Source organism: Phyllobates terribilis, unplaced genomic scaffold (genome assembly GCF_046119375.1).
Source record: "Phyllobates terribilis strain yellow unplaced genomic scaffold, ASM4611937v1 Scaffold_252__1_contigs__length_2834547, whole genome shotgun sequence".
NCBI classification, from domain to species: Eukaryota; Metazoa; Chordata; class Amphibia; order Anura; family Dendrobatidae; genus Phyllobates; species Phyllobates terribilis.
In genome coordinates, this window is record NW_027363012.1 from 987,385 (window position 1) to 1,059,473 (window position 72,089).

The 72,089-nt window shown below is 48.6% G+C and overlaps 1 long non-coding RNA gene across 1 annotated transcript; it reads right to left on the bottom strand.

Moving 5' to 3' along the window:
• Nucleotides 1-8,683: 8,683 nt before the first annotated feature.
• On the bottom strand, nucleotides 8,684-56,715 carry LOC141218948 (uncharacterized). The gene is made up of 3 exons (XR_012287585.1): nucleotides 56,644-56,715; nucleotides 53,343-53,411; nucleotides 8,684-8,797 (listed from the first exon to the last, which is right to left on the bottom strand). It is a non-coding gene; the product is annotated as an uncharacterized lncRNA (long non-coding RNA).
• Between the last annotated feature and the right edge of the window lie 15,374 nt (nucleotides 56,716-72,089).

The following is a 72,089-nucleotide window of genomic DNA, read 5'->3' on the forward strand; positions in this document are numbered from 1 at the left end:
GAGCACGCCACTCTCCCGTTGGCTTGCCACCGGAGCACGCCACTTTCACGTTGGCTTGCCACCGGAGCACGCCACTTTCACGTTGGCTTGCCACCGGAGCACGCCACTTTCCCGTTGTCTTGCCACCGGAGCACGCCACTTTCCCGTTGGCTTGCCACCGGAGCACGCCACTTTCCCGTTGGCTTGCCACCGGAGCACGCCACAGTCCCGTTGGCTTGCCACCGGAGCACGCCACTTTCCCGTTGGCTTGCCACCGGAGCACGCCACTTTCCCGTTGGCTTGCCACCGGAGCACGCCACTTTCCCGTTGGCTTGCCACCGAAGCACGCCACTTTCCCGTTGGCTTGCCACCGGAGCACGCCACTTTCCCGTTGGCTTGCCACCGGAGCACGCCACTTTCCCGTTGGCTTGCCACCGGAGCACGCCACTCTCCCGTTGGCTTGCCACCGGAGCACGCCACTTTCACGTTGGCTTGCCACCGGAGCACGCCACTTTCACGTTGGCTTGCCACCGGAGCACGCCACTTTCCCGTTGTCTTGCCACCGGAGCACGCCACTTTCCCGTTGGCTTGCCACCGGAGCACGCCACTTTCCCGTTGGCTTGCCACCGGAGCACGCCACAGTCCCGTTGGCTTGCCACCGGAGCACGCCACTTTCCCGTTGGCTTGCCACCGGAGCACGCCACTTTCCCGTTGGCTTGCCACCGAAGCACGCCACTTTCCCGTTGGCTTGCCACCGGAGCACGCCACTTTCCCGTTGGCTTGCCACCGGAGCACGCCACTTTCCCGTTGGCTTGCCAACGGAGCACGCCACTCTCCCGTTGGCTTGCCACCGGAGCACGCCACTCTCCCGTTGGCTTGCCACCGGAGCACGCCACTTTCACGTTGGCTTGCCACCGGAGCACGCCACTTTCACGTTGGCTTACCACCGGAGCACGCCACTTTCCCGTTGGCTTGCCACCGGAGCACGCCACTTTCCCGCTGGCTTGCCACCGGAGCACGCCACTTTCTCGTTGGCTTGCCACCGGAGCACGCCACTTTCCCGTTGGCTTGCCACCGGAGCACGCCACTTTTCCGTTGGCTTGCCACCGGAGCACGCCACTTTCCCGTTGGCTTGCCACCGGAGCACGCCACTTAACCGTTGGCTTCCCACCGGAGCACGCCACTTTCCCGTTGGCTTGCCACCGGAGCACGCCACTTTCCCGTTGGCTTGCCACCGGAGCACGCCACTTTCCCGTTGGCTTGCCACCGGAGCACGCCACTTTCCCGTTGGCTTGCCACCGGAGCACGCCACTGTCCCGTTGGCTTGCCACCGGAGCACGCCACTCTCCCGTTGGCTTGCCACCGGAGCACGCCACTTTCACGTTGGCTTGCCACCGGAGCACGCCACTTTCACGTTGGCTTGCCACCGGAGCACGCCACTTTCCCGTTGTCTTGCCACCGGAGCACGCCACTTTCCCGTTGGCTTGCCACCGGAGCACGCCACTTTCCCGTTGGCTTGCCACCGGAGCACGCCACAGTCCCGTTGGCTTGCCACCGGAGCACGCCACTTTCCCGTTGGCTTGCCACCGGAGCACGCCACTTTCCCGTTGGCTTGCCACCGGAGCACGCCACTTTCCCGTTGGCTTGCCACCGAAGCACGCCACTTTCCCGTTGGCTTGCCACCGGAGCACGCCACTTTCCCGTTGGCTTGCCACCGGAGCACGCCACTTTCCCGTTGGCTTGCCACCGGAGCACGCCACTCTCCCGTTGGCTTGCCACCGGAGCACGCCACTTTCACGTTGGCTTGCCACCGGAGCACGCCACTTTCACGTTGGCTTGCCACCGGAGCACGCCACTTTCCCGTTGTCTTGCCACCGGAGCACGCCACTTTCCCGTTGGCTTGCCACCGGAGCACGCCACTTTCCCGTTGGCTTGCCACCGGAGCACGCCACAGTCCCGTTGGCTTGCCACCGGAGCACGCCACTTTCCCGTTGGCTTGCCACCGGAGCACGCCACTTTCCCGTTGGCTTGCCACCGAAGCACGCCACTTTCCCGTTGGCTTGCCACCGGAGCACGCCACTTTCCCGTTGGCTTGCCACCGGAGCACGCCACTTTCCCGTTGGCTTGCCAACGGAGCACGCCACTCTCCCGTTGGCTTGCCACCGGAGCACGCCACTCTCCCGTTGGCTTGCCACCGGAGCACGCCACTTTCACGTTGGCTTGCCACCGGAGCACGCCACTTTCACGTTGGCTTACCACCGGAGCACGCCACTTTCCCGTTGGCTTGCCACCGGAGCACGCCACTTTCCCGTTGGCTTGCCACCGGAGCACGCCACTTTCTCGTTGGCTTGCCACCGGAGCACGCCACTTTCCCGTTGGCTTGCCACCGGAGCACGCCACTCTCCCGTTGGCTTGCCACCGGAGCACGCCACTTTCCCGTTGGCTTGCCACCGGAGCACGCCATTTTCCCGTTGGCTTGCCACCGAAGCACGCCACTTTACCGTTGGCTTGGCAACGGAGCACGCCACTTTCCCGTTGGCTTGCCACCGGAGCACGCCACTTTCCCGTTGGCTTGCCACCGGAGCACGCCACAGTCCCGTTGGCTTGCCACCGGAGCACGCCACTTTCCCGTTGGCTTGCCACCGGAGCACGCCACTTTCCCGTTGGCTTGCCACAGGAGCACGCCACTTTCCCGTTGGCTTGCCACCGGAGCACGCCACTTTCCCGCTGGCTTGCCACCGGAGCACGCCACTTTCCCGTTGGCTTGCCACCGGAGCACGCCACTTTCCCGTTGGCTTGCCACCGGAGCACGCCACTTTCCCGTTGGCTTGCCACCGGAGCACGCCACTTTCCCGTTGGCTTGCCACCGGAGCACGCCACTTTCCCGTTGGCTTGCCACCGGAGCACGCCACTTTCCCGTTGGCTTGCCACCGGAGCACGCCACTTTCCCGTTGGCTTGCCACCGGAGCACGCCACAGTCCCGTTGGCTTGCCACCGGAGCACGCCACTTTCCCGTTGGCTTGCCACCGGAGCACGCCACTTTCCCGTTGGCTTGCCACCGGAGCACGCCACTTTCCCGTTGGCTTGCCACCGGAGCACGCCACTTTCCCGTTGGCTTGCCACCGGAGCACGCCACTTTCCCGTTGGCTTGCCACCGGAGCACGCCACTTTCTCGTTGGCTTGCCACCGGAGCACGCCACTTTCTCGTTGGCTTGCCACCGGAGCACGCCACTTTTCCGTTGGCTTGCCACCGGAGCACGCCACTTTCCCGTTGGCTTGCCACCGGAGCACGCCACTTTTCCGTTGGCTTGCCACCGGAGCACGCCACTTTCCCGTTGGCTTGCCACCGGAGCACGCCACTTTCCCGCTGGCTTGCCACCGGAGCACGCCACTTTCCCGCTGGCTTGCCACCGGAGCACGCCACTGTCCCGCTGGCTTGCCACCGGAAGCACCCCACTTTCCCGCTGGCTTGCCAAGGGAGCACGCCATCATCCATTTAATAAAATGGGCCACACTTAGCTTTTTCTTTTATATAATGGGTCCATATAGTTTTTCATTGAATATATTGGGCCCTACATAACCTTACATTTAATATATATAATCGTCTTATCATGTCTGTCTGTCCTTCTGTCCAGGAAGTCCTGCGTCGCTGATTGGTCCGACCGTGGTCAATCAGGTACGTGGGATTTCAGAAAAAGATGGCGGCCATTAGCAGCTCATCTACCGCACGGAGGTCAGCGGCGATGTAGCCGGGAGATGACCGGCGCTAGCAGCAGAAGTACCCCGACCAGCGGCGCCGCTGACCTCCATGCGGCTACCGTCGGGAGATCAGCGGTTAGGGCCGCTGATCTTCCGACGGAAAGTGTGAAGGGAGGACCGGGGAGCGGCGCCACCGGTCGGGATACTTCTGCTGCGAGCAGCCGGTCATTTCCCGGCTGCTCGCAGTGGAAGTACCCGCACAGGCAGCGCCGCTCCCCTGTCCTCACTAATACGATTCGGCGGCCACGACCAATCAGCGATATTGGCTCCAAATTTAAACACCGCTCTGCACAGAGGTCAGTGGCGATGCAGCCGGTCATCTCCCGGCTGCTCGCAGCAGAAGTACCCCGACCTGCGGCGCCGCTGACCTTCATGCGGCTACCTTCGCTAGATCAGCGGCTAGGGCCGCTGATCTCCCGACGGCAAGTGTGAAGGGAGGACCGGGGAGCGGCGCCGCTGGTTGGGATACTTCTGCTGCGAGCAGCCGGTCATCTCCCGGCTGCTCACAGTGGAAGTACCCGCTCCCCGGTTCTCACTAATACGATTCGCTGATTGGTCGCGGCCGCCAGCCGTGACCAATCACCGGTTTTGGCGCCAAATTTAAACATGCTCTCCGGTCCTCACTAACACGGGTCGCTGATTGGTCGCGGCCGGCCGCATACATATTCTAGAATACCCGATGAGTTAGAATCGGGCCACCATCTAGTTTAATATAATGGGCCACAAATTGCCTTCTAGTTATTACAAGAGGTCCTGCATAGTCTTCCATTTATTTTAATAGGCACCATATAACCTTTCAGCATCTGAAACAACGGATACTGAAAGCCTGTGCTAGCATTTCTTCTGCGGTGTTGCTATCAGTGTGTCAAGAGTGGGAGAAGAGGGTTGCATTGACAATCCAACACAATGGGCAGCACTTTAAACACATTTTATAAGTGGTCATAAACTTGTAAAAAATTCATGAAAGAATAAAGTTATGTTAAAACCAAGCACACCATTGTATTTTCTTATGAAATTCTCAATGAGTTTGATGTGTCACATCACCCTCTTCCCATTGAAAAAAATAAAGTTAGATCCAAAATGGCCGACTTCAAAATGGCCGCCATAGTCACCACCCATCTGGAAAAGTTTCCCCCTCCCATATACTAATGTGCCATAAACAGGAAGTTGACATCACCAACCATTCAATTTAATTTAGGTGTATCCATATAAATAGCCCACCCTGTATTATTACCATTTTTATTATTGCTGTACATACTGTAGCTTTTCATTTAATTTATTGGGCCCCATATAGGCTTCCATTTAATATAATGGGCCCCACATAGCCTTCCATTTAATTTAATGGGGTCCACATAGCCTTCCATTTAATTTAATGGGGTCCACATAGCCTTCCATTTTATTTAATGGGGCCCACATATGTTTTTATTTAATATAAAGAGCCCCACATAAGCCCCTAATTAATATAATGGGCCCCACCTTGCTTTCCATATAAAATAATGGGTCCCACATAGCCCTCCCTTTTGTTATGATGAGCCTTACATATCACACCATTTCCCGATGGTCTGCCACCGAAGTACACCATTGGCTGCTGGGGTGCCACTGGAACACACTCTTTACAGTTGGGGTGCCAAAAGAGCACACCTTTCACCATTAGCATGCCACCGGAGTACACTTTTTGCCACTGGCATGCCACTGAAGCACACCCTTTACCATTGGAGTACCATCGGGCACACCCTTTACCGTTGGTGTGCCATCGGAGAACTCTATTTCCCGTAGGCCTACCAGAGGGGCCCAATATGTGACCTTTTTTGCTTACCACCGGGGCACCCATCTTGGGCTTTTTAGCTTCCACCGGGGTGCACTCTTTGGCCTTTTAGCTTACCACCGGGGCACCCAACTTGGGCTTTTTAACTGCGACCGGGGTACACTCTGACCATTTTGCTTACCACCGGGGCACTCATTTTAGGCTTTTTTAGCCTGCCACCGGGGTGCACTTTTTGGCCTTATTGCTTACCACTGGGGCGCGCTCTAGGGCTTTTTAGCCTACCACCAGGGTACATTCTTTGGCCTTATTGCTTATCACTGGGGCGCACTCTAGGGCTGCTCAGTCTGCCACCAGAGTCTACTCTTTGGCCTTTTTGCCATTGGTGTGCCACCAGAGCACACCCTATGACGTTGGAGTGCCACCGGAGCACACCCTTTACCTTTGGAGTGCCACCGGAACACACAATTTGCCATTGGCAAAAGTATAATGGACCCCCACATAGAATTCTATAAAGTATAATGGCCCCCACATAGCCCTCTATATAGTATAATGAGCCGCACATTGCCTTCCATGTACTATAATTTAATTTATTGGGCTCCACATAGCTTTTCATTTAATTTATTGAACCCCACATAACCGTCAATTTAATATAATAGGCCGCACTGGACTCCATTTAATATATTGGACCTGACATAGCCTTCCATTTAATAAAATGGGGCCAAAATATCCCTCTATTTAATATAATGGGCACCAAAAAGCCTTCCATGTTTTATATTGGGCACCACATAGCCCTCTATTTAATACAATTGGCCCCACTTAACCTTCCATTTAAAATATTGGGCCCCACATAGCTTTACATTTAATTTACTGGGCTCCATATAGGCTTCCATTTAATATAATGGGCCCCACATAACCCTCCATTTAATATAATGGTCCCCACATTGCCTTCCATTTATTATAATGGAGCCAAGATACATCTCTATTTAATATAATGGACAAAACACAGGCTTCCATTTAATATAATTGGCGCTACATAGCCCTTTATTTGATAAATGCGCCTCACATAGCCCTCCATATAATATTATGGGCCCCGCAACGCTTTCCATTTAATTTAATAGGCCTCACATAGCCCTCAATTTAATACAGAGGGCCCCACAAAACCTTCCAGATAACATAGTGGGCCCCAATATAGCTTTCTTTTTAATGTATTGGTCCCCACATAGTCCTCTATTTAATATAATGGGCCTCACATAGCCTTCCATTAAATATCATGGGCCCCATATAGAATTTATCATATACGTAGATGTCCCTTTAAGATAACGGGCCCCACATAGCTTTCCCTTTAATATAATGGGCCCCACATAGCTTTCCCTTTAATATAATGGGCCCCACATAGCTTTCTCTTTAATATAATGGGCCCCACATAGCTTTCCCTTTAATATAATGTGCACCACATTGATTTTATTATTATATAATGGGCCCCACATAGCTTTCCCTTTAATATAATGGGCCCCACATAGCTTTCTCTTTAATATAATGGGCCCCACATAGCTTTCTCTTTAATAAAATGGGCCCCACATAGCTTTCTCTTTAATATAATGGGCCGCACATAGCTTTCCCTTTAATATAATGGGCCCCACATAGCTTTCCCTTTAATATAATGGGCCCCACATAGCTTTCCCTTTAATATAATGGGTCCCACATAACTTTTTCTTTAATATAATGGGCCCCACATAGCTTTCTCTTTAATATAATGGGCCCCACATAGCTTTCTCTTTAATATAATGGGCCGCACATAGCTTTCTCTTTAATATAATGGGCCCCACATAGCTTTCTCTTTAATATAATGGGCCCCACATAGCTTTCTCTTTAATATAATGGGCCCCACATAGCTTTCTCTTTAATATAATGGGCCCCAAATAGCTTTCTCTTTAATATAATGGGCCCCATATAGCTTTCTCTTTAATATAATGGGCCCCATATAGCTTTCTCTTTAATATAATGGGCCCCACACAGCTTTCTCTTTAATATAATGGGCCCCACATAGCTTTCTCTTTAATATAATGGGCCCCACATAGCTTTCTCTTTAACATAATGGGCCCCACATAGCTTTCCCTTTAATATAATTGGCCCCACATAGCTTTCTCTTTAATATAATGGGCCCCACATAGCTTTCTCTTTAATATAATGGGCCCCACATAGCTTTCTCTTTAATATAATGGGCCCCACATAGCTTTCTCTTTAATATAATGGGCCCCACATAGCTTTCTCTTTAATATAATGGGCCCCACATAGCTTTCTCTTTAATATAATGGGCCCCACATAGCTTTCCCTTTAATATAAAAGGCCCCACATAGCTTTCCCCTTAATATAATGGGCCCCACATAGCTTTCCCTTTAATATAAAAGGCCCCACATAGCTTTCCCCTTAATATAATTGGCCCCACATAGCTTTCCCTTTAATATAATTGGCCCCACATAGCTTTCCCTTTAATATAATGGGCACCACATAGATTTATTATAATATAATGGGCCCCACATATCCGTCCCTTTAATATTATGGACCCCACATAGATTTATTATAATATTATGGACCCCACATAGATTTATTATAATATTATGGACCCCACATAGATTTATTATAATATAATGGGCCCCACATAGATTTATTATAATATAATGGGCCCCACATATCCGTCCCTTTAATATTATGGGCCCCACATAGATTTATTATAATATAATGGGCCCCACATAGATTTATTATAATATTATGGACCCCACATAGATTTATTATAATATAATGGGCCCCACATAGATTTATTATAATATAATGGGCCCCACATAGATTTATTATAATATAATGGGCCCCACATAGATTTATTATTATATAATGGGCCCCACATATCCGTCCCTTTAATATTATGGACCCCACATAGATTTATTATAATATTATGGACCCCACATAGATTTATTATAATATTATGGACCCCACATAGATTTATTATAATATTATGGACCCCACATAGATTTTATTATTATATAATGGGCCCCACATATCCGTCCCTTTAATATTATGGACCCCACATAGATTTATTATAATATGATGGGCCCCACATAGATTTATTATAATATAATGGGCCCCACCTAACCCTCCAGTTTATACACTGCAGTCGCTCTCTTTCTTCTCTTCTTTACCTAGTCCAGTCTTTCGTGACGACTTCCCGCCATGATTCGTCTTTGCAGTTTGCTGTCCAGGTTTCGGCTGCTCCGCACTTTTCAGCAGATCACCGCACTCCTGAAAAACAAAAATGTTACAAATATAAGCGACTTAAATAAATAATGCCGCCCACTGTGCCACCAAATGCAAATATGTGCCACACTGTGCCCATGAGTATATCATTCACCGCAATGAAGTCTGCTCCACTGAGAATATAAATCAGTCACTAGCTTGTGCCCCCGTTATAAATAGTGTTGAGCGAGCACTAAAATGCTCGGGTGCTCGAAGCTCGGCCCAAGCTCGCCGTGATACTCGGGTGCTCGACCTGAGCAACGAGCCCATGTTAGTCTATGGGAGACCCGAGCATTTTTGCGGAGGCACCCCCGGCAGTCTGTAGAAAGCCTAAAAAGTGCCCAAAATGATAGTGACAGTGCTCAGATGACATGGGGACAGCATGGGGATCGCCCCAGGAAGCATTTCTGACCCCCAGGTCACTGTTGTCAACAACGTGGTCAGAGGTATTAAGCCACCTTTACAGGCTCATAAGAAAATGTTCAAAAACGAAAGTGAAACTTTTTTCCTGTGAAATATGTTAAGGAATTTCTTTTCCAGGGTAAAGACTTGTGTATAAGGTAAAATAAATAACCAAAAACAAAAATACTCCTCCACACCTTGGGCTATGTTCACAAGTAGCATTTTTTATGCGTTTTTGCACTTTTGTATTGCTTTCAACTGTGACAAATGCATTCACCGGGAAATGTCATTTTAACATTTTACAACCTTATCTGGCCATGTGCTGTGTGACACATGCATATAGTGCTGAAAAGACATGGGAACAGCATGGGGAAGACCCCTGGAAGGATCTCTGACTCCCAGGTCACTGCCTAAAAGTGTGCCCATCAGAAGTGATCCTTGCCGCATCAGAAGATGCAGACTTGCAACTATCCCCGTGCAAGTCCTTGTCCCAGGGCAGTGTTCAATTATACCTCCCCCATTCCTTGCAATGCAAGCGCAAATATGCAGCCAACCACCCACCCACCCCCAGGCTGCAATACCATACTGCTAGCTTGCACTTGAAATTGGGCCTTTTAGTTTTGAGGAGGCCGAAGCTGGCCACTACCTCATGGCTGCTTCGGCAGCGAGGTATCCATACTCAGTCCCCAGCCGCCCGGCGGCCGGGTGTCCACACCTGGTCCCCAGCCGCCTGGGGGCGGCGGGGTGTCCATAGACAGTCCCCAGCCACCCCGATTTCTCCGCGGAACATCCCGACACACTTTTCTTAGACTGGCCTGCTTTAGGGCAGCATTGGACAAGCCCACTAGAGAAACCGACTCCATCAGGGGAGGTGAGAATGCCAAGGTGAGGAGCATGATGATGACAGAAGTTAGCATTTGCTTTGTTTTGTTGGAATGCAAGCATAAGTGTGCAACCTGCCACCAACCCACCCCGAGGCTGCAATACCATACTGCTAGCATGCGTGCACTTGAAATTGGGCCTTTTAGGCATGTGGAGGCCAGAGCTGGCTACTACCTCATGGGTGCTTCGGCAGCGAGGTATCGATACTCAGTCCCCAGCCGCCCGGCGGCCGGGTGTCCATGCTCGGTCCCCAGCCGCCAGGGGGCGGCCGGGTGTCCACACTCGGTCCCCAGCCGCCCCGCGGCCAGGTGTCCATAAACGGTTCCAAGCCGCCCCGATTTCTCCGCGGAACATCCCCACACACTTTTCTTAGACTGGCCTGCTTTAGGGCAGCATTGGACGAGCCCACCAAAGAACCCGACTTCTCCGGTGGGCCCTGGCTTCTTTATCAGGGGAATTGAGAGTGCCAAGGTGAGGAGCATGATGAGGATGATAGAAGTTAGCATCTGCTTTGTTTTCAAGGAATGCAAGCGCATGTATGTAGTAGCGGCTAGGCCTGAGGTGGTCAGTGTTTTGGCGCATATCCTACCTCCTCCGAGGATTGCTGGATGTTTTCCTGCTACTATCCAAGTTCTATGACTCTCGTTAAAACAAAGCTTCAAGTGATAAATGATGGATGAGGTAGTGGCAAAGGAGAAAGAGCAGGAGGAACAGGGACCATTCACATCAATATCAGGCCAGTCAACCACATATGTCTTGTAGGATATGTTTCTGTAACAAAAGGAGCGGTTTGGCTACACAGTTATAGGGCATACAGTGAGTGCAATGCCTACCAAAACTTTTGAGGCACTCCAATGCCCCTTGGAAATGACATGGAGGTCAGAGGGCCTTAACTAAACCTTTTTTTCCATTTATGGCAACTGGGTCTCCTGTGCACTGTTGGCCTAAGCAGTGAATGGAAGGCTTTCCAAAAATTATAAGGAACTGCAATGCCCCTGGAAACAGATGTGGATTACAGCGTACTAAAAACCTTCTACCCATTAATGGGGAGTGTGTCTCCCTTAGTTTTCACCTTTGCATTGAAAAGCAAAAGCTGACTAAAATTAGGAGGAAATGCAATGCCCGTTGGAAGAGTCATGGAGATTAGAGGTAAGGTAATTAAAAACAACATTTCAATGCCCCTTGGAAGAGCTGTGGAGTTCAGAGTGGCTTAAGAAGACGCTTTTAATGCCCCTTTGAAGAGACGTGGAGGTCACAGTAGCTTAACAAGACGGTTTTAATGCCCCTTACAAGAGCCATACAGTACAGCATCTTAAAAACATTATTCCCATTATTGGGGAGTGGGTCTCCCATAGTATTTGCTTATGCCTTCCAAGCAAAAGCTTCCAAAAATTATGCGGAAATGCAATGCCCGTTCGAAGAGTCGTGGAGGTCCCAGTAGCTTAACAAGACGCTTTTAATGCCCCTCAGAAGAGACGTGGAGGTCAGAGTGGCATAACAAGACGGTTTTAATGCCCCTTACAAGACACGTGGAGGTCAGAGTGGTATAACAAGACGCTTTTAATGCCCCTCAGAAGAGACGTGGAGGTCAGAGTGGTATAACAAGACGGTTTTAATGCCCCTTACAAGAGACGTGGAGGTCAGAGTGGTATAACAAGATGGTTTTAATGCCCCTCAGAAGAGACGTGGAGGTCAGAGTGGTATAACAAGACGGTTTTAATGCCCCTCTGAAGAGACGTGGGGGTCAGAGTGGTATAACAAGACGGTTTTAATGCCCCTTACAAGACACGTGGAGGTCAGAGTGGTATAACAAGACGGTTTTAATGCCCCTTACAAGACACGTGGAGGTCAGAGTGGTATAACAAGACGGTTTTAATGCCCCTTACAAGAGACGCTCATTATTCTGGCATTTGGCAAATATTAAAAATGATGGTAATCCTAATTGACCTAAAATGGGAAAGGTTTATTCTGATTTCATGTCAGATATTGAGAAAAACATGCAGATGTGTCTATTTATACAGTGTATGGAAACTTCTGATTTCAACTCTGTATATATATATATATATATATATATATATATATATATATATATATGTGTATAATATATACACGGCGAAGCTCACACAACACAACACCCACAGCAGAGGAACTGGCTGCACACACACCTGCTCCTGTCAGTGCTGTGAGCGCTCCTCATATCGCTGCTGGCTCCGTTCCTCATATCGCTGCTGGCTCCGCCCCTCACATCGCTGCTGGCTCCGCCCCTCATATCGCTGCTGGCTCCGCCCCTCACATCGCTGCTGGCTCCGCATCTCATATCACTGCTGGCTCCGCCCCTCATGTCGCTGCTGGCTCCGCCCCTCATATCGCTGCTGGCTCTGCCCCTCACATCGCTGCTGGCTCCGCCCATCAGCCGCTCACAGTCCTCAGCAATATGGAGACATCCGCACTGATCAGAATCCTCGGGGGCGTGGCCTGTCACTGTAGTCACACAAGGGTTGTCATGGAGATCTCAAGGGAAGGCAGGTGGGCGGGGCTTAGAGCAGGAAGTAGAAGCCGTGCAGTGTGATTGGCTCCTTACCTTCTGCCAGTAATGGAGCAGATATATGGCTCCTATATAATGGAGGGGGCTCAGGAGGGGTTCCCCACCCTAAAGGTCAGGGGATAAATAATACTGGACATGAGCGAGGGCAGGAGGACATTATTCTATATTGTAAGAAATCTGATTTCTTCTTTCCTCACAGTTTTTCCTATGCAAGGCCACATGTATTGTGCGATAATCTGTGAATATGGGGGGATCTGCTCCTCACATCCACATCAATCCCCCCACGTCTGAGCTCTCCCTTACAGGGGTCTTCTGCTCTGCACATTGATGCCGTATCCATGGAGATGACATCATGGCCGGTACATGCGGATCTCCCCGATGGGACCCTCATGTATCTGGAGGACGAGGCACTGCTGCTCCTCGGGGAGAGGGGGCACAATTCCTGTACACATGATACAGGGGCTTCTGCCATCTCTGGGCTGAGAATAATGCTGGCAGCGCGCAGTCTACATGATGTGAGGATTACAAGTCTGCAGTCACAGAGAGTCACACAGATGACTGCAGCCTTCAGCTTCACACCGGACAATCCCTTTAAATACATGTATATTGGTCTAAAAATACTTTTTACTATTTCTCTTCATGTAACATTTGCTCTGTTCGGCCTTTACCAGCTTTTTGTTTCCCAGCAGCACATTGATGGCTGCAGAATGAGTTAACTTGAGATTCAGTCAGTGAGCTCCTTATGATGTGGAGTTTCCAGCGCTTTTATTTCTGCGATGATTTATGACTGCATCAGAGATCAGCCCAACTTTCATGCTGGTCTGTGAACATAATCAGCACAGAGAAGGTCAGAATGAGCTCACTGATAAATTCTCAGTGAGCTCATTCTGCAACTAGCAATGCAAAGGAAATAAAAAAGCCAAATTGTTTATGAAACGTTATTGAAAAAATATTTGTATGTATATATTTAGCCCAAAATGTCTGAGTGTCCATATCCTTAGTACCAGCACAGCTGAGGATTTGGTATAATTAGGGGCGTACATAGGAATCATGGGGCCCCATAGCAGAAGTTCTAATTGGGCCCCCCCCCCAAAAAAAAATTTAAAAATGTAAATAATTGTCGGAGTCACAGAAGAGCAGATCTCACAACCTTCCAGCCTTTACATAGTAATTTTCCTCCTGCTGAAGTCCTAGATCCCTTTTTCATTGCCCATAAAGTGTGGTGCCAACAAAAGTGCCCCCCAAACACGGTATGATACCCCCATGGTGAATTCCTCCATATGCACAGTATAATGACCCTACTGTACCCCACCTCAACTCCCAGGGTAAAGTATGATGACACCAACACAGTATGATCCCCCAACCGCCCCACACCTCTACATACTCCATAGAGTACAATGCACTCGCCATGGTCCTCCACACAGTATAAGGCACTCGCCATGGTCCTCCGCACAGTATAAGGCACTCGCCATGGTCCTCCACGCAGTATAATACAGTCCCCATGGTCCTCCACGCAGTATAATGCACTCCCTCGTGGTCCTCCACACAGTATAATGCATTCCTTCGTGGTCCTCCACGCAGTATAATGCACTCCCACATGGTCCTCCACACAGTACAATGCACTCCCCCATGGTCCTCCACACAGTACAATGCACTCCCCCATGGTCCTCCACACAGTACAATGCACTCCCCCATGGCCCTCCACACAGTACAATGCACTCCCCCATGGTCCTCCACACAGTACAATGCACTCCCCCATGGTCCTCCACACAGTACAATGCATTCCCCCATGGTCCTCCACACAGTATAAGACTCTTGCCATGGTCCTCCACACAGTATAAGGCACTCGCCATGGTCCTCCACGCAGTATAATACAGTCCCCATGGTCCTCCACGCAGTATAATGCACTCTCTCGTGGTCCTCCACGCTGTATAATGCACTCCCTCGTGGTCCTCCACGCAGTATAATGCACTCCCACGTGGTCCTCCACACAGTACAATGCACTCCCCGTGGTCCTCCACACAGTATAATGCACTCCCCCATGGTCCTCCACACAGTACAATGCACTCCCCCATGGTCCTCCACACAGTACAATGCACTCCCCCATGGTCCTCCACACAGTATAATGCACTCCCCCATGGTCCTCCACACAGTATAAGACACTCGCCATGGTTCTCCACACAGTATAATGCATTCCCCTATGGTCCTGTACGCAGTATAATGCAGCCCCCCATAGGGTAAAATGCAGCCCCCCCCACCCGTAGGGTAAAATGCAGCCCCAGTCCTCCAGTATTATCAGTACACAATGATTTAAAAAATAAATACATACTTACCGCTCCTCGTTCCCCGCTGCTTCAGTCTCTGCAGCTGATCACCTCAGCAGCTGCCAGCTCCACTGTCTGACACAGCGTGGCGCGTCATCATGCCGCTGCGTCAGACGCAGAGGAGGAATGATGGGAGAGGGAGTGTCACATGATGCTTCCTCCTCCAGGTTTTCGTGGGCCCCGGGCGAAAGAGTCTCAGTGGCCCCTTTAACACATCCAACCATTCATGATGCACAGATACAGCAGAGAAATTATAGATATAGATATAGTACAATGCCAAACATTTCACTGACTTCTTACATTTCATGAGTGATATCTACTGTAAATTCTACAATAGCTCAGAAACCGGTGAATCCTCACAGAGCACAGTGCAGACCGGACAGTATAGTCCTCCATACAGTGTAATTGCACCACATAGTCCTCCATACAATATTATGGGTACCACATAGTCCTCCATACAGTATTATGAGCCCCATATAATGCTCCATACAAAATACTGGATCCCATATAATTCACCATAGAGAATACTGCCTGGTCCCCATGTAATGCCATATGCAGACTGGACCCCATACAGAGGCCCCACAAGCCCGCTGCATCCTCCCCGGGGCGCCCACAAGCCGGCTGCATCCCCCAGGGGCCCCCACAAGCCTGCAGCACCCCCCCCCCCAGAGGACCCAGAAGCCTGCAGCATCCCCCCCAGAGCCCCCACAAGCCCGCAGCATCCCCCCGGAGCACCCACAAGCCCGCAGGATCCCCCCCCAGAGCACCCACAAGCCCACAGCATCCCCCCCAGAGCACCCACAAGCCTGCAGCACCCCCCCCCAGAGCACCCACAAGCCCACAGCATCCCTCCCAGGGCCCCACAAGCCCGCAGCATCCCACCCAGGGCACCCACAAGCCCACAGTATCCCCCCAAGGGCCCCCACAAACCCACAGCATCCCCCCCAGGGCCCCAGAAGCCCACAGCATCCCCCCCAGGGCCCCACAAGCCCGCAGAATCCCCCCCAGAGCACCCACAAGCCCACAGCATCCCCTCCAGGGCCCCACAAGCCCGCAGCATCTCCCCCAGGGCCACACAAGCTCGCAGCATCCCCCCCAGAGCCCCCGCAAGACCGCAAAATCCCCCTTAGGGCCCCCACAAGCCCGCAGCATCCCCCCCAGATCCCTCACAAGCCCACAGCATCCCCTTAGGGCCCCCACAAGCACACATTATCCCTGCATTATTCCCCAGAGCCCCTAAGATCTCCACAAGCATTAATTAACCCCACCAGACTGCCCTCCAGCATTAACCCCCCCAAATCCCTCACTCGCAAGTATCAAGCCCCCTCACCCCAAAAACAACAAGAAGAAAAGACATCAGACCTGCAATTAATAGAACAATCTCCTGTTTCTCAGCTTAGGATACTGACCTCCTCCTGCAGCTTCACCGGCAGCTCTGTCTCTGCATGAGACTCTGGCGTCTGGTGCTGAACTAGAACACGCCCCCGGAAATGACATCATACCTGGAAGGATCCCATACATTCTAGCGTCTAGGGCACGGGAAGAGGTAAGTATTGTGCCGGCCGGGGCCCTGAGCAGGAGGGGGGGCCCATGGCGCGCCGGGATGCCCGACGGCGAGTAAGCCCCCCGCCTGCTCAGGGCCCCGCCTCTTGCCTGGGTGCAGGAGGGGGACCCGATGCGGGGGTACACAGTGCAGGCGACTGCTATGGGGCCCCCCCAGCTCACGGGCCCCATAGCAGTCGCGTGGCCTGCCGCCATTGGCGGGACGCCACTGGGTACAATGGTGTCTGGCCTGGACAATCCTCTGTAAGGGAAACCAAGTCCGAACTGATAGATTTTCCCTGCACTGATACATTGTAGCAAACGGTCAGGACAGGAGGGGGATTGTCTACACTGAATACCATTGTAATAAATGCTCCGCTGCTGTCAGGATTAGATTTTTTTCAGGTTCTGGATATTAACAAGAATGATTTTATTCTCAGACAACAAGCAGAGATCTTACAAATGGCAGAAAAGTGGAATAATCCTTCATTGCAGAGAGGAGAACTTTCCTCCTGTATCCGGCGGATCGTCCTGTGGCTGAGAACAGTCTTTGCGGAGCGATTCCTCCCTATGAGGGGAACGTCGGCGCGGTGGAGCTGCTGTATCAGCCACGGAGGGGAATGAAGAGCAAGAAAGATTTATCCCTCATCCTGGAGGATCCGGAACTGAAGACTGCGGAGATCAAAGCTGAAGGTGAAGCCACATGTGATCTGTATACATCGGCAGAGGGGTCGTCACATGAGGAAATCCCCCCATATATATATGGAGATGGCGATCTGTGGGGGCCGGACACAGAATCGGTGTGTGGTGTAACCAAAGAGAACACTAAGTCAGCACAGGAGCTGTGTACACAAAACGGAAGCATTCTGCAAAGTTACTTTATTCTCTTTATCCCCTTCCCGACATCCGCAGAATTTAAGTGTCGCAATTCCAATGAGTTGTGGATTTTTGGTTCAAGTTGCCCAACGGGAGCAAAAAATAATGTGATAGAAAAGGATTAAAATTAAAATTTATATATATAAAAAAAATCCTTTTAAATTTCCTACCTCCATTTGTCAATACAAAGCAAGACTAAAAGATTATATATATATATTTATTTAGTATTGACACACTGACAAAAAGTCCGATCTATCAAATCATAAATATATTAACCCCTACAGCAAATGCCCAACAGCAAAGATAATCTAAACACCCAATTTTTTTTTCTTTTTGGGTAATTTTACCTCCCAAAAAATGCATCAAAAAGAGATGAAAAGTTTGTAGACGGCAGAGAATGGCATCAATAACCCCCGCAGGTCGGCGAGCAGAAAGCGAACCTCGCCCAGATTCATCAGCAGAAACATGGAACAGATGCAGGGTCTCACAAAATGGTGACACAATACCGGGTTATTTATTACTGTTTGGTGACACCATAATACGGCAATTCTGGCTTCTTAATTTATTTTTCCGCTATTTAACGTGCGGTTTAAATAATTTGGGCTTTGATAGGTCGGACTTTTACAGACACGACAATATAAAATGTTTCTTTTTTAATTTCTTTTTTTTTACCTCGGAAAATAGGGGTGATTTAACATTTTTGTTTATTTTTTTTCTTTTATGAAACTTTTTTCTTTTTTTTCCATTTTTACTTTATTTTTTTATGTCCCCTTAGGGCACTTGAACCTGCAATCTCTTGACTGCTTATTCTATATACAGTAATCCTCTAGTAATGCAGTATACAGTTTATAAGATTAAGTTCAGACTGTGGATGAACTTCACAGGAGTACCAAGATGGCAGCCATGCAGGCCTTCACCATTCCCCTGACTGCCATTGTCATCCATTTCCTGGCGATAGCTCAATATAAATGCCGCTGTTGGCTCAGGTGGCCACAGTCTACTCAAGTCGCTGCTGTCGGCTCAGGTCACCGCTGTTCTGGGCTGGCTGGCAAATTGCACACAGTAGCAACCCATCCTTATTGAGTTTTATCTGTGGCTGATTCATAAAGTGAGTAAAGGTTACAAAGCTTTAAAAAGATAAAGCCGGTGTTATGATGTAATAGTTGAGGTCAAATGCCGACTAGATTCTCATCCACTTCTATCAGTGGGCTACTCAGAGAGGTGTCTGAGACTCTAGTCAGCATGTGACCAGGCTCGGACTGGCCTGCTGGGGAATTCCCCGTTGGGCTCCACTGCAGGGCCAGCACTGACAAGAGAAGGAAGGCTCCTCCCACTCCTACCCTAGCACAGCTATGCACTTGTCTATACATCGTATGCTGTGTGTGGGGGGGACTTGTCTATATACCGTATGCTGTGTGTGGGGGGGACTTGTCTATATACTGTATGCTGTGTGTGTGGGGGGGGACTTGTCTATATACCGTATGCTGTGTGGGGGGGGGGGGCTTGTCTATATACCGTATGCTGTGTGTGGGGGACTTGTCTATATACTGTATGCTGTGTGTGGGGGATTTGTCTATGTACCGTATGCTGTGTGGGGGGGACTTGTCTATATACTGTATGCTGTGTACGGGGGACTTGTCTATATACCGTATGCTGTGTGTGGGGGACTTGTCTATATACCGTATGCTGTGTGTGGGGGACTTGTCTATATACTGTATGCTGTGTAGGGGGGACTTGTCTATATACCGTATGCTGTGTGGGGGACTTGTCTATATACTGTATGCTGTGTATGGGGGACTTGTCTATATACCGTATGCTGTGTGTGGGGGACTTGTCTATATACCGTATGCTGTGTGTGGGGGACTTGTCTATATACCGTATGCTGTGTGTGGGGGACTTGTCTATATACCGTATGCTGTGTGTGGGGGACTTGTCTATATACCGTATGCTGTGTGTGGGGGACTTGTCTATATACTGTATGCTGTGTATGGGGGACTTGTCTATATACTGTATGCTGTGTGGGGGACTTGTCTATATACCGTATGCTATGTGGGGGACTTGTCTATATACCGTATGCTGTGTGTGGGGGACTTGTCTATATACCGTATGCTATGTGGGGGACTTGTCTATATACCGTATGCTGTGTGTGGAGGACTTGTCTATATACCGTATGCTGTGTGTGGGGGACTTGTCTATATACCGTATGCTGTGTGGGGGGGACTTGTCTATATACCGTATGCTGTGTGTGGGGGACTTGTCTATATACTGTATGCTGTGTATGGGGGACTTGTCTATATACTGTATGCTGTGTGGGGGACTTGTCTATATACCGTATGCTATGTGGGGGACTTGTCTATATACCGTATGCTGTGTGGGGGGGACTTGCCTATATACCGTATGCTGTGTGGGGGGGACTTGTCTATATACCGTATGCTGTGTGGGGGGGACTTGTCTATATACTGTATGCTGTGTGTGGGGGACTTGTCTATATACCGTATGCTGTGTGTGGGGGACTTGTCTATATACCGTATGCTGTGTGTGGGGGACTTGTCTATATACTGTATGCTGTGTGAGGGGGACTTGTCTATATACTGTATGCTGTGTGGGGGGGACTTGTCTATATACCGTATGCTGTGTGGGGGGGACTTGTCTATATACCGTATGCTGTGTGGGGGGGACTTGTCTATATACCGTATGCTGTGTGGGGGGGACTTGTCTATATACCGTATGCTGTGTGGGGGGGACTTGTCTATATACCGTATGCTGTGTGGGGGGGACTTGTCTATATACCGTATGCTGTGTGTGGGGGACTTGTCTATATACTGTATGTGGGGGACTTGTCTATATACCGTATGCTGTGTGAGGGGGACTTGTCTATATACTGTTTGCTGTGTGGGGGGGACTTGTCTATATACCGTATGCTGTGTGAGGAAGACTTGTCTATATACTGTATGCTGTGTGGGGGGACTTGTCTATATACCGTATGCTGTGTGGGGGGGACTTGTCTATATACCGTATGGGGGGGACTTGTCTATATACCGTAAGCTGTGTATGGGGGACTTGTCTATATACTGTATGCTGTGTGTGGGGGACTTGTCTATATACCGTATGCTGTGTGGGGGGGACTTGTGTATATACTGTATGCTATGTGTGTGGGGGACTAGTCTATATACTGTATGCTGTGTGTGGGGGACTTGTCTATATACCGTATGCTGTGTGTGGGGGACTTGTCTATATACCGTATGCTGTGTGTGGGGACTTGTCTATATACTGTATGCTGTGTGTGGGGACTTGTCTATATACTGTATGCTGTGTGGGGGGGACTTGTGTATATAAGTGAAGAGTCTCCGCGAGCTCAAAGAACACTGGATTTTGGCTGTTGGAGCTGAAAAGAGGACATCGGTAAACCAGGGGAGGAGTCCTGAGGAGATAATTTGCATATTCCCACTGCATTTTGGGGTAAGTGAAGAGTCTCCGCGAGCTCAAAGAACACTGGATTTTGGCTGTTGGAGCTGAAAAGAGGACATCGGTAAACCAGGGGAGGAGTCCTGAGGAGATAATTTGCATATTCCCACTGCATTTTGGGGTAAGTGAAGAGTCTCCGCGAGCTCAAAGAACACTGGATTTTGGCTGTTGGAGCTGAAAAGAGGACATCGGTAAACCAGGGGAGGAGTCCTGAGGAGATAATTTGCATATTCCCACTGCATTTTGGGGTAAGTGAAGAGTCTCCGCGAGCTCAAAGAACACTGGATTTTGGCTGTTGGAGCTGAAAAGAGGACATCGGTAAACCAGGGGAGGAGTCCTGAGGAGATAATTTGCATATTCCCACTGCATTTTGGGGTAAGTGAAGAGTCTCCGCGAGCTCAAAGAACACTGGATTTTGGCTGTTGGAGCTGAAAAGAGGACATCGGTAAACCAGGGGAGGAGTCCTGAGGAGATAATTTGCATATTCCCACTGCATTTTGGGGTAAGTGAAGAGTCTCCGCGAGCTCAAAGAACACTGGATTTTGGCTGTTGGAGCTGAAAAGAGGACATCGGTAAACCAGGGGAGGAGTCCTGAGGAGATAATTTGCATATTCCCACTGCATTTTGGGGTAAGTGAAGAGTCTCCGCGAGCTCAAAGAACACTGGATTTTGGCTGTTGGAGCTGAAAAGAGGACATCGGTAAACCAGGGGAGGAGTCCTGAGGAGATAATTTGCATATTCCCACTGCATTTTGGGGTAAGTGAAGAGTCTCCGCGAGCTCAAAGAACACTGGATTTTGGCTGTTGGAGCTGAAAAGAGGACATCGGTAAACCAGGGGAGGAGTCCTGAGGAGATAATTTGCATATTCCCACTGCATTTTGGGGTAAGTGAAGAGTCTCCGCGAGCTCAAAGAACACTGGATTTTGGCTGTTGGAGCTGAAAAGAGGACATCGGTAAACCAGGGGAGGAGTCCTGAGGAGATAATTTGCATATTCCCACTGCATTTTGGGGTAAGTGAAGAGTCTCCGCGAGCTCAAAGAACACTGGATTTTGGCTGTTGGAGCTGAAAAGAGGACATCGGTAAACCAGGGGAGGAGTCCTGAGGAGATAATTTGCATATTCCCACTGCATTTTGGGGTAAGTGAAGAGTCTCCGCGAGCTCAAAGAACACTGGATTTTGGCTGTTGGAGCTGAAAAGAGGACATCGGTAAACCAGGGGAGGAGTCCTGAGGAGATAATTTGCATATTCCCACTGCATTTTGGGGTAAGTGAAGAGTCTCCGCGAGCTCAAAGAACACTGGATTTTGGCTGTTGGAGCTGAAAAGAGGACATCGGTAAACCGCGCGCCGGCATTTTGCAGCTTTTTTTTTTTTAAGCTTTTTTCACTGTTTTCAGAACATTAACAATAAGAACATGGAAGAGTCCAGGAGCCATTTGGTGAGCTGCATATCCTGCTACATGTTCACAGACTTGCCAGTGGAAAAGCCAAACTTCACATGCCAGAAATGCAAGCTTGTGTCCCTGTTGGAGGAAAAGTTGCGAAATCTAGAAGAGAGGTTAACTACCTTGAAAATCATTAAGGAAGGTGAAGAGTTCTTAGACAGAGCAGAATTATCTCTTCATGATTCAGAAAGAGAAGAAATTCGAACTGCACCTGACGAAACAGAGGAATGGAAGCATGTGACCCACAGAAGCAGGAGGATCGAGAGGCAGTCAGCACCCATACTGCTCAGGAACCAGTACCAGGCTCTCACGCAGGAGAACCATGAAGAAATACAGCAAAATAAGACTTTGCCAGCAATGAATAACCTTGTAAGCCCTCAGAATCCTCCTGGATGGAGAAAGAAGAATGTTGTGAAGAAAAAACGGAGAGTGGTGGTTATGGGGGATTCCCTGTTAAGAGGAACAGAGGCCACTATCTGCAGACCAGACATAACCTCAAGAGAAATGTGCTGTCTTCCAGGAGCAAAAATTAAAGATGTGTCTGACAGGATATCAAGACTCTTCAGACCTACAGATCACTACCTATTCCTGCTAATACATGTGGGGACAAATGACACCGCAGGAAAGGACCTGGAAACCATCTGCAGTGACTTTGAAGACTTAGGCAAGAAAGTGAAAGAATTGGGAGCGCAGGTGGTCTTCTCATCCATCCTCCCAGTGGATGGCCATGGAACAATGAGGTGGAATAAGATTCTACAGGTGAACAACTGGCTACGTCGATGGTGCCGTCAACAAGGATTTGGATTTCTGGATCACGGAATGAATTACCTATACGATGGACTACTTGCTAGAGATGGGGTGCACCTTACGAAGACTGGAAAACATGTATTTGGAAGTCGTCTTGCTACACTCATCAGAAGAGCTTTAAACTAGAACAATGTGGGAAGGGAAGCAAAAGGCCTGAAAAAGCCATACAGCTGACAAATACTATTGAGATCTCTGCTACTGGAAGTGGAAAAGAAGAACAAAGACAAAACAATTTAAATAATAAAAATATGGGAGGAAGAGAAACCAATCACAAACTAAAATGTTTTTATACAAATGCACAAAGCATGGGCAACAAACAAGGAGAATTGGAACTACTAATGCAGGAAAAGGAATATGATGTCATTGGAATCACTGAAACTTGGTGGGACGATACACATGATTGGACTAAAAGGCTAAAAGGATACAACTTATTTGCAAGAAACAGACTTGATAAACGAGGAGGAGGTGTTGCATTGTATGTTAGAAAAGCGTATATCTGCACAGAGATTGAAGCTTCAGAGACTGGGAGTTCTGTGGAAACTGTTTGGGTAAGAATACAAGGAGAGAACAACGGAAAGGACACCATTGTAGGCATTTACTACAGGCCACCTGGGCAAGCTGAAGATATGGATGAACTCTTTATGTATCAAATGACCAAGTTCTCCAAAAAATATGACGTAGTGGTCATGGGAGATTTCAACTATCCAGACATTTGTTGGGAATCTCTCTCAAGTAAAACTAACAGGTCAAGCAAATTCTTATCCTCTCTTGCTGACAACTTTATCTTCCAAAAGGTAGGGGAGAAAACAAGGGGATCTGCTACTTTGGATCTAATCCTTATAAACAGGGAGGAAATGGTTGAGGAGGTAAAGGTGGCTGGGACCCTAGGAGGCAGCGATCATGCTATTATAGAATTTTGGATAACTAGAGGAGGAAGACATGTGAAGACTCAAACTTCAAGGTTAGATTTTAGAAAGGCAGATTTTAAGAGACTCAGAAAGAGAATAGGAGGGATCCAATGGCTGGATGTCCTTAAGGACAAAAATGTCCAGGAAGGATGGGAAATTTTTAAAAATGAGATTCTCAAAGCACAATCGTTAACAATCCCGAAAAGTAGGAAGAATGGGAAGCATTTAAGGAAACCAGGATGGATGAACACAGAACTTAAACACATGCTAAAAAGAAAGAAAGAAATGTTTATTAAATGGAAAGAGGGAGGCATATCTAAAGAAGATTATAATGCAGTCTGCAGATCCTGTAGGGCACGTATCAGGTTAGCTAAAGCTGACAATGAATTAAGGCTTGCAAGAGATGTCAAAAGCAATAAAAAAGGATTTTGGGGGTATGTCAAAAGTAAAAGAAAAGTCAAAGATGCTATAGGATTTTTACAGGATGAAAATGGAGAAATGGTAAGAGAGGATGTTGAGAAGGCCGAACTTTTTAATTCCTATTTTGCATCTGTTTTCTCTCAGAAAGAAAATGTAACATCAACTGATCTTCACTGTCCTTTTAAAGGAATAGAGGAATCCAAGTTATCTGTAAACCGAAAGATTGTGAGGGAATATTTAGCTAACATAAATGAGTTCAAGTCTCCAGGTCCAGATGAATTACACCCCAGAGTACTGAAGGAGATCGTAGAAGAAATTTTAGAACCACTCTCCATAATCTTTGAAAATTCTTGGAGAACAGGAGAAGTCCCAGAAGACTGGAGAAGAGCAAATGTTGTTCCTATCTTCAAAAAGGGGAAGAAGGTGGACCCAGGGAACTATAGGCCGGTGAGTCTGACTTCTATACCAGGAAAGATCTTTGAACAAATTATTAAACAACATGTATGTAAGTACATGGATAAGAATGAAGTGATTAACCAGAGTCAGCATGGGTTTGTAACTAACAAGTCATGTCAGACTAACTTAATTTCCTTCTATGACAGAATCACTGACTGGGTGGATCAGGGAAATGCTGTAGATATAGTATATCTTGACTTCAGCAAAGCATTTGACAAAGTATCTCACACCATCCTTATTGAAAAAATGACCAAGTATGCAATGGACCAGGCAACTGTTAGGTGGATTCATAACTGGCTTAGTGATCGGACTCAAAGGGTGGTTGTAAATGGCTTCACATCCAGCTGGATGAATGTCTCAAGTGGGGTACCACAGGGCTCCGTCCTGGGACCTGTATTGTTCAACATCTTTATCAATGATTTAGATGAAGGAATTGAGGGTAAGCTGATTAAATTTGCTGATGACACAAAGCTAGGAGGGATAGCTAATACTAGAGAAGAGAGAGAGAGGATTCAAAAAGACCTAAATAAACTGGAGCATTGGGCAGCAACCAACAGAATGGTTTTTAACAGGGAAAAATGCAAAGTACTACATCTGGGCAATAAAAATGAAAAAAGCATATACAGAATGGGAGGAATAGAGCTAAGCAACAGTACATGTGAAAAAGACTTAGGTATACTAATAGATCATAGACTGAACATGAGTCAACAGTGTGATGCAGCAGCAAAAAAGGCAAATACAATTCTGGGATGTATTAACAGAAGCATACAGTCTAGATCACGTGAAGTCATTATCGGTCTTTACTCCTCTTTGGTCAGACCTCATCTGGAATACTGTGTACAGTTTTGGGCACCACATTTTAAAAAAGACATAGACAAACTGGAGCAAGTTCAGAGAAGAGCGACCAGAATGGTGACTGGTCTGCAAACTATGTCCTATGAGGAACGGTTGCAGGATTTGGGAATGTTTAGCTTGTAAAAAAGAAGACTGAGAGGAGACTTAATAGCTGTCTACAAATATGTCAAGGGCTGTCACATTGTAGAAGGATCATCTTTATTCTCATTTGCACAAGGAAAGACTAGAAGCAATGGGATGAAACTAAATGGGAGGAGACACAGATTAGATATTAGAAAAAACTTTTTGACAGTTAGGGTGATTAATGAGTGGAACAGGCTGCCACGAGAGGTGGTGAGTTCCCCTTCAATGGACGTCTTCAAACAGAGGCTGGACAGACATCTGTCTGAGATGATCCTGCTTTGAGCAGGGGGTTGGACCAGATGACCCAGGAGGTCCCTTCCAACTCTACCATTCTATGATTCTATGATTCTACTGTATGCTGTGTGTGGGGGACTTGTCTATATACCGTATGCTGTGTGGGGGGGACTTGTGTATATACCGTATGCTGTGTGTGGGGGACTTGTCTATATACTGTATGCTGTGTGTGGGGGACTTGTCTATATACTGTATGCTGTGTGGGGGACTTGTCTATATACCGTATGCTGTGTGTGGGGGACTTGTCTATATACTGTCTGCTGAGCCGTGTATCTAATCCTCTCCTGTGTGATACTGTCTACTGAGCTGTGTATCTAATCCTGTCCTGTGTGATACTGTCTGATGAGCTGTGTATCTAATCCTCTCCTGTGCGATACTGTCTGATGAGCCGTGTATCTAATCCTCTCCTGTGTGATACTGTCTGCTGAGCTGTGTATCTAATCCTATCCTGTGTGATACTATCTGCTGAGCTGTGTATCTAATCCTATCCTGTGTGATACTATCTGCTGAGCTGTGTATCTAATCCTCTCCTGTGTGATACTGTCTGCTGAGCCGTGTATCTAATCCTATCCTGTGTGATACTATCTGCTGAGCTGTGCATCTAATCCTATCCTGTGTGACACTATCTGCTGAGCTGTGTATCTAATCCTATCCTGTGTGATACTATCTGCTGAGCTGTGTATCTAATCCTCTCCTGTGTGATACTGTCTGCTGAGCCGTGTATCTAATCCTCTCCTGTGTGATACTGTCTGCTGAGCTGTGTATCTAATCCTCTCCTGTGTGATACTGTCTGCTGAGCCGTGTATCTAATCCTATCCTGTGTGATACTATCTGCTGAGCTGTGCATCTAATCCTATCCTGTGTTATACTATCTGCTGAGCAGTGTATCTAATCCTCTCCTGTGTGATACTGTCTGCTGAGCCGTGTATCTAATCCTCTCCTGTGTGATACTGTCTGCTGAGCTGTGTATCTAATCCTCTCCTGTGTGATACTGTCTGCTGAGCCGTGTATCTAATCCTACCCTGTGCGATACTGTCTGCTGAACCGTGTATCTAATCCTGCCCTGTGTGATACTGTCTGCTGAGCCGTGTATCTAATCCTATCCTGTGTGATACTGTTTGCTGAGCCGTGTATCTAATCCTATCCTGTGTGATACCATCTGCTGAGATGTGTATCTAATCCTCTCCTGTGGGATACTGTCTGCTGAGCTTTGTATCTAATTCTATGCTGTGCTAAACTGTCTACTGAGATGTGTATCTAATCCTATCCTGTGTGATACCATCTGCTGAGCCGTGTAACTAATCCTCTCCTGTGTGATACTGTCTGCTGAGCCCTGTATCTAATCATATCCTGTGTGATACCATCTGCTGAGCCGTGTATCTAAACCTATCCTGTGTGATACCAGCTGCTGAGCTGTGTATCTAATCCTATCCTTTGTGATACTGTCTGATGAGCTGTGTATCTAATCCTCTCCTGTGTGATACTATCTGCTGAGCAGTGTATCTAATCCTCTCCTGTGTGATACTGTCTGCTGAGCTGTGTATCTAATCCTCTACTGTGTGATACTATCTGCTGAGCTGTGTATCTAATCCTGTCCTGTGTGATACTGTCTGCTGAGCTGTGTATCTAATCCTGTCCTGTGTGATACTGTCTGCTGAGCTGTGTATCTAATCCTCTCCTGTGTGATACTGTCTGCTGAGCTGTGCATCTAATCCTATCCTGTGTGATACTATCTGCTGAGCAGTGTATCTAATCCTATCCTGTGTGATACTGTCTGCTGAGCCGTGTATCTAATCCCGCCCTGTGCGATACTGTCTGCTGAGCCGTGTATCTAATCCTCTCCTGTGTGATACTGTCTGCTGAGCTGTGTATCTAATCCCCTCCTGTGTGATACTGTCTGCTGAGCTGTGTATCTAATCCCGCCCTGTGCGATACTGTCTGCTGAGCCGTGTATCTAATCCACTCCTGTGTGATACTATCTGCTGAGCTTTGTATCTAATCCTGTGCTGTGTGATACTGTCTGCTGAGCCGTGTATCTAATCCTCTCCTGTGTGATACTGTCTGCTGAGCCGTGTATCTAATCCACTCCTGTGTGATACTGTCTGCTGAGCTGTGTATCTAATCCCGCCCTGTGCGATACTGTCTGCTGAGCCGTGTATCTAATCCACTCCTGTGTGATACTATCTGCTGAGCTTTGTATCTAATCCTGTGCTGTGTGATACTGTCAGCTGAGTTGTGTATCTAATCCTATCCTGTGTGATACCATCTGCTGAGCTGTGTATCTAATCCTCTCCTGTGTGATACTGTCTGCTGAGCTATGTATCTAATCCTCTCCTGTGTGATACTGCCTGCTGAGCTGTGTATCTAAGCCTATCCTGTGTGATACTGTCTGCTGAGCCGTGTATCTAATCCTATGCTGTGTGATACTGTCTGCTGAGCTGTGTATCTAATCATATGCTGTGTGATAATGTCTGCTGAGCTGTATCTCTAATCCTACCCTGTGTGATACTGTCTGCTCAACCGTGTATCTAATCCTCTCCTGTGTGATACCGTCTGCTGAGCAGTGTATCTAATCCTCTCCTGTGTGATACCGTCTGCTGAGCAGTGTATCTAATCCTCTCCTGTGTGATACTGTCTGCTGAGCTGTGTATCTAATCCTTTCCTGTGTGATACTGTGTGCTGAGCTGTGTATGTAATCCTCTGTGTGATACTGTCTGATGAGCTGTGTATCTAATCCTCTCCTGTGTGATACTGTCAGCTGAGCTGTGTATCTAATCCTCTCATGTGTGATACTGTCAGCTGAGCTGTGTATCTAATCCTCTCCTGTGTGATACTGTCTGATGAGCTGTGTATCTAATCCTCTCCTGTGTGACTCTGTCTGCTGAGCCGTGTATCTAATCCTATGCTGTGTGATACCGTCTGCTGAGCAGTGTATCTAATCCTCTCCTGTGTGATACTGTGTGCTGAGCCGTGTATCTAATCCTCTCCTGTGTGATACTGTGTGCTGAGATGTGTATCTAATCCTGTCCTGTGTGATACTGTCTACTGAGCTGTGTATCTAATTCTATCCTGTGTGATACTGTGTGCTGAGCTGTGTATCTTATCCTCTCCTGTGTGATACTGTCTACTGAGCTATGTAGCTAATCCTCTCCTGTGTGATACTGTCTGCTGAGCTGTGTATCTAATTATCTCCTGTGTGATACTGTCTGATGAACTGTGTATCTAATCCTATCCTGTGTGATACTGTCTGCTGAGCCGTGTATCTAATCCCGCCCTGTGCGATACTGTCTGCTGAGCCGTGTATCTAATCCACACATGTGATACACTCTGCTGAGCTGTGTATCTAATCCTCTCCTGTGTGATACTGTCTGATGAACTGTGTATCTAATCCTATCTTGTGTGATACCGTCTGCTGAGTCGTGTATCTAATCCCGCCCTGTGCGATACTGTCTGCTGAGCCGTGTATCTAATCCACTCCTGTGTGATACTGTCTGATGAACTGTGTATCTAATCCTCTCCTGTGTGATGCTGTCTGCTGAGCTGTTTATCTAATCCTCTCTTTTGTGATACTGTCTGCTGAGCAGTGTATCTAATCTTATCCTGTGATACTGTGTGCTGAGCTGTGTATCTAATCCCCTCCTGTGTGATTCTGTCTGCTGAGCCGTGTATCTAATCCTATGCTGTGTGATACTGTCTGCTGAGCTGTGTATCTAATCCTATGCTGTGTATCTAATCATCTCCTGTGTGATAATGTCTGCTGAGCCGTGTATCTAATCCTATCCTGTGTGATACTGTCTGCTGAGCTGTGTATCTAATCCTATCCTGTGTAATACCATCTGCTGAGCAGTGTATCTAATCCTATCTTGTGTGATACTGACTGCTGAGCTGTGTATCTAATCATCTCCTGTGTGATACTGTGTGCTGAGCTGTGTATCTAATCCTATCCTATGTGATACTGTCTGCTGAGCAGTGTATCTAATACTCTCCTGTGTGATACCGTCTGCTGAGCTGTGTATCTAATCCTCTCCTGTGTGATACTGTCTGTTGAGCTGTGTATCTAATCCTACCCTGTATGATACTGTCTACTGAGCTATGTATCTAATCCTCCCCTGTGTGATACTGTCTGATGAACTGTGTATCTAATCCTGTCCTATGTGATACTGTCAGCTGAGCTGTGTATCTAATCCTCTCCTGTGTGATACTGTCTGCTGAGCTGTGCATCTAATACTGTCCTGTGTGATACCGTCGGCTGAACTATGTATCTAATCCTTTCCTGTGTGATACTGTCTGCTGAGCTGTGTATCTAATCCTACCCTGTATGATACTGTCTACTGAGCTGTGTATCTAATCCTCTCCTGTGTGATACTGTCTGATGAACTGTGTATCTAATCCTGTCCTATGTGATACTGTCAGCTGAGCTGTGTATCTAATCCTCTCCTGTGTGATACTGTCTGCTGAGCTGTGCATCTAATACTGTCCTGTGTGATACCGTCGGCTGAACTATGTATCTAATCCTTTCCTGTGTGATACTGTCTGCTGAGCTGTATCTCTAATCCTCTCCTGTGTGATACTGTCTGCTGAGCAGTGTGTCTAATCCTTTCCTGTGCGATACTGTCTGCTGAGCTGTGTATCTAATCCTCTCCTGTGTGATACTGTCTGCTGAGCAGTGTATCTAATCTTATACTCTGTGATACTGTCTCCTGAGCTGTGTATCTAATCCCCTCCTGTGTGACACTGTCTGCTGAGCTGTGTATCTAATCATCTCCTGTGTGATACTGTCTGCTGAGCCGTGTATCTAATCCTATGCTGTGTGATAGTCTGCTGAGCAGTGTATCTAATCTTATACTGTGTGATACTGTCTGCTGAGCTGTGTATCTAATCCCCTCCTGTGTGATACTGTCTGCTGAGCTGTGTATCTAATCCTCTCCTGTGTGATACTGTCTGCTGAGCTGTGTATCTAATCCTCTCCTGTGTGATACTGTCTGCTGAGCTGTGTTTCTAATCCTCTCCTGTGTGATACTGTCTGCTGAGCCATGTATCTAATCCTCTCCTGTGTGATACTATCTGCAGAGCAGTGTATCTAATCCTCTACTGTGTGATGTTGTCTTCTGAGCCATGTATCTAATCCTCTCCTGTGTGATACTGTCTGCTGAGCCGTGTATCTAATCCTCTGTGTAATACTGTGTGTTGAACCGTGTATCTAATCCTCTCCTGTGTGATACTGTCTGCTGAGCTGTGTATCTAATACTCTCCTGTGTGATACTGTCTGCTGAGCAGTGTATCTAATCTTATCCTGTGTGATACTGTCTGCTGAGCTGTGTATCTAATCCCCTCCTGTGTGATACTGTCAGATGAGCTGTGTCTCTAATCCTCTCCTGTGTGATACTGTGTGCTGAGCTGTGTATCTAATCCTCTCCTGTGTGATACTGTCTGCTGCGCCGTGTACCTAATCCTATGCTGTGTGATACTGTCTGCTGAGATGTGTATCTTATCCTATGCTGTGTATCTAATCCTCTCCTGTGTGATACTGTCTACTGAGCCGTGTATCTAATCCTATCCGGTGTGATACTGTCTGCTGAGCCGTGTATCTAATCCTATCCTGTGTGATACTGTTTGCTGACCTGTGTATCTAATCCTCTCCTGTGTGATACTGTCTGCTGAGCAGTGTATCTAATCCTCTCCTGTGTGATACTGTCTGCTGAGCCGTGTATCTAATCCTATCCTGTGTGATACTGTTTGCTGACCTGTGTATCTAATCCTATGCTGTGTGATACTGTCTGGTGAGCTGTGTATCTAATCCTGTCCTGTGTGATACTGTCTGCTGAGCTGTGTATCTAATCCTATGCTGTGTATCTAATCATCTCCTGTGTGATAATGTCTGCTGAGCCGTGTATCTAATCCTATCCTGTGTGATACTGTCTGCTGAGCTGTGTATCTAATCCTATACTGTGTAATACCATCTGCTGAGCAGTGTATCTAATCCTATCCTGTGTGATACTGTCTGCTGAGCTGTGTATCTAATCCTCTCCTGTGTGATACGGTCTGCTGAGCCGTGTATCTAATCCTCTCCTGTGTGATACTGTGTGCTGAGCTGTGTATCTAATCCTCTCCTGTGTGATACTGTCTGCTGAGCTGTGTATCTAATCCTCTCCTGTGTGATACTGTCTGCTGAGCTGTGTATCTAATCCTCTCCTGTGTGATACTGTCTGCTGAGCCGTGTATCTAATCCTCTCCTGTGAGATACTGTCTGCTGAGCCGTGTATCTAATCCCATCCTGTGTGATACTGTCTGCTGAGCTGTGTATCTAATCATGTAATGTGTGATACTGTCTGCTGAGCTGTGTATCTAATCGTCTCCTGTGTGATACTGTCTGATGAACTGTGTATCTAATCCTATCTTTCGTGATACTGTCTGCTGAGCCGTGTATCTAATCCACTCCTGTGTGATACTGTCTGATGAACTGTGTATCTAATCCTGTCCTATGTGATACTGTCAGCTGAGCTGTGTATCTAATCCTCTGCTGTGTGATACTGTCTGCTGAGCTGTGCATCTAATCCTGTCCTGTGTGATACCGTCTGCTGAGCTATGTATCTAATCCTTTCCTGTGTGATACTGTCTGCTGAGCTGTGTATCTAATCCTCTCCTGTGCGATACCGTCTGCTGAGCTGTGTATCTAATCCTCTCCTGTGCGATACTGTCTGCTGAGCTGTGTATCTAATCCTCTCCTGTGTGATACTGTCTGCTGAGCAGTGTATCTAATCTTATACTGTGTGATACTGTCTGCTGAGCTGTGTATCTAATCCTCTCCTGTGTGATACTGTCTGCTGAGCTGTGTATCTAATCCTCTCCTGTGTGATACTGTCTGCTGAGCTGTGTATCTAATCCTCTCCTGTGTGATACTGTCTGCTGAGCCGTGTATCTAATCCTATGCTGTGATAATCTGCTGAGCAGTGTATCTAATCTTATACTGTGTGATACTGTCTGCTGAGCTGTGTATCTAATTCTCTCCTGTGTGATACTGTCTGCTGAGCAGTGTATCTAATCTTATACTGTGTGGTACTGTCTGCTGAGCTGTGTATCTCATCCCCTCCTGTGTGATACTGTCTGCTGAGCCGTGTATCTAATCCTCTCCTGTGTGATACCGTCTGCTGAGCTATGTATCTAATCCTGTACTGTGTGATACTGTTTGCTGAGCTGTGTATGTATCTAATCCCCTCCTGTGTGATAATGTCTGCTGAGCTGTGTATCTAATCCTCTCCTGTGTGATAATGTCTGCTGAGCTGTGTATCTAATCCTCTCCTGTGTGATACCGTCTGCTGAGCTGTGTATCTAATCCTACCCTGTGTGATATTGTCTGCTGAGCTATGTATCTAATCCTGTCATGTGTGATACTGTCTGCTGAGCCGTGCATCTAATCCTATCTTGAGTGATACTATCTGCTGAGCCGTGTATCTAATCCTCTCCTGTGTGATACTGTCTGCTGAGCTTTGTATCTAATCCTATCCGGTGTGATACTGTCGGCTGAGCCGTGTATCTAATCCTCTCCTGTGTGATACTGTCTGCTGAGCTTTGTATCTAATCCTATCCGGTGTGATACTGTCTGCTGAGCTGTGTATCTAATCCTCTCCTGTATGATACTGTCTGCTGAGCCGTGTGTCTAATCCTCTCCTGTGTGATACTGTCTGCTGAGCCGTGTATCTAATCCTCTCCTGTGTGATACTGTCTGCTGAGCCGTGTATCTAATCCTCTCCTGTGTGATACCGTCTGCTGAGCCGTGTATCTAATCCTCTCCTGTGTGATACTGTCTGCTGAGCTGTGTATCTAATCTTCTCCTGTGTGATACTGTCTGCTGAGCTGTGTATCTAATCCTATCCGGTGTGATACTGTCTGCTGAGCAGTGTATCTAATCTTCTCCTGTGTGATACTGTCTGCTGAGCTGTGTATCTAATCCTCTCCTGTGTGATACTGTCAGCTGAGCTGTGTATCTAATCTTCTCCTGTGTGATACTGTCTGCTGAGCAGTGTATCTAATCTTCTCCTGTGTGATACTGTCTGCTGAGCTGTGTATCTAATCCTCTCCTGTGTGATACTGTCTGCTGAGCTGTGTATCTAATCCTCTCCTGTGTGATACTGTCAGCTGAGCTGTGTATCTAATCTTCTCCTGTGTGATACTGTCTGCTGAGCTGTGTATCTAATCTTCTCCTGTGTGATACTGTTTGCTGAGCTGTGTATCTAATCTTCTCCTGTGTGATACTGTCTGCTGAGCTGTGTATCTAATCCTATCCGGTGTGATACTGTCTGCTGAGCAGTGTATCTAATCTTCTCCTGTGTGATACTGTCTGCTGAGCTGTGTATCTAATCCTCTCCTGTGTGATACTGTCTGTTGAGCCATGTATCTAATACCGCCATGTGCGATACTGTCTGCTGAGCCTTGTATCTATTCCACTCCTGTGTGATACTGTCTGCTGAGCTGTGTATCTAATCTTCTCCTGTGTGATACTGTCTGCTGAGCTGTGTATCTAATCCTATCCGGTGTGATACTGTCTGCTGAGCAGTGTATCTAATCTTCTCCTGTGTGATACTGTCTGCTGAGCTGTGTATCTAATCTTCTCCTGTGTGATACTGTCTGCTGAGCTGTGTATCTAATCCTCTCCTGTGTGATACTGTCTGCTGAGCTGTGTATCTAATCCACTCCTGTGTGATACTGTCTGCTGAGCCGTGTATCTAATCTTCTCCTGTGTGATACTGTCAGCTGAGCTGTGTATCTAATCCTATCCGGTGTGATACTGTCTGCTGAGCTGTGTATCTAATCCTATCCGGTGTGATACTGTCTGCTGAGCTGTGTATCTAATCCTATCCGGTGTGATACTGTCTGCTGAGCTGTGTATCTAATCCTATCCGGTGTGATACTGTCTGCTGAGCTGTGTATCTAATCCTCTCCTGTGTGATACTGTCTGCTGAGCTGTGTATCTAATCCTCTCCTGTGTGATACTGTCTGCTGAGCAGTGTATCTAATCCACTCCTGTGTGATACTGTCTGCTGAGCCGTGTATCTAATCTTCTCCTGTGTGATACTGTCTGCTGAGCTGTGTATCTAATCCTATCCGGTGTGATACTGTCTGCTGAGCTGTGTATCTAATCCTATCCGGTGTGATACTGTCTGCTGAGCTGTGTATCTAATCCTCTCCTGTGTGATACTGTCTGCTGAGCTGTGTATCTAATCCTCTCCTGTGTGATACTGTCTGCTGAGCAGTGTATCTAATCCACTCCTGTGTGATACTGTCTGCTGAGCCGTGTATCTAATCCTCTCCTGTGTGATACTGTCTGCTGAGCTGTGTATCTAATCCTCTCCTGTGTGATACTGTCTGCTGAGCCGTGTATCTAATCCTATGCTGTGATAATCTGCTGAGCAGTGTATCTAATCTTATACTGTGTGATACTGTCTGCTGAGCTGTGTATCTAATCCTCTCCTGTGTGATACTGTCTGCTGAGCAGTGTATCTAATCTTATACTGTGTGGTACTGTCTGCTGAGCTGTGTATCTCATCCCCTCCTGTGTGATACTGTCTGCTGAGCCGTGTATCTAATCCTCTCCTGTGTGATACCGTCTGCTGAGCTATGTATCTAATCCCCTCCTGTGTGATAATGTCTGCTGAGCTGTGTATCTAATCCTCTCCTGTGTGATAATGTCTGCTGAGCTGTGTATCTAATCCTCTCCTGTGTGATACCGTCTGCTGAGCTGTGTATCTAATCCTACCCTGTGTGATATTGTCTGCTGAGCTATGTATCTAATCCTGTCATGTGTGATACTGTCTGCTGAGCCGTGCATCTAATCCTATCTTGAGTGATACTATCTGCTGAGCCGTGTATCTAATCCTCTCCTGTGTGATACTGTCTGCTGAGCTTTGTATCTAATCCTATCCGGTGTGATACTGTCGGCTGAGCCGTGTATCTAATCCTCTCCTGTGTCATACTGTCTGCTGAGCTGTGTATCTAATCCTCTCCTGTATGATACTGTCTGCTGAGCCGTGTGTCTAATCCTCTCCTGTGTGATACTGTCTGCTGAGCCGTGTATCTAATCCTCTCCTGTGTGATACTGTCTGCTGAGCCGTGTATCTAATCCTCTCCTGTGTGATACCGTCTGCTGAGCCGTGTATCTAATCCTCTCCTGTGTGATACTGTCTGCTGAGCTGTGTATCTAATCTTCTCCTGTGTGATACTGTCTGCTGAGCTGTGTATCTAATCCTATCCGGTGTGATACTGTCTGCTGAGCAGTGTATCTAATCTTCTCCTGTGTGATACTGTCTGCTGAGCTGTGTATCTAATCCTCTCCTGTGTGATACTGTCAGCTGAGCTGTGTATCTAATCTTCTCCTGTGTGATACTGTCTGCTGAGCAGTGTATCTAATCTTCTCCTGTGTGATACTGTCTGCTGAGCTGTGTATCTAATCCTCTCCTGTGTGATACTGTCTGCTGAGCTGTGTATCTAATCCTCTCCTGTGTGATACTGTCAGCTGAGCTGTGTATCTAATCTTCTCCTGTGTGATACTGTCTGCTGAGCTGTGTATCTAATCTTCTCCTGTGTGATACTGTCTGCTGAGCTGTGTATCTAATCTTCTCCTGTGTGATACTGTCTGCTGAGCTGTGTATCTAATCCTATCCGGTGTGATACTGTCTGCTGAGCAGTGTATCTAATCTTCTCCTGTGTGATACTGTCTGCTGAGCTGTGTATCTAATCCTCTCCTGTGTGATACTGTCTGTTGAGCCATGTATCTAATACCGCCATGTGCGATACTGTCTGCTGAGCCTTGTATCTATTCCACTCCTGTGTGATACTGTCTGCTGAGCTGTGCATCTAATCCTCTCCTGTGTGATACTGTCTGCTGAGCTGTGTATCTAATCTTCTCCTGTGTGATACTGTCTGCTGAGCTGTGTATCTAATCTTCTCCTGTGTGATACTGTCTGCTGAGCTGTGTATCTAATCCTATCCGGTGTGATACTGTCTGCTGAGCAGTGTATCTAATCTTCTCCTGTGTGATACTGTCTGCTGAGCTGTGTATCTAATCTTCTCCTGTGTGATACTGTCTGCTGAGCTGTGTATCTAATCCTCTCCTGTGTGATACTGTCTGCTGAGCTGTGTATCTAATCCACTCCTGTGTGATACTGTCTGCTGAGCCGTGTATCTAATCTTCTCCTGTGTGATACTGTCAGCTGAGCTGTGTATCTAATCCTATCCGGTGTGATACTGTCTGCTGAGCTGTGTATCTAATCCTATCCGGTGTGATACTGTCTGCTGAGCAGTGTATCTAATCCTATCCTGTGTGATACCGTCTGCTGAGCTGTGTATCTAATCCTACCCTGTGTGATATTGTCTGCTGAGCTATGTATCTAATCCTGTCATGTGTGATACTGTCTGCTGAGCCGTGCATCTAATCCTATCTTGAGTGATACTATCTGCTGAGCCGTGTATCTAATCCTCTCCTGTGTGATACTGTCTGCTGAGCTTTGTATCTAATCCTATCCGGTGTGATACTGTCGGCTGAGCCGTGTATCTAATCCTCTCCTGTGTCATACTGTCTGCTGAGCTGTGTATCTAATCCTCTCCTGTATGATACTGTCTACTGAGCCGTGTGTCTAATCCTCTCCTGTGTGATACTGTCTGCTGAGCCGTGTATCTAATCCTCTCCTGTGTGATACTGTCTGCTGAGCCGTGTATCTAATCCTCTCCTGTGTGATACCGTCTGCTGAGCCGTGTATCTAATCCTCTCCTGTGTGATACTGTCTGCTGAGCTGTGTATCTAATCTTCTCCTGTGTGATACTGTCTGCTGAGCTGTGTATCTAATCCTATCCGGTGTGATACTGTCTGCTGAGCAGTGTATCTAATCTTCTCCTGTGTGATACTGTCTGCTAAGCTGTGTATCTAATCCTCTCCTGTGTGATACTGTCAGCTGAGCTGTGTATCTAATCTTCTCCTGTGTGATACTGTCTGCTGAGCTGTGTATCTAATCTTCTCCTGTGTGATACTGTCTGCTGAGCTGTGTATCTAATCCTCTCCTGTGTGATACTGTCTGCTGAGCTGTGTATCTAATCTTCTACTGTGTGATACTGTCTGCTGAGCTGTGTATCTAATCCTATCCGGTGTGATACTGTCTGCTGAGCAGTGTATCTAATCTTCTCCTGTGTGATACTGTCTGCTGAGCTGTGTATCTAATCCTCTCCTGTGTGATACTGTCTGTTGAGCCATGTATCTAATACCGCCATGTGCGATACTGTCTGCTGAGCCGTGTATCTAATCCTCTCCTGTGTGATACTGTCTGCTGAGCTGTGTATCTAATACTCTCCTGTGTGATACTGTCTGCTGAGCAGTGTATCTAATCTTATCCTGTGTGATACTGTCTGCTGAGCTGTGTATCTAATCCCCTCCTGTGTGATACTGTCAGATGAGCTGTGTCTCTAATCCTCTCCTGTGTGATACTGTGTGCTGAGCTGTGTATCTAATCCTCTCCTGTGTGATACTGTCTGCTGCGCCGTGTACCTAATCCTATGCTGTGTGATACTGTCTGCTGAGATGTGTATCTTATCCTATGCTGTGTATCTAATCCTCTCCTGTGTGATACTGTCTACTGAGCCGTGTATCTAATCCTATCCGGTGTGATACTGTCTGCTGAGCCGTGTATCTAATCCTATCCTGTGTGATACTGTTTGCTGACCTGTGTATCTAATCCTCTCCTGTGTGATACTGTCTGCTGAGCAGTGTATCTAATCCTCTCCTGTGTGATACTGTCTGCTGAGCCGTGTATCTAATCCTATCCTGTGTGATACTGTTTGCTGACCTGTGTATCTAATCCTATGCTGTGTGATACTGTCTGGTGAGCTGTGTATCTAATCCTGTCCTGTGTGATACTGTCTGCTGAGCTGTGTATCTAATCCTATGCTGTGTATCTAATCATCTCCTGTGTGATAATGTCTGCTGAGCCGTGTATCTAATCCTATCCTGTGTGATACTGTCTGCTGAGCTGTGTATCTAATCCTATACTGTGTAATACCATCTGCTGAGCAGTGTATCTAATCCTATCCTGTGTGATACTGTCTGCTGAGCTGTGTATCTAATCCTCTCCTGTGTGATACGGTCTGCTGAGCCGTGTATCTAATCCTCTCCTGTGTGATACTGTGTGCTGAGCTGTGTATCTAATCCTCTCCTGTGTGATACTGTCTGCTGAGCTGTGTATCTAATCCTCTCCTGTGTGATACTGTCTGCTGAGCTGTGTATCTAATCCTCTCCTGTGTGATACTGTCTGCTGAGCCGTGTATCTAATCCTCTCCTGTGAGATACTGTCTGCTGAGCCGTGTATCTAATCCCATCCTGTGTGATACTGTCTGCTGAGCTGTGTATCTAATCATGTAATGTGTGATACTGTCTGCTGAGCTGTGTATCTAATCGTCTCCTGTGTGATACTGTCTGATGAACTGTGTATCTAATCCTATCTTTCGTGATACTGTCTGCTGAGCCGTGTATCTAATCCACTCCTGTGTGATACTGTCTGATGAACTGTGTATCTAATCCTGTCCTATGTGATACTGTCAGCTGAGCTGTGTATCTAATCCTCTGCTGTGTGATACTGTCTGCTGAGCTGTGCATCTAATCCTGTCCTGTGTGATACCGTCTGCTGAGCTATGTATCTAATCCTTTCCTGTGTGATACTGTCTGCTGAGCTGTGTATCTAATCCTCTCCTGTGCGATACCGTCTGCTGAGCTGTGTATCTAATCCTCTCCTGTGCGATACTGTCTGCTGAGCTGTGTATCTAATCCTCTCCTGTGTGATACTGTCTGCTGAGCAGTGTATCTAATCTTATACTGTGTGATACTGTCTGCTGAGCTGTGTATCTAATCCTCTCCTGTGTGATACTGTCTGCTGAGCTGTGTATCTAATCCTCTCCTGTGTGATACTGTCTGCTGAGCTGTGTATCTAATCCTCTCCTGTGTGATACTGTCTGCTGAGCCGTGTATCTAATCCTATGCTGTGATAATCTGCTGAGCAGTGTATCTAATCTTATACTGTGTGATACTGTCTGCTGAGCTGTGTATCTAATCCTCTCCTGTGTGATACTGTCTGCTGAGCAGTGTATCTAATCTTATACTGTGTGGTACTGTCTGCTGAGCTGTGTATCTCATCCCCTCCTGTGTGATACTGTCTGCTGAGCCGTGTATCTAATCCTCTCCTGTGTGATACCGTCTGCTGAGCTATGTATCTAATCCTGTCCTGTGTGATACTGTTTGCTGAGCTGTGTATGTATCTAATCCCCTCCTGTGTGATAATGTCTGCTGAGCTGTGTATCTAATCCTCTCCTGTGTGATAATGTCTGCTGAGCTGTGTATCTAATCCTCTCCTGTGTGATACCGTCTGCTGAGCTGTGTATCTAATCCTACCCTGTGTGATATTGTCTGCTGAGCTATGTATCTAATCCTGTCATGTGTGATACTGTCTGCTGAGCCGTGCATCTAATCCTATCTTGAGTGATACTATCTGCTGAGCCGTGTATCTAATCCTCTCCTGTGTGATACTGTCTGCTGAGCTTTGTATCTAATCCTATCCGGTGTGATACTGTCGGCTGAGCCGTGTATCTAATCCTCTCCTGTGTGATACTGTCTGCTGAGCTTTGTATCTAATCCTATCCGGTGTGATACTGTCTGCTGAGCTGTGTATCTAATCCTCTCCTGTATGATACTGTCTGCTGAGCCGTGTGTCTAATCCTCTCCTGTGTGATACTGTCTGCTGAGCCGTGTATCTAATCCTCTCCTGTGTGATACTGTCTGCTGAGCCGTGTATCTAATCCTCTCCTGTGTGATACCGTCTGCTGAGCCGTGTATCTAATCCTCTCCTGTGTGATACTGTCTGCTGAGCTGTGTATCTAATCTTCTCCTGTGTGATACTGTCTGCTGAGCTGTGTATCTAATCCTATCCGGTGTGATACTGTCTGCTGAGCAGTGTATCTAATCTTCTCCTGTGTGATACTGTCTGCTGAGCTGTGTATCTAATCCTCTCCTGTGTGATACTGTCAGCTGAGCTGTGTATCTAATCTTCTCCTGTGTGATACTGTCTGCTGAGCAGTGTATCTAATCTTCTCCTGTGTGATACTGTCTGCTGAGCTGTGTATCTAATCCTCTCCTGTGTGATACTGTCTGCTGAGCTGTGTATCTAATCCTCTCCTGTGTGATACTGTCAGCTGAGCTGTGTATCTAATCTTCTCCTGTGTGATACTGTCTGCTGAGCTGTGTATCTAATCCTATCCGGTGTGATACTGTCTGCTGAGCAGTGTATCTAATCTTCTCCTGTGTGATACTGTCTGCTGAGCTGTGTATCTAATCCTCTCCTGTGTGATACTGTCTGTTGAGCCATGTATCTAATACCGCCATGTGCGATACTGTCTGCTGAGCCTTGTATCTATTCCACTCCTGTGTGATACTGTCTGCTGAGCTGTGTATCTAATCTTCTCCTGTGTGATACTGTCTGCTGAGCTGTGTATCTAATCCTATCCGGTGTGATACTGTTTGCTGAGCAGTGTATCTAATCTTCTCCTGTGTGATACTGTCTGCTGAGCTGTGTATCTAATCTTCTCCTGTGTGATACTGTCTGCTGAGCTGTGTATCTAATCCTCTCCTGTGTGATACTGTCTGCTGAGCTGTGTATCTAATCTTCTCCTGTGTGATACTGTCTGCTGAGCTGTGTATCTAATCCTCTCCTGTGTGATACTGTCTGTTGAGCCATGTATCTAATACCGCCATGTGCGATACTGTCTGCTGAGCCTTGTATCTATTCCACTCCTGTGTGATACTGTCTGCTGAGCTGTGTATCTAATCTTCTCCTGTGTGATACTGTCTGCTGAGCTGTGTATCTAATCCTATCCGGTGTGATACTGTCTGCTGAGCAGTGTATCTAATCTTCTCCTGTGTGATACTGTCTGCTGAGCTGTGTATCTAATCTTCTCCTGTGTGATACTGTCTGCTGAGCTGTGTATCTAATCCTCTCCTGTGTGATACTGTCTGCTGAGCTGTGTATCTAATCCACTCCTGTGTGATACTGTCAGCTGAGCTGTGTATCTAATCCTATCCGGTGTGATACTGTCTGCTGAGCTGTGTATCTAATCCTATCCGGTGTGATACTGTCTGCTGAGCTGTGTATCTAATCCTATCCGGTGTGATACTGTCTGCTGAGCTGTGTATCTAATCCTATCCGGTGTGATACTGTCTGCTGAGCTGTGTATCTAATCCTCTCCTGTGTGATACTGTCTGCTGAGCTGTGTATCTAATCCTCTCCTGTGTGATACTGTCTGCTGAGCAGTGTATCTAGTCCACTCCTGTGTGATACTGTCTGCTGAGCCGTGTATCTAATCTTCTCCTGTGTGATACTGTCTGCTGAGCTGTGTATCTAATCCTATCCGGTGTGATACTGTCTGCTGAGCTGTGTATCTAATCCTATCCGGTGTGATACTGTCTGCTGAGCTGTGTATCTAATCCTCTCCTGTGTGATACTGTCTGCTGAGCTGTGTATCTAATCCTCTCCTGTGTGATACTGTCTGCTGAGCAGTGTATCTAATCCACTCCTGTGTGATACTGTCTGCTGAGCCGTGTATCTAATCCTCTCCTGTGTGATACTGTCTGCTGAGCTGTGTATCTAATCCTCTCCTGTGTGATACTGTCTGCTGAGCCGTGTATCTAATCCTATGCTGTGATAATCTGCTGAGCAGTGTATCTAATCTTATACTGTGTGATACTGTCTGCTGAGCTGTGTATCTAATCCTCTCCTGTGTGATACTGTCTGCTGAGCAGTGTATCTAATCTTATACTGTGTGGTACTGTCTGCTGAGCTGTGTATCTCATCCCCTCCTGTGTGATACTGTCTGCTGAGCCGTGTATCTAATCCTCTCCTGTGTGATACCGTCTGCTGAGCTATGTATCTAATCCCCTCCTGTGTGATAATGTCTGCTGAGCTGTGTATCTAATCCTCTCCTGTGTGATAATGTCTGCTGAGCTGTGTATCTAATCCTCTCCTGTGTGATACCGTCTGCTGAGCTGTGTATCTAATCCTACCCTGTGTGATATTGTCTGCTGAGCTATGTATCTAATCCTGTCATGTGTGATACTGTCTGCTGAGCCGTGCATCTAATCCTATCTTGAGTGATACTATCTGCTGAGCCGTGTATCTAATCCTCTCCTGTGTGATACTGTCTGCTGAGCTTTGTATCTAATCCTATCCGGTGTGATACTGTCGGCTGAGCCGTGTATCTAATCCTCTCCTGTGTCATACTGTCTGCTGAGCTGTGTATCTAATCCTCTCCTGTATGATACTGTCTGCTGAGCCGTGTGTCTAATCCTCTCCTGTGTGATACTGTCTGCTGAGCCGTGTATCTAATCCTCTCCTGTGTGATACTGTCTGCTGAGCCGTGTATCTAATCCTCTCCTGTGTGATACCGTCTGCTGAGCCGTGTATCTAATCCTCTCCTGTGTGATACTGTCTGCTGAGCTGTGTATCTAATCTTCTCCTGTGTGATACTGTCTGCTGAGCTGTGTATCTAATCCTATCCGGTGTGATACTGTCTGCTGAGCAGTGTATCTAATCTTCTCCTGTGTGATACTGTCTGCTGAGCTGTGTATCTAATCCTCTCCTGTGTGATACTGTCAGCTGAGCTGTGTATCTAATCTTCTCCTGTGTGATACTGTCTGCTGAGCAGTGTATCTAATCTTCTCCTGTGTGATACTGTCTGCTGAGCTGTGTATCTAATCCTCTCCTGTGTGATACTGTCTGCTGAGCTGTGTATCTAATCCTCTCCTGTGTGATACTGTCAGCTGAGCTGTGTATCTAATCTTCTCCTGTGTGATACTGTCTGCTGAGCTGTGTATCTAATCTTCTCCTGTGTGATACTGTCTGCTGAGCTGTGTATCTAATCTTCTCCTGTGTGATACTGTCTGCTGAGCTGTGTATCTAATCCTATCCGGTGTGATACTGTCTGCTGAGCAGTGTATCTAATCTTCTCCTGTGTGATACTGTCTGCTGAGCTGTGTATCTAATCCTCTCCTGTGTGATACTGTCTGTTGAGCCATGTATCTAATACCGCCATGTGCGATACTGTCTGCTGAGCCTTGTATCTATTCCACTCCTGTGTGATACTGTCTGCTGAGCTGTGCATCTAATCCTCTCCTGTGTGATACTGTCTGCTGAGCTGTGTATCTAATCTTCTCCTGTGTGATACTGTCTGCTGAGCTGTGTATCTAATCTTCTCCTGTGTGATACTGTCTGCTGAGCTGTGTATCTAATCCTATCCGGTGTGATACTGTCTGCTGAGCAGTGTATCTAATCTTCTCCTGTGTGATACTGTCTGCTGAGCTGTGTATCTAATCTTCTCCTGTGTGATACTGTCTGCTGAGCTGTGTATCTAATCCTCTCCTGTGTGATACTGTCTGCTGAGCTGTGTATCTAATCCACTCCTGTGTGATACTGTCTGCTGAGCCGTGTATCTAATCTTCTCCTGTGTGATACTGTCAGCTGAGCTGTGTATCTAATCCTATCCGGTGTGATACTGTCTGCTGAGCTGTGTATCTAATCCTATCCGGTGTGATACTGTCTGCTGAGCAGTGTATCTAATCCTATCCTGTGTGATACCGTCTGCTGAGCTGTGTATCTAATCCTACCCTGTGTGATATTGTCTGCTGAGCTATGTATCTAATCCTGTCATGTGTGATACTGTCTGCTGAGCCGTGCATCTAATCCTATCTTGAGTGATACTATCTGCTGAGCCGTGTATCTAATCCTCTCCTGTGTGATACTGTCGGCTGAGCTTTGTATCTAATCCTATCCGGTGTGATACTGTCGGCTGAGCCGTGTATCTAATCCTCTCCTGTGTCATACTGTCTGCTGAGCTGTGTATCTAATCCTCTCCTGTATGATACTGTCTGCTGAGCCGTGTGTCTAATCCTCTCCTGTGTGATACTGTCTGCTGAGCCGTGTATCTAATCCTCTCCTGTGTGATACTGTCTGCTGAGCCGTGTATCTAATCCTCTCCTGTGTGATACCGTCTGCTGAGCCGTGTATCTAATCCTCTCCTGTGTGATACTGTCTGCTGAGCTGTGTATCTAATCTTCTCCTGTGTGATACTGTCTGCTGAGCTGTGTATCTAATCCTATCCGGTGTGATACTGTCTGCTGAGCAGTGTATCTAATCTTCTCCTGTGTGATACTGTCTGCTGAGCTGTGTATCTAATCCTCTCCTGTGTGATACTGTCAGCTGAGCTGTGTATCTAATCTTCTCCTGTGTGATACTGTCTGCTGAGCTGTGTATCTAATCCTCTCCTGTGTGATACTGTCTGCTGAGCTGTGTATCTAATCCTCTCCTGTGTGATACTGTCTGCTGAGCTGTGTATCTAATCTTCTCCTGTGTGATACTGTCTGCTGAGCTGTGTATCTAATCCTATCCGGTGTGATACTGTCTGCTGAGCAGTGTATCTAATCTTCTCCTGTGTGATACTGTCTGCTGAGCTGTGTATCTAATCCTCTCCTGTGTGATACTGTCTGTTGAGCCATGTATCTAATACCGCCATGTGCGATACTGTCTGCTGAGCCTTGTATCTATTCCACTCCTGTGTGATACTGTCTGCTGAGCTGTGCATCTAATCCTCTCCTGTGTGATACTGTCTGCTGAGCTGTGTATCTAATCTTCTCCTGTGTGATACTGTCTGCTGAGCTGTGTATCTAATCTTCTCCTGTGTGATACTGTCTGCTGAGCTGTGTATCTAATCCTATCCGGTGTGATACTGTCTGCTGAGCAGTGTATCTAATCTTCTCCTGTGTGATACTGTCTGCTGAGCTGTGTATCTAATCTTCTCCTGTGTGATACTGTCTGCTGAGCTGTGTATCTAATCCTCTCCTGTGTGATACTGTCTGCTGAGCTGTGTATCTAATCCACTCCTGTGTGATACTGTCTGCTGAGCCGTGTATCTAATCTTCTCCTGTGTGATACTGTCAGCTGAGCTGTGTATCTAATCCTATCCGGTGTGATACTGTCTGCTGAGCTGTGTATCTAATCCTATCCGGTGTGATACTGTCTGCTGAGCTGTGTATCTAATCCTATCCGGTGTGATACTGTCTGCTGAGCTGTGTATCTAATCCTATCCGGTGTGATACTGTCTGCTGAGCTGTGTATCTAATCCACTCCTGTGTGATACTGTCTGCTGAGCCGTGTATCTAATCTTCTCCTGTGTGATACTGTCTGCTGAGCTGTGTATCTAATCCTATCCGGTGTGATACTGTCTGCTGAGCTGTGTATCTAATCCTATCCGGTGTGATACTGTCTGCTGAGCTGTGTATCTAATCCTATCCGGTGTGATGCTGTCTGCTGAGCCGTGTATCTAATCCTATCCGGTGTGATACTCTCTGCTGAGCTGTGTATCTAATCCTATCCGGTGTGATACTGTCTGCTGAGCTGTGTATCTAATCCTATCCGGTGTGATACTGTCTGCTGAGCTGTGTATCTAATCCTATCCGGTGTGATACTGTCTGCTGAGCTGTGTATCTAATCCTCTCCTGTGTGATACTGTCTGCTGAGCTGTGTATCTAATCTTCTCCTGTGTGATACTGTCTGCTGAGCTGTGTATCTAATCTTCTCCTGTGTGATACTGTCTGCTGAGCTGTGTATCTAATCCTATCCGGTGTGATACTGTCTGCTGAGCTGTGTATCTAATCCTATCCGGTGTGATACTGTCTGCTGAGCTGTGTATCTAATCTTCTCCGGTGTGATACTGTCTGCTGAGCTGTGTATCTAATCCTCTCCTGTGTGATACTGTCTGCTGAGCTGTGTATCTAATCCTCTCCTGTGTGATACTGTCTGCTGAGCTGTGTATCTAATCCTCTCCTGTGTGATACTGTCTGCTGAGCTGTGTATCTAATCTTCTCCTGTGTGATACTGTCTGCTGAGCTGTGTATCTAATCTTCTCCTGTGTGATACTGTCTGCTGAGCTGTGTATCTAATCTTCTCCGGTGTGATACTGTCTGCTGAGCTGTGTATCTAATCCTATCCGGTGTGATACTGTCTGCTGAGCTGTGTATCTAATCCTATCCGGTGTGATACTGTCTGCTGAGCAGTGTATCTAATCCTCTCTCATGTTATGTCTTCATCTTTTAATATTTCTAACGGCACCAGGCAGGGATGCCCGCTTTCCCCTCTCCTTTTTATTCTTACACTAGAACCTTTACTACAAAAGCTCAGAGAGGAGGGGAGGATCGTTGGCATCAAATCAGCTGGTTCTGAACATAAAATCGCAGCATACGCAGACGATCTACTGATCATGACCTCTAACCCGAGAATATCTGTCCCAGTTATCCTGACATTACTCAAGGAATACGGTGCACTATCAAATTTTAAGGTGAATCTTAGCAAATCTCAAGTCTTAAATATAAATATCCCAGAACCACAAAAAACACAAATGGCAATCGGGTCCCCCTTTACCTGGTCCCCCCCATCAATACGTTTCTTGGGAGTTGAGATTTCTCCAAACCTACAAGAACTTTATAAGTTAAACTTCCCACCGCTATTGCAGAAAATCCAGAAACTTACCCCCAACTGGAATATCTCATACATCTCCTGGTTGGGTAGGAAAAATCTCCTTAAATGTATGATATGGCCAAAAATAACTTATCTAGTGCAAGCCCTTCCAATCCACCTACCTAATTCTTTTTTCATTGACATACGAAAACTCCTCAGCCGTTTTTTGTGGCACAACCAAAAACCCAGACTTCCCTTACAAATATTATCCCTCCCCCACTCTGAAGGAGGTATAGATCTGCCAGATCTAAAGATACTTCAACAAGCCACTCATCTCCAAAGAGTCGTGGATGGATCAGGCTCCCACCACAGAAGCAATGGATTAAAGTAGAAGAAACAATCCTTAAATTCCCCCTTAGACAGCTCATCCTCACGCCCTCAAGTAGTACTAGGTATACATCAATTAAAAACCCTTTCACCGCCACTACTTTTAAAATCTGGTCCAATCCCCATATAAGACAAATATGCTCCCCGTTTCCCTCCCCTCTCCTACAAGTTAGAGACCTAGTTCTCTCCTTTCTCCAGCCCATAATGCCACAATACACAACTCAATTCGCAACTTGATAACACCACTCCAAAAAATTACAGATAATGGGGTCATGCCCTGCTTGGCAGAACTCAATCAAATGCTAGATACTATCTCTTTTCACCCCTTTATGTACCAGAAATTTATGTCTAACTTAAAACTAGTCTTTAAAACTCCAAATTATATTAGGGAAATGACTGATTTTGAAAAACTTATAGCTGCAAAAAACCCCTAAAAAAGAACGTTATCAGCTCTACAAAAACAATTATGCCTAGCCAGAACCCCTAAGAAACTGCCATATGTAATGAAGTGGGAACAGGATCTGAATAGGCCTTTCACCCCATCTGAAATTAAAAGATTACTACTAGCACCTAAAGTCTCCTCTAGATGTGTTAGAGTACAAGAGAATGGCTATAAAGTTCTCTCCAGGTGGTATATGACTCCATCAAAACTTCAGAAATGTTACAAAGGACTTGATCCTAACTGCTGGAGATGCTCTTCTGATGTGGGCACTATGCTCCACATGTGGTGGAACTGTACATTGATTAAGCCCTTCTGGACAAAAATAATTCAAACTATTAGGCTGAGTTCACACGATGCGTTTTTCGTGCGTTTCCGCGGCGTTTTTGCAGTTGCGTAAACGCCGCGGAAAAGCATGAAAAACGCATGGTAGAAGGGAAGCAATGTTCCCCAATTGAAATCCGCATGTACTGTGCCCATGATGCGGATTTTTCCTGCGGCCAGCAGGGTATGACGAGAGGTGAGTATTTCAAACACCGTAAAGCACGGGGGGGGGGGGGGGTTACACCGGGCCCCCCCAACTCACAGGCCCAATAGCGTTCCAGTGTCCCCAACTGTGAGTGGGGCCCCCCTCTTGCCCGGGGCCCTGGCACTTGCCCTGGTGCAATGGGTGGATATGCCGGCTCTGGCCCTGTAGCTGGTGCAGGATCAGTCTGGGGCAGGGGTCTGTATAGTAAGGTCTGAAGTGTCTCTATCTCAGGTCCGATGTGATTTGAACATTCATACAGATCGAGAGCCGATGATCTCACACTGACAGCACGACCCCAACCTGCTTGAAGGGTCCATCTGCTACAATAAATCTTTCTGATCCTCAGCAGAGCGACCATAGATAACATTCAGGATCTGGCCCTGGACTTGTCAGGAGGTGAGCAGCGTCCTGCCACTTCCACACTCTACAAAAAGTATAAATCTCCTGTCCTGACCACTATCCGGAGCTCAGGCTAAGGCCACGGCCCCACTATCAGTATTTGGTCAGTATATTTTCTCAGGAGTGGGAGCCAAAACCAGGTCAGTAACAATCAGAGAAAAGGTATAATAGAAACAAGTCACCAATTCTGCATTTATCACCAACTCCTGTGAAAAAATACTGACCGAATACTGACCGAATACTGATAGTGGGGTCGTGGCCTTACAAGAATCAAAGATGTCTGCCCTCTCGTACTGCTCAGCGGCTGAAGCTTCTCTCCGGCAGGCATAAGAACGTGGCCTGTGCCGGCTGTTCTGGGCTGCAGATGCCCAGCTGGCACATGTACACAATGAAAGATACAGGGCCGCCCTGCAGTCTGTAAAGAAGCAGCTGCTTGGCGACCGGCTTGGAGGGCATGTGCCCCTCTGGCCCACCTCGCCCCTGGTCAATATGATACCATCTTTTTCATTAGCTGGTGAGGTTAGAAGAAATTTCACTCCAAGACAGTGGATTTTGTACTTTATTCCAGTATATTTATACATAGAAAACATGGCAATGAAAAACAAGTAGATGCACGTGCATAAAAATGTCCCAACATTAATTAAAAAAAGCCTTTAAGATACAGATAATACTTGTATACAAAAATATTAACACATTCTCAAATTGTATATAAAGTGCACAAAAGTCAATAGCCCTGACATATAGTGTACACAGGGTCCCCCACATGGTATACACAAAATACAATGTCATCCAGGAAATAACCAAAAATAACAAATACATTTAATCTATTCTGAAATCCCATGTCTATGCAAGATAATAATATGTAACATTCTACAGTGTGAAAGAAATGAGCTAGAGACTACTACATGGCGATGATGCCTCCAAACAAGATAATGCCCAGCTAATGCTGTAAATGATACAAATATTACCAGTCACCCAATTAGAAACATGAGGTCCGGGCAAGTGATTTTCTACAGTTCATTGACCTCTATGATGACATCTAATATTTTCAATCATTTATAGAGCGGGGTACATTGGGCCTCATTAATAAATCTGCTCACTAGAAAACTAGTAGCCCATACTAACCAATTAGAGCTCAGCTAAGGTTGTTTTAACTGACCTGGAAAAGTAAAAGCTGTTCTGTGATTGGCTGGGATAAGTAAAAAGGCTGTTTTAATAAATGATTCCCAATGTACCAAGCCCCGCCATAAATGTTATTGATTACAGTAGGGGCCACAATATCCCATGTGTATAGTCATCACATTCATCTTATTGTCAGCGGTTACCTTGGGACATGCTATATTGAAATGTAAGATGATATCAGTGAGGTCCATGAGGCAGAGCAGTGTGTGGTACGTGTGACATTTCCTAATATCGAGCAATCAATACTGTACCTTGGTCTGGAATGCAAAGTCTGCGTGGACAAGGAAGGGGCTCCCAGATGCCAGCTGTAAAACCCGTCGCTCCACCATCACACGCTCATCACCGTCAGCAAGCAGGGCTCTTTTGCAGATGATCTTAACAGCAAAATGTTTGCGGGTAGATGAATCTTCCGCCAGCAGGACCGTTCCATAGCATCCCCGGCCAAGCACTTGATGGAATAATAATCTCCTCTTGATGGTATCAGAGACTGTGCTTTTGGAGCCGGTTGGCCGAACACCGCTGCTTCCTTCAGCTTCTTCAGCCTTCTGCTTTAGATCCATGGGTTTCTGTCCTAATGTAATCCTTCTTCTTTTCTTCTCCTTTTTGTCCCCTGATGAGATGAAGATGGCTCCTCTCTTCTTGGCTCCCATCTTCTGACTTTCTACCTTCTCCTTTTCTTCCACTTCTTCTTTCTTCTGGACTGGTGGTTTTGTCCTGTTGACTGAAGACTTCCTCTCATCATCAGATGTGTCATGGGAAGGTCTTAGTCTCTTCGCTCCTTCTCTCCTCACCACGTTCTCCTCTACTTCTTCTTTCTTCTGGACTGGTGGTTTTGTCCTGTTGACTGAAGACTTCTTCTCATCATCAGATGTGTCATGGGAAGGTCTTCGTGTCTTCACTCTTTCTCTGCTCACCACAATCTCCTCCTCTTTTATATCCATATTATTGCTTTGCTTAGAGTTAGCCGACATCTCCTCCACTGTTGTTGGTCAATTCCAACTGTCACTTCCAACTGTCACTCAGTGCATTTCATATGGAATCATCATGCATGCACCACCACTGGTCATGTGATCAGCATCTGACCAATGATATTTAAGAGATAAATGAACATTAGCTGAGATTAAATATTCAGGTAATATTCAGATATTCTGTGGAACACAAGGTGCCACATTTACTAATAGTAATAGAACTGCACTAAGTCGCCAATTTAATTTACATTGTTACTACAGAGCATCAGATGAATGTAATATAATAAATATTAGCAAGATGTATGATTTCCATCCACTCTACGTATCATAGAAATACAGATGTACTATCTTTTTATATAGAGATGTAGCAGAAGCCATCCTGATTGTTTGCAGCATGCTATGGTGATAGAGAAGCATGCATGACTGTGCCATGCAAATGGTGAGGAGCACCAAAATGGGACATATGATTCACGTAGCCAGGGGCGTAATGTCCGCGGTCGCAGTGGCAGTCACTGCGACCGGGCCCAGGGGGGTTGGGGCTTGTAAACGCCAGCAGAAATTTCAACAGGATGTGTGTATCGCAGTGCACAGTCGCTTCGGGTCCGTGCGTGACAAATCAGGGGCGGGCTGGGTCGGGGGCAGAGCCGGACTGGGGTGTCTGGGGCCCACCAGGGACATTGACTCCAGGGCTCCTGCCCATCACTGTGCGCTCACCAGAACTGCGATGTACAATTACTGTAGTTTGCATTAAAGGGTTTTTATTGGTGAAAACAAGTTATCAGCGATGCACAGGTTGGGAAGGGGATCACTTATTTATTGGTGGAATCCGCACTGTCAGAAGATTGTGGCACTTGAGTATTTGGTGAGATTTTTACCTCAGTATTTATAAGACAAAACCAGGAGTGGAGCAATCCGAGGTCATGTTTTATGCATTTCTCACCCACTCCTGGTTTTGTCTTATAAATACAGAGGTGAAAATCTCACCAAATGCCAACTTGCTTTCTCTGGTGAACCTCTGTAACTGCATCTCTGCTGCTGTGTAATAGTCACAGGACAGGGAGGGGTTAAACATCCAAGTATTTAATATCTATTGGAAATAAAGAGGTTTCCCCTTATTGATATCAGATAAAACAAATGACCAACCACAATCCACTCTACCAAGACCAATATTACCAGATAGAAGGCAGAAATACCACCACACCGTGACCAGATCACATATTACCACCACATAGTGCCCAAATAATGCCACATACAAGGCACAAATACCGCCACACCATGACCAAAGCACATAATATCACCACATAGTGATCAAATGCTACCAGATACAAGGTATAAATACTGACACACCATGAGACCACATATTACCACCACATAGTGACTGAATAATACCACATAGAAGGGACAAATATCGTCATGTCATGACCAAAGCACATAATGCCACCACATAGTGACAAATAATGCTAAAATAATAAAAATGTAAAAAAGCTCAGTATATTGGGTCAGTGTACAGGTTATACAGTGATCACCAGTGACATTATGCACAGGAGCTCTGTATATAGTGTACAGGTTATACAGTCATCACCAGTGACATTATACACAGAAGCTCTGTATATAGTGTCAGTGTACAGGTAATGCAATGATCACCATTGATATTATACACAGGAGCTCTGTATATAGTGTCAGTGTACAGGTAATACAGTGATCACCAGTGACATTATGCACAGGAGCTCTGTATATAGTGTCAGTGTGTGTGTATAGGTAATACACATACTCACCAGTGATGTCTCTAGGTGAAATTCTTTATCTGCAGACCGATATATCACATCTTCTATGCGGACTTATCTCTGCAGAAAATAACAGTTAGCTATAACTGATCACTTCCAGAGCACAAGCCACACTTTTCCCAAGATTTCTACACTGCATGAAATGACAAAATGCAACATAGTGCCGCACTACACAGTAAAAATAAAACACAAAATACATTTAGGGACTCCATCTTTAATAAAAAAAAAACATCATGAGAGATCAGAGATTATGGGGCCCAGTCAGGGATCGTACATAGAAATCATGTGGCTCAGTCAGCGGCGTACACAGAGATCATGGGGCCAATCAGGTTAGGGGTGTACATAGAGATCATGGGGCCCCCTCAGCGGCGTACATAGAGATCATGGGGCCCAGTCAGCGGAGTACATAGAGATCATGGAGCCCAGTCAGCGGCATACATAGAGATCATGGGGCCCAGTCAGCGGTGTACATAGAGATCATGGGGCCCAGTCAGCGGCGTACAAAGAGATCATGGGGCCCAGTCAGCGGCGTACATAGAGATCATGGGGCCCAGTCAGCGGCGTACATAGAGATCATGGGGCCCAGTCAGGGATCGTACATAGAGATCATGGGGCCCAGTCAGCGGCGTACATAGAGATCATGGGGCCAATCAGGTTAGGGGTGTACATAGAGATCATGGGGCCCAGTCAGCGGCGTACATAGAGATCATGGGGCCCAGTCAGCGGCGTACATAGAGATCATGGGGCCAATCAGGTTAGGGGTGTACATAGAGATCATGGGGCCCCCTCAGCGGCGTACATAGAGATCATGGGGCCCAGTCAGCGGAGTACATAGAGATCATGGAGCCCAGTCAGCGGCATACATAGAGATCATGGGGCCCAGTCAGCGGTGTACATAGAGATCATGGGGCCCAGTCAGCGGCGTACAAAGAGATCATGGGGCCCAGTCAGCGGCGTACATAGAGATCATGGGGCCCAGTCAGCGGCGTACATAGAGATCATGGGGCCCAGTCAGGGATCGTACATAGAGATCATGGGGCCCAGTCAGCGGCGTACATAGAGATCATGGGGCCGAGTCAGCGGCGTACATAGAGATCATGGGGCCCAGTCAAAGTCGTACATAGAGATCATGGGGCCCAGTCAGCGGCGTACATAGAGATCATGGGGCCAATCAGGTTAGGGGTGTACATAGAGAACATGGGGCCTCCTCAGCGGCGTACATAGAGATCATGGGGCCCAGTCAGCGGAGTACATAAAGATCATGGGGCCCAGTCAGCGGCGTACATAGAGAACATGAGGCCCCGTCAGCGGTGTACCTAGAGATCATGAGGCCCCGTCAGCGGTGTACCTAGAGATCATGGGGCCCAGTCAGCGGCGTACATAAAGATCATGGGGCCCAGTCAGCGGCGTACATAGAGATCATGGGGCCCAGTCAGAGGTGTACATAGAGATCATGGGGCCCAGTCAGCGGCGTACATAGAGATCATGGGGCCCAGTCAGAGGTGTACATAGAGATCATGGGGCCCAGTCATCGGCGTACATAGAGATCATGAGGCCCCGTCAGAGGTGTACATAGAGATCATGGGGCCCAGTCAGCGGCGTACATAGAGATCATGGGGCCCAGTCAGCGGCGTACATAGAGATCATGGGGCCCAGTCAGGGATCGTACATAGAGATCATGGGGCCCCATGAGGTGAGGCTCACACCTCCCCAGTATGGTGACCTCAGGGAGGTCTCACAGGACATCACAGGCCTTAGTACGAAGCAATACTAGAAGACTTGTGGAATTGCTTCATACTAAGGCCTGTGATGCCCTGTGGGAGCTCCTGAGGGCACCATACTGGCGAGGTGAGATCCTCACTTGGCAGTAGTAGGAGCAGCATCTCCATAGTGTGGCATTCACATCACACTACATGCTGCACTGTACAGGACTCCCAGCCGGCAGCAGGACAGATGAGGAGGTAACTGTCTGGCACCAGCGCCGGACTGGAGTACCTGGGGCCCACCAGGAAAAAATCAATCTTGGGGCCCACCAGCACCATGCAGTTACCGTATATAGGAATAACATAAGTCCACAAACTCTTTCAAAATGAATCAACTTTATTAACCAATAAATCTCTGCTGCTGTGTAGTAGTCACAACACAGGGAGAGGTTAAACATCCAAGTATTTAATATGTATTGCAAATAAAGAATGTTCCCATTCTTAATATCCGAAAAACAAATGACTGACAACCATCCACTATACCTAGACTAATAATACCATATAGAAGAGAGAAATACCGCCACACCATGACCAGAACACATACCACCACATAGTGATCAAATACTACCAAGTACAAGGTATATATACTGCCACACCATGAGAAGACCACATATTACCACAACATAGTGACTGTCTGAATAATACCACATACAAGGGACAAATACCGCCACGCCATGACCATGGCTCATAATGGCACCAGATAGTGACTGATAATGAAAATGTAAAAAAGCTCTGTATATAGAGTCAGCGTACAGATAATGTAGAGATTATCAGTGACATTATACACAGGAGCTCTGTGTATAGTGTCAGTGTAGAGGTAATACAGTGATCATCAGTGACATTATACACAGGAGCTCTGTATATAGTGTCAGTGTACAGGTAATACAGTGATCACCAGTGACATTACACATAGGAGCTCTGTATATAGTGTCAGTGTACAGGAAATACAGGGATCACCAGTGACATTATGCATAGGAGCTCTGTATATAGTGTCAGTGTACAGGTAATATAGTGATCACCAGTGACATTATGCATAGGAGCTCTGTATATAGTGTCAGTGTACAGGTAATATAGTGATCACCAGTGACATTATGCACAGGAGCTCTGTATATAGTGTGAGTGTACAGGTAATATAGTGATCACCAGTGACATTATACACAGGAGCTCTGTATATAGTGTCAGTGTACAGGTAATATAGTGATCACCAGTGACATTATACACAGGAGCTCTGTGTATGGTGTCAGTGTACAGGTAATACAGGGATCACCAGTGACATTATGCACAGCTTTGTATATAGTGTCAGTGTGTGTGTGTATAGGAAATACAGGGATCACCAGTGACATTATACACAGGAGCTCTGTATATAGTGTCAGTGTACAGGTAATACAGTGATCACCAGTGACATTATACACAGGAGCTCTGTATATAGTGTCAGTGTACAGGTAATACAGTGATCACCAGTGACATTATGCACAGGAGCTCTGTATATAGTGTCAGTGTGTGTGTGTATAGGTAATACACATACTCACCAGTGATGTCTCTAGGTGAAGTTCTTTAACTGCAGACCGATATATCACATCTTCTATACAGGACTTATCTCTGCAGAAAATAACATAGTTAGCTATAACTGATCACTTCCAGAGCACAATCCACACTTTTCCCAAGATTTCTACACTGCATGAAATGACAAAAAAAGAAACATAGCACTGCACTACACAGTAACAGTGCTCCAGTGTCATTCTGTGCCTGCTCATCTGTCAGCAGACATATTTGTCTGATGGCAAAGATCTAAGAGAGATGAAGACAGAAGACCTATGGATTCCGTTGGGAGTGAGGATTTTTCTTTATTAAAGATGGAGTCCCTAAATGTGTTTTATTTTTAATAATAATAAAAAAAAAAAATTCTGTCTTTTTTTTTTCTGTTTACTAGAAATTGATGGTGGCTATGTCTAATTTGGCGTGAAACCATGAATTTCGGGCTTAGTACCAGCTGATAAGGCAAAGATGGCCTGGTACTAACCCTATTATTACCCAGGGTGCCACTCACCACCAGGGCCGCTGGAAGAGCCGGGTAAAGCACTTGGAAATGGTGCCATGATGAATGCGCCATTTTCAGGGGTGGCTGTGGGCTGCGATTTTCAGCGTGGAGGGCCAAGAACGCTTGGGCCTTACCATGCTGCGAATCCCAGCCCCCAGCTGCCTGGTTTTATCTGGCTAGCGATTAACATATGGCGGGAAAAAAAAAAGTTAAGTTTAAAACAAATATTCGGCTTCTCTGTCTTTTGATCGCCAGCCAAGGTAAAGCCAGGCAGCTGGGGGTGGCAGTACGTAGCTGTCTGCTTTATCTGCGGTGAGAATCAAAAATTCATTTTTAAAATTTTCTTTTCACACTTTTATATGTGACAGACCCAACAGTCAATCGCAGATGCGGTCAAAGAGGATGGGCGTCTGTGATTGGCTGTTTGAGTAATGTACAATCAGCCCATACATTCTAGTATGGTACTATGTATGGGCTGCTTTCAGGTTACTCAAGCAGCCAGTCACAGATGCCCATTCTCTGTGTCAGCGTCTGTGATTGGCTGTTGGGACTGTCACACATATAGAAGTGTGAAAATAAATAAATAATAAAACAAAAATGACATAGCACTCTGCAGAAATTTTGATTCTCAGCGCAGATAGAGGTGGCAGCCCGTAGCTGTCTGCTTTATCTGCCTGGTTTTACCTTGACTGGCGATCAAAAGTCAGGAAAGCCCAATGTTTTTTTTAAATTATTTAAAAAAATAATTAAAAAAAAAAAATGCGTGGGCTCCCGCCATATTTTGATCGGGGGGGCTGGGGGCTGGGATTCTCAGCATGGTAAGGCCCAAGCATTCTGGGCCCCCCACGCTGAAAATGGCAGCCTGCAGCCACCCCTGGAATTGGCGCATTCATCGTAGCGCCATTTCCAGGCACTTTATCCGGCTCTTCCAACGGCCCTGGTGGGGGGTGGCACGCTGGGTAATAATGCAGTTAATACCAGCTTTGTATTATCAGCTGGCACTAAGCCTGAAATTCATGGAGTCACGCCAAACTAGACATGGCCACAATGAATCTCTAGTAAACAGAAAAAAACACAACACAGAATTTTTTTTTTAATAAAAATAAAACACAAAACACATGTAGGGACTCCATCTTTAATTAAAAACAAAACCCTTGCTCTGACGTAATCCACGGATCTTCTGTCTCCAGCTCTGCTACATCTTTGCCATCAGACAAATATGCCTGCTGACAGAGATGAGCAGGCACAGAATAACACTAGAGCACAGTTGTCAGAGAAGTGCTCAGCTGGCCTCCAGCCGCCGACCATGTTTTCCTGTGCGTTGCAAATAATGCATACTTTCAAACGCATGCCTATTTTTGCTATGCAAGTCTACGGTACATTGTGTCTGCGCTGATTTACAACGGATCCGTTGTAACGCACAGCATAAACACAATGTTAACCCAGCCTAACAGCAGCGAGAAGGGGAGACGGAGCCCTGGAGACCGCCTAGTCAGTCTACTGCTGGTACTATCATGCCCATTGCCCAGTATGTACTGCCAGCCTCTGTGGTATTAGCATTCAAGCTCACATGGCATGTCCTGCCAGCCTGCCACTGGTGTTAGTACTAGCATGATAGTACCACACCACCAGTGGCTGGGTAATGGGCATGCATGATGGTACCACCAGTGGCTGGGTAATGGGCATGCATGATGGTACCACCAGTGGCTGGCAGGACATGCTGGGCATGATTCATGCCTAGTATGTCCTGCCAGCCTCCTTGGTACTATCAGGCCCACCCACTATGTCCTGCCAGCCCCTGGTGATAGTACATGCTGCTGGGCATAGTACCAGTAACCAGAGGCTGGCAGCAGGACATGCTGGGCAATGGGCATGATGATAATCATGCCCATTGTCCAGTAGTATTTACTGCCAGCCCCGGCCAGGGGTCCTCCCAGTCACCCCTCCCCCCTATCCCTTCCTCCCTCCCCTCCCCGTTTCATACTCACGCGTGGAGATGAGCTGCAGCCGCTGCCTGGAGCGACGCAGGGTCCGTACTCCACAGCGCGCACAGGAAGCAGTCCCAGGGCGATGACGTCATCACCCTGAGACTGACCTCCTGCGCACGCGCCGGCAGTGTCGCGCTGCGCAGAGGAGGCAGAGGGCCCATCACTAATCATATCGGCAGTGCTGCGAACCGGGGGGGGGCCCTCTGTTCTCTGTACAGGGCCCAGGAGGTGTAGAGGGGCGGGGCTTGTGGAGTGGCCATCGGGACCCGGGGGTTTTCCCGATCCTCCGGTGGGCCAGTCCCCCCTGCAGAGGGCCATATGTATACATGCAGGTCGGCCACATCCCAGTGGTGCAGACACATCCACACTGCACCCTGTATACTTGTGCACTGCCGTCTGCTGCAGTGGTAGGAGCCGCCTGAATGCATCTTCTTCCTGCCGGAGAGGAGCTTGTGGGCCTGTGCGGTGAGGAGGTGGACGCTGCGCACCTCCTGAGAAGTATATGGCACTCCATGTATCTGTGCACATAGTATACCACTCTAGTGTATAGCAGAAAGGAGACATCGACCAGAAGAGTCCAGGCATGTGGGTGATGCTAATAATTATTATATTGATAACCAGGTGGAAGAGGAGGAAATGCAGAAAAAGGGGGGAATTAACTATACGCAAAGGGGACGTCGAGACAGGAATTACAATTAACACCAGTGGGAATGGATCATGATTAGAACAGCAAAGGGATAATACAGAGAATCAAGCCACAAATTAATCCAGTATATAAAAATATATATACATATCATTAGTTAGATATATCTGTACATATGATTGTTTAATTATCATAAACTTTACATAAAGTGCAAGTGCCTCCAAAGAATAAATCTACATAAATTATATATCTCATATGTGAACAAATACAGGTGTTTCTCACTAAATTAGAATATAATCAAACAGTTATTGTTTATTTCTGTTAATGCTGATGATTATGGCTATACGAGTTTCACTTTTTTGTATTGAAGAACTGAAATAAATTAACTTTTTGATGATATTCTAATTTAGTGAGATGCACCTGTGTATGTATATATACAAGGGCTGGTCCCTTATTATTTGGATGTCGGTGTGAATCCTGTAGAGAGTAGTGCACTGACTTGGGCAGGGCCGGCGTCAGCACCCAGCGCACCCGGGCAAATGCCGGGGCCCTGAGCAGGCAGAGGGGCCCACTGGCGGTCGCGCACCCCGCTGGGCTATGGGCGGAGGAGAGCGGTGTCAGCGCCCGCCCTTCTCCGCCGCTTGCTCAGGGCCCCGGCAGCCTGATACTTACCTCTCCCCGTGCCTCCGCAGATCAGCTGTCTTCCTGCTCTGCGCTCCCTGTGACGTCTCAGGTCAGAGGGCGCGGTGACGTCTTTACACCGCGCCCTCCCCTGAGCCGTCACAGGGAGCGCTGAGCGGGAAGACGCCGACAACGCTGGAGTTCGGAGCCGAGCAGCGAGCGGCGGGCAGCAGGCAGCGGGCAGCAGGTAGCAGGTGAGGAGAAAGGAGGTGAGTATTTGATTTTTTTTTTTTTTTTTTAATGTATGGAGGCATGGGGCATTATAAAGAGGGGAGGGGGGGCATCCTGCATGGAGCATTATAAAGAGGAGGGGTGACAGCCTGCATGGGGCATTATAAGGTGGGGAACAGCCTGCATGGGGCATTATAAAGAGGGGGGGATTCCTGCTTGGGGCATTATAATGAGGAGGGGTGACAGCCTGCATGGGGCATTATAAGGTGGGGACCAGCCTGCATGGGACATTATAAGGTGGGGAACAGCCTGCACGGGGCATTATAAAGAGAGGGGGGGACATCCTGCATGGGGCATTATAAAGAGGAGGGGTGACAGCCTGCATGGGGCAGTATAAAGAGGAGGGGTGACAGCCTGCATGGAGCATTATAAAGAGGAGGGGTGACAGCCTGCATGGGGCATTATAAAGAGGGGGGGCAGCCTGTATGGGGCATTATGTGGGGGGTAACAGCCTGCATGGAGCATTAAAAGGGGGGGGCCTGTATGGGGCATTATGTGGGGGGGAACAGCCTGCATGGAGCATTATAAAGAGGGGAGGGGGGGCATCCTCCATGGAGCATTATAAAGAGGAAGGGTGACATCCTGCATGGGGCATTATAAAGAGGAGGGGTGACAGCCTGCATGGGGCAGTATAAAGAGGAGGGGTGACAGCCTGCATGGGGCATTATAAAGAGGAGGGGTGACAGCCTGCATGGGGCAGTATAAAGAGGAGGGGTGACAGCCTGCATGGGGCATTATAAGGTGGGGAACAGCCTGCATGGGGCATTATAAAGAGGGGGGGATTCCTGCTTGGGGCATTATAATGAGGAGGGGTGACAGCCTGCATGGGGCATTATAAGGTGGGGACCAGCCTGCATGGGGCATTATAAGGTGGGGAACAGCCTGCACGGGGCATTATAAAGAGAGGGGGGACATCCTGCATGGGGCATTATAAAGAGGAGGGGTGACAGCCTGCATGGGGCAGTATAAAGAGGAGGGGTGACAGCCTGCATGGAGCATTATAAAGAGGAGGGGTGACAGCCTGCATGGGGCTTTATAAAGAGGGGGGGCAGCCTGTATGGGGCATTATGTGGGGGGTAACAGCCTGCATGGAGCAGTAAAAGGGGGGGGGCTGTATGGGGCATTATGTGGGGGGGGACAGCCTGCATGGAGCATTATAAGGGGGGGGCAGCCTGTATGGGGCATTATGTGGGGGGTAACAGCCTGCATGGAGCATTAAAAGGGGGGCCTGTATGGGGCATTATGTGGGGGGGGACAGCCTGCATGGAGCATTATAAGGGGGGGGCAGCCTGTATGGGGCATTATGTGGGGGGTAACAGCCTGCATGGAGCATTAAAAGGGAGGGGCCTGTATGGGGCATTATGTGGGGGGTAACAGCCTGCATGGAGCATTATAAGGGGGGGACAGCCTGTATGGGGCATTATGTGGGGGGTAACAGCCTGCATGGAGCATTATAAGGGGGGGACAGCCTGTATGGGGCATTATGTGGGGGGTAACAGCCTGCATGCAGCATTATATGGGGACCGGTATCCTGTATGGAGCGTTATATGGGGGCCACTATCCTGTATGGAGCGTTATATGGGGGCCAGTATTCTGTATGGAGCCTTATATGGGGGCCAGTATTCCGTATGGAGCCTTATATGGAAGCCAGTATTCCGTATGGAGCCTTATATGGGGGCCAGTATTCCGTATGGAGCCTTATATGGGGGCCAGTATTCCGTATGGAGCCTTATATGGGGGCCAGTATTCCTTATGGAGCCTTATATGGGGGCCAGTATTCCATATGGAGCCTTATATAGGGGCCAGTATTCCATATGGGGCCTTATATGGGGGCCAGTATTCCGTATGGAGCCTTATATGGGGGCCAGTATTCCGTATGGAGCCTTATATGGGGGCCAGTATTCTGCATGGAGCCTTATATGGGGGTCAGTATTCCGCATGGAGCCTTATATGGGGGTCAGTATTCCGCATGGAGCCTTATATGGGGGTCAGTATTCCGCATGGAGCCTTATATGGGGGTCAGTATTCCGCATGGAGCCTTATATGGGGGTCAGTATTCCGTATGGGGCCTTATATGGGGGCCAGTATTCCGTATGGGGCCTTATATGGGGGCCAGTATTCCGTATGGGGTCTTATATGGGGGCCAGTATTCCGTATGGGGTCTTATATGGGGGCCAGTATTCCGTATGGGGTCTTATATGGGGGCCAGTATTCCGTATGGGGTCTTATATGGGGGCCAGTATTCCGTATGGGGCCTTATATGGGGGCCAGTATTCCGTATGGGGTCTTATATGGGGGCCAGTATTCCGTATGGGGCCTTATATGGGGGCCAGTATTCCGTATGGGGCCTTATATGGGGGCCAGTATTCCGTATGGGGCCTTATATGGGGGCAAGTATTCCGTATGGGGCCTTATATGGGGGCCAGTATTCCGTATGAAGCGTTATATGGGGACCAGTATTCCGTATGGAGCCTTATATGGTGGCCACTATTCTGTGTGGAGCGATTCACCGGTTTCTGAGCTATTGTGGAATTTACAATAGATATCACTCATGAAGTGAAATCTTTGCATTGTACTATATATATATATTTCTCCGCCGTATCTCTGCATCATGAATCGTGGTATGTGTTAAAGGGGCCCACTGAGACTCTTTCGCCCGGGGCCCAGAAAAACCTGGAGCCGGCCCTGGACTTGGGCATATGTGCTGTTGACAGATATATATTTGTATCCACTTTAAGCGTTTTTAAAAAAGGTGACCACATGTGCATTGTACTCACGCTATAGCAGATGCAGATCCCACTCCTGATTGGCGTCCACCCGACGTATGTTTCTGCTTCTTGTCTTCGTCAGGGGGTGGCATCATTCGGAAAGAGCTAAAAGTTAAAAGGCCAACTATAGCCAATCAGGATGGAGGTATGTCTCCACCAACCAATGGGTGCTGAGGAGGCGCGGCGCGATACACAACGCGCACCAACGCTACGAGGAAACTATGTGACCTGTGATGCTGCGAGCACGTGATGGAGACACTTGATCGGGGGTCACGGGGCACATATAGATACAGTCGGGGAGGATGATGTGGAGACGTTCATGTGTATTGCCTCTTCAGCAGACATCTAATCTACTGATTGAGTGTGGATATATCGGATAAAGTGGAAAATCTTCTTAATTTATAATGATGGATAACGAGTATAGGTTATATATTACAGCAATACACAGGAATAGGGGGTAGTGAGTGTTACATGTATATAAGCATAGGCGGATTATAATGAGGACGATCTGGGCTACCGCCCGGGGCCCCGAACCTCCAGGGGGCCCGGGGCTCCGGGGTGTCTATGGTCAGATTGTCCTCATTATATGTGCGGCGCCACGGCACATACCGGCAGGCAGTGGGGGGGGGGGGGGCAGGATCGCTCCCCCAGCAGCGGCACACAGCCGCTGCTTCTTCGGCCGGGCCAGCACTGCAGCAGTTAACTTCCCTGTGCTGGCCCGGCCGCGTCTCTGCTAGGAGACACGGCCCTGTGCGCGGCCGTGTCTCCTAGCTGTGACGTCACGCAGTGTGCACCCGGCCTGCAGTGCTGCACCGGAAAAGACCTGGAGCCGAGTCGGGGGATGGTGAGTGTGTGTGTGTGTATGTATGTGTGTGTGTGTGCAAGCAGATGTCATTGTGTGATGTCTGTTTATATGTATTTTTGTGCTTCAAATGTGTTTATGCGTGTATGTATATGTCTGTATATGTTTGTGTATGCGTGACTGCGTGCGGCTTCCTGCTGAGTATATATGGCGCCGTGCGGCCTCCTGCTGTCTCTGGGGGGGCGCCGTGCGGCCTCCCGCTGTGTATAGATGGCGCCGTGCGGCCTCCTGCTGTCTCGGGGGGGGGCGCCGTGCGGCCTCCCGCTGTGTATAGATGGCGCCGTGCGGCCTACTGCTGTCTCTGGGGGGGGGCGCGCCGTGCAGCCTCCCGCTGTGTATATATGGCGCCGTCCAGCCTCCCGCTGTGTATAGATGGCGCCGTGCGGCCTCCCGCTGTGTATAGATGGCATTGTGCGGCCCCCTGTGTATAGATGGCATCGTGCGGCCTTCCGCTGTTTATAGGTGGCGCCGTGGGGCCTCCCGCTGTGTATAGGTGGCACCGCCCGCTGTGCATAGGTGGCGCCGTGCGGCCTCCCGCTGTGTATAGGTGGCGCCTCCCGCTGTGTATAGGTGGCGCCGTGCGGCCTCCCGCTGTGTATAAGTTGCGCCGTGCTGCCTCCCGCTGTGTATAGGTGGCGCCGTGCGGCCTCCCGCTGTGTATAGGTGGCGCCGTGCGGCCTCCCGCTGTGTATAGGTGGCGCCGTGCGGCCTCCCGCTGTGTATAGGTGACGCCGTACGGCCTCCTGCTGAGTATAGATGGCGCCGTGCGGCCTCCTGCTGTCTTTGGGGTCGGGGGCGCCGTGCGGCCTCCTGCTGAGTATAGATGGCGCCGTGCGGCCTCCTGCTGTCTCTGTGGGAAGGGCGCTGTGCGGCCTCCCGCTGTGTATAGATTGCGCCGTGCGGCCTCCTGCTCTCTCTGGGGGTAGCGCTGTGGGCCTCCCACTGTGTTTAGGTGGCGCCGTGTGGCCTCCCGCTGTGTATAGATGGCGCCGTGCGGCCTCCCGCTGTGTATAGATGGCGCCGTGCGGCCTCCCGCTGTGTATAGATGGCTACGTGCGGCCTCCCGCTGTGTATAGATGGCTACGTGCGGCCTCCCGCTGTGTATAGATGGCTACGTGCGGCCTCCCGCTGTGTATAGATGGCTACGTGCGGCCTCCTGCTGTGTATAGATGGCTACGTGCGGCCTCCAGCTGTGTATAGATGGCTACGTGCGGCCTCCCGCTGTGTATAGATGGCTACGTGCGGCCTCCCGCTGTGTATAGATGGCTACGTGCGGCCTCCTGCTGTGTATAGATGGCTACGTGCGGCCTCCTGCTGTGTATAGATGGCTACGTGCGGCCTCCTGCTGTGTATAGATGGCTACGTGCAGCCTCCTGCTGTGTATAGATGGTTACGTGTGCTCAATATTGAGTCATACAATTAATGTAAGGCTATGTGCCCACGATGCAGAAATGCTCCGGATTTTTTTTGACCGTTTCCGCATCTACCTGGCAGAAAAAACGCATGCGGATTGTACATGCTTTTTTCCTGCCTGGGACTTGCTGACGTGAAGCGTTCTTCACTTGCATTTCCGCATGCGGGTTGACAAGCGCTTTCCAAGCGATTTTAGCATCACTTGGAAAGTGCTTGACAACTTGGTCACACTATATAAATACATGCAACCGGCATGGATTTATATAGTGTGACCATAAAAGAATGATAAAAAATAAATATATAATTACATTCTGATGGCCTGCCGACGTCAGCGGTCGCGTGACCCGTCACATGACTAAATGACGTCACGGCAGGTCCTTTTCAGACCATCGCGAGCTGCTGGCAAGCCAGGACGCATCGGATAAAGACACCGGGGGCCATCAGAAGGTAAATATAATATTTATTTTTTATTTTATTCTTTTTTTACAGGTTCTATGGTACCCGGGTCCGGAGGACAGTCTCCTCTTCTCCAAACCCGGGTACCATCCGCACATTGAAGCGCATGGATTCTGCATGTACAGATGCAGTGATGCGGATTCCATGTGTTCTAATGCAAGTCAATGGCGGCGAAAGCGCCGTGCTTCCGCAAAATAATTGGTAGTGCAGCAGATTTTTCCGCAATGATAATCCGCAGCGGAAATTTACACAGCATGTGCACAGCACATGCGGATTATCATTGGGGAACATGGCAGACCTTCTACCAAGCGTTTTTAAGCGTTTCTGCAGCGGAATTGCCACCGCGGAAACGCTTAAAAAACGCATAGTGGGCACACAGCCTAAAAAAAATTATTATAATTAATATTGTGTTCTCCCCGCCTCAGTCCTCACAGCACAACGCAGAACACGAGCTCCTCATCACCATCCTCCTGTCCCGGCACAATGTGCGCACTGCTGCAGCTGCAGGTGGAATAGTGTCCACTGGACTGAGAAGGCCCCGCCCCTTCTGGTGACATCATGATTCCATGAAATCACTCCTCCCCCTCAAGAAATCAACTCCAATCTAGACGCTCCGCTGTTGCTGAGGCGTGGTGACGCTGTAGCTGGGTGATTGCAGGCAGAGTAGTGGTGTTTGGCGTCTGTACTACAGGTAAGAAGATGGGAATGTGCCAAGGTGATTACTACATACAGGACAATAAGTAGCTAGCTGTAGGTGTGCAGAATCCCACTCCCAATATTGTCAGGGTCTCGCACCCCCTCGTGTCGTGGGCTGTCAGGCTCCCGCACCCCTTCATGTCGTGGGCTGTCAGGCTCCCGCATCCCCTCGTGTCGTGGGCTGCCAGGCTCCCACACCCCCTCGTGTCGTAGGCTGCCAGGCTCCCGCATCCCCTCGTGTCGTGGGCTGTCAGGCTCCCGCACCCCTTCGTGTCGTGGGCTGCCAGGCTCCCGCACCCACTCGTGTCGTGGGCTGTCAGGCTCCCGCACCCCCTCGTGTCGAGGGCCGTCAGGCTCCCGCACCCCCTCGTGTCGTGGGCTGCCAGGCTCCCGCACCCCCTCGTGTCGTGGGCTGCCAGGCTCCCGCACCCCCTCGTGTCGTGGGCTGCCATGCTCCTGCACCCCCTCGTGTCGTGGGCTGCCAGGCTCCCGCACCCCCTCGCGTCGAGGGCTGTCAGGCTCCCGCCCCCCGTCTTGTCGTGGGCTGCCAGGCTCCCGCACCCCCTCGTGTCGTGGGCTGCCAGGCTCCCGCACCCCCTCGCGTCGAGGGCTGTCAGGCTCCCGCCCCCCGTCTTGTCGTGGGCTGCCAGGCTCCCGCACCCCCTCGTGTCGTGGGCTGTCGGGCTCCCGCACCCCCTCGTGTCGTGGGCTGTCAGGCTCCCGCACCCCCTCGTGTCGTGGGCTGCCATGCTCCCGCACCCCCTCGTGTCGTGGGCTGCCAGGCTCCCGCACCCCCTCGCGTCGAGGGCTGTCAGGCTCCCGCCCCCGTCTTGTCGTGGGCTGTCAGGCTCCCGCACCCCCTCGTGTCGTGGGCTGCCAGGCTCCCGCACCCCCTCGTGTCGTGGGCTGTCGGGCTCCCGCACCCCCTCATGTCGTCGGCTGTCAGGCTCCCGCACCCCCTCGTGCCGTGGGCTATCGGGCTCCCGCACCCCCTCGTGTCGTGGGCTGTCAGGCTCCCACACCCCCTCGTGTCGTGGGCTGCCATGCTCCCGCACCCCCTCGTGTCGTGGGCTGCCAGGCTCCCGCACCCCCTCGCGTCGAGGGCTGTCAGGCTCCCGCCCCCCGTCTTGTCGTGGGCTGCCAGGCTCCCGCACCCCCTCGTGTCGTGGGCTGCCAGGCTCCCGCACCCCCTCGCGTCGAGGGCTGTCAGGCTCCCGCCCCCCGTCTTGTCGTGGGCTGCCAGGCTCCCGCACCCCCTCGTGTCGTGGGCTGTCGGGCTCCCGCACCCCCTCATGTCGTCGGCTGTCAGGCTCCCGCACCCCCTCGTGCCGTGGGCTATCGGGCTCCCGCACCCCCTCGTGTCGTGGGCTGTCAGGCTCCCGCACCCCCTCGTGTCGTGGGCTGCCATGCTCCCGCACCCCCTCGTGTCGTGGGCTGCCAGGCTCCCGCACCCCCTCGCGTCGAGGGCTGTCAGGCTCCCGCCCCCGTCTTGTCGTGGGCTGTCAGGCTCCCGCACCCCCTCGTGTCGTGGGCTGCCAGGCTCCCACACCCCCTCGTGTCGTGGGCTGTCGGGCTCCCGCACCCCCTCATGTCGTCGGCTGTCAGGCTCCCGCACCCCCTCGTGCCGTGGGCTATCGGGCTCCCGCACCCCCTCGTGTCGTGGGCTGTCAGGCTCCCACACCCCCTCGTGTCGTGGGCTGCCATGCTCCCGCACCCCCTCGTGTCGTGGGCTGCCAGGCTCCCGCACCCCCTCGCGTCGAGGGCTGTCAGGCTCCCGCCCCCCGTCTTGTCGTGGGCTGTCAGGCTCCCGCACCCCCTCGTATCGTGGGCTGCCAGGCTCCCGCACCCCCTCGTGTCGTGGGCTGTCGGGCTCCCGCACCCCCTCATGTCGTCGGCTGTCAGGCTCCCGCACCCCCTCGTGCCGTGGGCTATCGGGCTCCCGCACCCCCTCGTGTCGTGGGCTGCCAGGCTCCCACACCCCCTCGTGTCGTGGGCTGCCAGGCTCCCGCATCCCCTCGTGTCGTGGGCTGTCAGGCTCCCGCACCCCCTCGTGTCGTGGGCTGCCAGGCTCCCGCACCCCCTCGTGTCGTGGGCTGTCAGGCTCCCGCACCCCCTCGTGTCGAGGGCCGTCAGGCTCCCGCACCCCCTCGTGTCGTGGGCTGCCAGGCTCCCGCACCCCCTCGTGTCGTGGGCTGCCAGGCTCCCGCACCCCCTCGTGTCGTGGGCTGCCATGCTCCTGCACCCCCTCGTGTCGTGGGCTGCCAGGCTCCCGCTCCCCCTCGCGTCGAGGGCTGTCAGGCTCCCGCCCCCCGTCTTGTCGTGGGCTGCCAGGCTCCCGCACCCCCTCGTGTCGTGGGCTGTCGGGCTCCCGCACCCCCTCATGTCGTCGGCTGTCAGGCTCCCGCACCCCCTCGTGCCGTGGGCTATCGGGCTCCCGCACCCCCTCGTGTCGTGGGCTGTCAGGCTCCCGCACCCCCTCGTGTCGTGGGCTGCCATGCTCCCGCACCCCCTCGTGTCGTGGGCTGCCAGGCTCCCGCACCCCCTCGCGTCGAGGGCTGTCAGGCTCCCGCCCCCCGTCTTGTTGTGGGCTGTCAGGCTCCCGCACCTCCTCGTGTCGTGGGCTGTCAGGCTCCCGCACCCCCTCGTGTCGTGGGCTGTCAGGCTCCCGCACCCCCTCGTGTCGTGGGCTGTCAGGCTCCCGCACCCCCTCTTGTCGTGGGCTGCCAGGCTCCCGCACCCCCTCTTGTCGTGGGCTGCCAGGCTCCCGCACCCCCTCTTGTCGTGGGCTGCCAGGCTCCCGCACCCCCTCTTGTCGTGGGCTGCCGGGCTCCCGCACCCCCTCGTGCCGTGGGCTGTCTGGCTCCCGCACTCTCCCCTTGTCGTCTGTGGAGAAAATTAATACATATTTTCATTTTTCAGGTTTTCTCTTATAAAACAAGATTCATGAGCTTCTGTCTTTGACCGAAAAAATGGCGTCTGACAAGTCGCTGCTGTCTGCAGAAATGAACACAAACATGGAGGAAGCGCTGTATGAACAGATGCTGATGAAGGTACGAAAGATGAATTGGAGAGGCCAGCAATCACCGGGTGAATGTCTCCTCCGTCAGCCGCCGGGGGCGCGGCAGTCTCCAACATTTACCTAATGTGTATTGTTGGCTTTAGACCCCTCACAGTTGTACTATTTTGGTGCAGGAAAAATCAGTTTGCAGAACCATCCTGTTCATGTTACTCACTGATTCTCACTTGTTGCCTCATTTCAGGCCAAACAGGAGATGCAGAGCAGAATACCGAACTTACCAGAAAGCAGACAGATCAGACCCCAGCCGGGTGAGATGGGCGTCCTCTGATTATTATCCAGATTACTTTGTGCATATTATGTGACAGATACCACAGTGGGGCAGTGGGGTCTTATTGACTGCAACGGTCACATGATGCAACCAACGTGGGGGGTCACATAATTTCTTATGCAGTTGATTACATGTAAATGCTGCTTGGCTTTTGCCGATTTTATTGTGTTTTTGTTCACTTTTTGTTTTTATTTCTGTGTTAGGTTTCTGCATTAAAACTCGCACATCCAAAAATACCAAAATCTTTATTAACATCTGCAAGTCGAACCAGATCCCAGCAGCCCTGGACCTGACGGAGCAGGAGTTAGTCAGCATCCTGGAATCTGATGATCCCTCCGGCTATCGAGTCCCCATGAGCCTTGGAGAGCTCCACGTTGAAGTTGATAATAGTACGTTTTTTTTTAATACAGCGCTTCTCTTTTTAAAGGGATAGTCCAGAGATATCCTTAAAGGGGTTAAAATAGCAAGTATTACAACTTACTAATCCTCAATGGTCAAAGGTGCCATCTCCACAGGTTCTGGTAGGTCCACTTCCAGTCTGCGGAATAAAGTTTGACATCTTGTTGTTGACTTTTGAACTTTTTTGGTTTAGATTTGGGACTTAGAGGGATTGTCCACTACTTGGATTCCCCTTTAAGAACTTATACCACTTATTCATAGCAGCCCTACTAAGGTCAATGGATTGAGTCGGCACCGCAAAGGATCTAAGTCCTGGTGCACTTTGTCCTACAGGTAGAGGCGGCTGCTCGGCGTACGACATAGTGATTAATGGCACCTTCTTTGAGAAAATTACGGTAACTGCAATTGCTTATTCCGACATACGAGCTGTCTGCTCTCCTTTGTGTCAGCTCCTTACTTTGTATTTTTTTTATTAGAATAATGAGCTTTTCAGGGAATTTTTTATCACCGTGGCCATGGAGGGACTAGAGAACAAGTACGAAATGGAGCTGTCAAGAGGTAACGACCGCATCACTGATCTTTTCCTTGATTTTTCCATCGACCACACAAGGACTTGTTCTTTCGTGGAGCAAGTTTACCATATAATATATTGAACATTTTTATGTACCAACCTGTTGTATGGCACCGTATCAAATGCCTTTGAAAAGTCCAGATAGACAACATCCACTAAGTTTCCCTGGTCCAACCTGAACTTACCTCCCCATAGAATCTTTTCAGATTAGTTTGCAGAACAGATCCCTCATAATCATGTTTAGGTTATTCTTATTGAGGTGCTCCAGGTTAGTATCTCTTAGAAAACCCTCAAAGTTGTTGCCCACAGTACAAGTTAAACTTACCGACCTATAAATTCCAGGCTCAGATGTTATCCCCTTCTTGAATATTGGTACCACATTTGCTATGTGGGTGTAACCCTGGTGGATATGGACCCACTGCCCCACGGGAGGGTTGTGACTAGGTGTCTACTGGGTCTCCACTAGAACCTCTGGTGGTGAGGATAGACTGGGCCGCCGGTAGACACCAGGTACCACTTCAGTGCAGTTCCCGGGACTGCAGCAGCATTCCGGAGGTACCAGGGTACCAGACTCAGGAGAGCGAAGACAAGGACTAGGTCAGACAGTCTGAGATCAGGGCAGGAAGCACAGGTTCAGGATAGAGAAAAATGGCAAGGGGGACAGGGGTTTTTGATACCAGAAAACTCCTTTAACGCTTGCAACCTCTGTTGCTTGACTGCTACTCAAACAGTCAAATCAGTCAGTAAGAATTTAGGGAACTTCCATGGCGATATTTTGCATCAGTATTTGTTTGCAGACGCCAGGAGTGGATCCAAAACAGAAAAGGTGAAAGTGTTTCAGTTACTATTTTTCACTGTGTTTGTTCCCCTCTGGTTTTCAGC